The sequence below is a fragment of the Saccostrea echinata genome, unplaced genomic scaffold, assembly GCF_033153115.1.
Source record: "Saccostrea echinata isolate AGI-Se365-2 ecotype Australia unplaced genomic scaffold, CSIRO_AGI_Sech_v1 ptg000002l, whole genome shotgun sequence".
Taxonomy (NCBI): domain Eukaryota; kingdom Metazoa; phylum Mollusca; class Bivalvia; order Ostreida; family Ostreidae; genus Saccostrea; species Saccostrea echinata.
In genome coordinates this window covers 17,743,215-17,815,303 of record NW_026889751.1, presented here as the reverse complement: position 1 = coordinate 17,815,303, position 72,089 = coordinate 17,743,215, and the positions used below count along the sequence as shown (strand labels likewise).

At 33.5% G+C, this 72,089-nt stretch overlaps 1 protein-coding gene across 1 annotated transcript; it reads left to right on the top strand.

Moving 5' to 3' along the window:
* The first annotated feature begins 27,109 nt into the window (after positions 1-27,109).
* Positions 27,110-65,965, top strand: LOC133178082 (NT-3 growth factor receptor-like). Its single transcript, XM_061312844.1, has 13 exons — positions 27,110-27,342; positions 43,489-43,563; positions 43,882-43,953; positions 53,095-53,163; positions 58,291-58,475; positions 58,788-59,060; positions 59,323-59,631; positions 60,402-60,538; positions 61,365-61,638; positions 61,911-62,217; positions 62,685-62,922; positions 64,147-64,305; positions 65,203-65,965. Exons 1-13 carry the CDS (start codon positions 27,110-27,112, stop codon positions 65,392-65,394), a joined length of 2,523 nt encoding a protein of 840 aa, XP_061168828.1. The 3' UTR covers positions 65,395-65,965.
* The last annotated feature ends 6,124 nt before the right edge of the window (positions 65,966-72,089 follow it).

Sequence of the window (72,089 nt, the reverse complement as noted above, 5' to 3'; positions counted from 1 at the left end):
ACACATGAGAAGTATGAAAGCCCTAGCACCAATTGTTCAAAAGTTATGGTCAAGGTTAAAGTTTGGTAAAATTTTGCAAAACTGGGTCAAACTTCAAGGTCAAGAATGGTGGTACTCAAAGAAAGGTCATGTTACAAGGAATACACGTGTGAAATATGAAAGCTCCAACCAATCAAAAGTTATGGGAAAGGTTCAAGTTTTACGGACAAACAGACAGACAGACGGAGGGACAGGGCAAACACTATATACTCCCGAATATTCGATACGGGGGCATAATCAGAGAGCATCAAAATTCCTGATCATTTAATAAAATCACATCACTGAATAATTGAAAAGTTCCAAAGTTACTATATAACATGCTGCGTCGCCCGCGTGGCGCAGTGGTTAGAGCGTTCGCTCTAGAGTCGCGGAGTAAGGAGTTAATCCTTACGTCGCGGGTTCGAATCCCACTGTGGGACGTGGAGACCGGTCCTTCGGATGAGACCGTATAAACCGAGGTCACGTGTCGCAGTAGATGCTGGCACGAAAAAGATCCCTCGCTGCTCAATGGCTATGAGTGCCGAGTGTAGGTCAAAATTTGCAGCTCTCCACGGCAAGTGGTGGCGTCTCCATATGAGTGAAAAATTCTCCAAAGGGACGTTAAACAATAAACAAACAAAAAAAATAACATGCTGCAGATAAGGGTAAACAAGTATTCCTTTAAATGAAGTGATCTGGGAGTGTAATATTCAAATGTCAAAACTTGTGCCCTGCATATCGATACATAATGTACAGAATAGTCAATAATTATCCATGTTCAATCTATCATTAAGTCAAATGCTGACTGACGTTTTTCATACTAAATGTTAGGCAATATTATTTACACACTGACTTTTCTACGGATTTTTTCGTTATTTTCGATCATGACAAGGAACACACTGCGGGTGTGACCGATGACAAGGGATGTTCACTCCTCCATGGCACCTCATCCCACCTCTGATGTTTTAGAGGTCCGTGTTTGCTCTGCTCCTGATTTGTATTGTTTAAATGGACTTTTGAGCTTGAATACTGTTCGTTATCTCCATATATTTCATTAGTAAAAATACATTATGTGTTGTTTTTTTTTTGTCGTCTGTACTCTAAACGTTGTGTATAGCCCCAAAAAGGCTGGTAAATGTCTATCACAATAGCTAAAGTGGGCTATTCTAAAGACCTCCCTACAAAATATACACTCCGTAATTTTACTGATAAATGCCTTGTAAAACCAACAAACTGATTTTGCCATTTTTATAATCATAAAAATTAACAAATAAATGTTTTTAAAACTATAAATGATTAAAGAATATTTTAAATCCAACGAAAGCTCAGTCGTCTGCATTCCATTGCGATCGGTACACGTAAACTACCAAGTGTACCTCTGGTGTTACATAGAACAGCCGTTTCCTTCAAACAGAAGCAGCTTGTGCGACATAATATGACCTAATTGGTTCTCTGTAGAGGAAAAGATCATCCTTATTTTAGAGTTGTTAGAAGAATATAAAAAAAGTAATGATTCTCGTTGTCGTGAATGATGCAGGATAACCTCGGTCTCGAAATGTTGTTTGAAATAATTATAAAAGCCTCCGCGAACGCCTCTGCTTTTATATTTCAAAACAACATTTCTCGACCTCAGAAGTTATCCTGCAACATACACTATAACGCGTACCTTCAATTGTATTTCTTAGATAAACCAATGAACTGTCTAATGAATAAGTTACACTTACTCGAAACATCAATGTACGAATAAACGTTACTCTACAGGGAAAGGATGTACTTCCATTTCGGAAGTGAATAAATTGTTACGCACTTAAAAAAGGTAGGTTAATTCAACATAAAAAAAATACATTTGCTGGATACCTCACATAGAATTAGTCGAAGCCGATCAAAAAAGTCCAAAAATCATGCCTTTAATGTAAAGACACAAGTTCTGTTTTTGATACCTATATCTAGCTACTGTATGTATGTTTGTTTGTTTATTGTTTAACGTCCCTCTGGAGAATTTTTCACTCATATGGAGACGCCACCACTTGCCGGTGGAGAGCTGCAAATTTTGACCTATACTCTGCACTCAGGGGCATTGCGCAGTGAGGGATCTTTTCCGTGCCAGCACCTTCTGCGACACGGGACCTTGGTTTATACGGTCTCATCCGAAGGACCGGTCTCCACGTCCCACAGTGGGATTCGAACCCGCGACGTAAGGATCAACTCCGCGACTCTAGAGCGAATGCTCTAACCACTGTGCCACGCGGGCGACAGCTACTGTATGTAACCAGAGCATAAAAAAGAATGGAGGTGTACAAGGCGAGGACAACACCCAACTCTGTGACAATATATTTCTGAATAAGGTTTTCTGGGTTGAAAGGGTGTCATTTCTTCTTCGCTGACTTCGAGTTATTCGGAAAATCGACTAGTGAGTACATATATTTCCAACTGTCTTCATGCTGTTTTTGTGGGATACTCATGCGCTCTCTTGAAGCGCGCAACGTCTAACATGTATAGGACTTGTTAAGATTACCGTATATACTCGCCTATAAGTCGGGTTTTTGGGAGTTAAACTTTGGTCCAAAACTCTATGTCCGACTTATAGGCGAGTTATAAAAAAACTGGTATTTTAGAAGGTCAATCCCTCTAATATAAGCTTCAAAAATACAACCGACTTATAGGCGAACCGACTTATAGGCGAGTATATACGGTAATCATTACCTTCCATTCATCCCCTACCCACAAAATAATAGTAAAAATGAATTATACACGACCTGTGCACCTGCTTTCTAAATATGAAAAAAAAACATTCATTTGAAATAAAAGTAAGGAAAATATTGATTTGAAAAAGAATCATTACTATAATACAAAGTAAATGTCTCGAAAATATTGAGTATTTTCAAGATACAAACAATCGGGTTTACTGTGGTGCATAATTTCTTTGTGCTTGTACATAAAATATATTTTGAATTCTACCTTGAATTATATCACTGAGCTGGAAAAAAAATATTTTTGAAAATATGATGATGTGAATTTTACACATATCAAATTCAATTTCTTTAAAATTTTAAACTACAAAACAGAAGGTGAAAGAGAAAGAAATGAAAGAAATCGATATAATAATTTCCATAATTATAGCATTACAAAAGTCAGGATATTGAAAAATCAACAAAATTGATTAACGAAATAAAACTATGGGAAGTGATTGGGATGGTCCAACAATCAGCCTTCTTATCATTAACGTAGGTGGATTTTGAACAAAAATATGTCAAAGAAATATTTATAACAAAAATATCTAAGAGAAATATTTGTCATGTTGGAGGTAAATATGATATAACTGTCGGAGTAAGCGCCGTTGGAGTCCCCTAATATCAAACATTTTATTTGGAATTCAATTTTTTTAACCAGGAAGTCGTTCCCTATTAAGCGCATTAACGTGTCAACACTGTAAAATTGCTTTGTTATATAGCAAATAAAACAGGCTTATCATGTGGTTTTGTCAGGTATGAAGACGAGGATGCCTAAAATTGCCATAATTGAAAGATAAATATGGTTACAAAATCATTTCTCATAAATCATGAAAGAGAGGATTACTCTTCAATGTTTTCCAAACTGGATGTACATGTATGTAGTTCATAAATGATATGAACAACAAAAGTCAGCTTTTCCCCTAAGATTAGTACTAATGTTTCCAGACAACTGTGGAAAGGAAATGTATATCGCGCAATATACTGGACACATGCACAGAATAAGCTACATGTAAAACATTTCAATGGGTAGTGAAAAAGAACTTGGACAGATTGTATGTTGTTTTACGTCCCATTCGAGAACTTTTCACTCATATAGAGACGTCACCATATACGGGTGAAGGGCTTCAAATTTTGACTTTTACTCGGCACTCAGGCCCATTGAGCAGTGAGGGATCTTTATCGTGCCAACGCCTGCCGTGACACGGAACCTCGGTGTCTAAGGTCTCATCCGAAGGACCCGCAACTTTCACTTCAAAGTGCCGAGGGCATGGCGAAGGAACAATTGCTACCCATTTTTTATTGACTTAGGTCAGTCGCGGTTGAGATTCGAACTCACGACCTCCCGATCACGGAGGGAGCGCTCTACTGACTGAGCTACCGTGAACGGTCAACTTGGACAGAAACAATTGAGATCGAGTTTGTCTCCTGTGTTCAAATGGTTGTTTTTAGGCTACATAGATGCTTCAGTCCACATTATATGCAGCTCGCTGGGACTGAAAAAAATTGGATTGCATGGACGACCAGAGAGCTACAGATCCACTCATTCAGAAATGTATATTTATTGCGCACAAAAAGTGCGGAAGTTTCTCTAATTATACCTCCCTATATCATGTATATTTAAGATGCTATGTCATGATCAAAATATTACCAACTGTGTGTTACTAACACATTGCTTAACCTTTATTTCTTCCATTGCAAAACATTCAAATACTTCAAAAATCAAGTGTAAAAACATCTGGTACAAAAATCTTAACGTTTTATAAAGTCAGAGGGGAAAAAAGACTCCAGACTTCGACTTGTACAAGTCATGCACGAATTGTCATGCCACTCAAAAATCGTAAAACTTTCGAACGTCTCAATTTCAGGCTAGGAAGGATACACATGCATGAAGGATGTATTCTGCTAATTATGCTGAGTTGTTAGCCATTTTTACCGAACTCCGCTGGTTTTATTCATCAAAATATGCATAAAATATTTTTCACTAACCCCCTTTTATCTATATTAATTTGCATTTTGATTCTCTGTAGTTTTGATAGTCTTCTAAAAACCAGGAAAAGTTTAATTCCAGATCATAACTTTTCAGAGAAAGAAGTTTTTCATTCGTTGCATATGAAAAATCCCAAGACGTTTGGGTTCCTGCTATATTTTTCATGCCTTGTATCTCAAAGTATGCTCACTAATTCACATTTTTCTACTTCGTATTTTGTTTTGAATAATGAATACAACGAAAAAAAGACCCAAAATTTAAAAGTTTAATGCAAGTTATCTCAGCAGAATACATCCTTTAAAACGGTTGTAGGGAATATTTACGGAAAGAATATGACTGTTAAGAACACAGTTATATTTTAGGAAAGCATCTTAAATATAAGGAGATATAGAGTCCTTAAAAAACAATAATTTTGTCATTTAATCAAATGGATTTAAGTAAAATTTAACGTGTTTTGTCACCACGGAACACATTAATAACAATTTAACGTCAAAATATATAGCATCATGACAGAGGACTGTTCAACAGCGCGAACGTTCGCGAGCGCTCACCAACATTTCTGTTCAAAGGATAAGGAATTTAGGCGAGCGCTCGCGGACGTTCGCTCTGTTGAACAGGCCTCCGATTTTTAAAAACACACTCATTCTACAATTAGTGCCTAACCCACTCATTAACAATTTACTATACCACTTAACTCTTACATGTAGTATGCTAATAATGGTTCAGGTAGCATAAATAGTTCATTTTTGTGTTTATTGTTTAACGTCCTTCTCGAGAATTTTTCACTCATATGGAGACGCCACCACTTGCCGGTGGAGAGCTACAAATTTTGACCTATATTCGGCACTCAGGGCCATTGAGCAGTGAGGGATCTTTTTCGTGCCAGCACCTACTGCGACACGTGACCTCGGTTTAAACGGTCTCATCCGAAGGACCGGTCTCCACGAACCCGCGACTTAAGGATCAACTCCTTACTCCGCGACTCTAGAGCGAACGCTCTAACCACTGCGCCACGCGGGCGACTATAAATAGTTCATAAGGTTTGAAATATTTTTATTGTGGAATTCTCCTTTTTAAGTTGCGCAGTTATTAACTAAAGTATCTACCGCTTTCCATGACGTTATTAACTCTTAAACCAGCATTTTTAGGGTTTGGAGTTTTCCGAATGCAACACAAAATTGCTACTCGCTGCTCCGTGATGTATTGCAAAGTCAACAATTTATGTGATCAGCTTCGGGTGATCACAGTTTAGTCCATCTGGGGCATCTGGCAAAAATGCGACGGCTACTTTGTTTACTATGCACTGACAATTATTGAAATTATCAAAGACACATGTTAAGTACTAAGAAACTTTTTAATGGACTTTGTTTGAGATGCAAACATTTATAGTTACATTGTGAATAAAGTTGAACATTTTCTCAATGCGCAAAGGTTTCATTCACTTTCGAAATGGAAGTACATACATGTATATTCGTAGTCTTGTCCCATGTTCCTTTGCACTTGGTTACTCGTGATCGATCTCAAAAATACTATAAACAATACAAATCTGTGAAGAGGACATAAAACACGTACCTCTGGAAATTCCAGAGGTGGGATCAGGAGCCTAGGAGGAGTAAGCATCCCCTGTTGACTGGCCACACCCGCCGTGATCCCATCTTTATTCCATAGTCAGATTTAGTATAAAAATTCCATAGTCAGATTTAGTATATAAACAAAAGGCCTAACGATTGGTGTGAAACAAATCAGCCAATAAACTACCCAATGATAGATTATATTTGCTAACAAGGTCATTATAATGACAATAGAATTTACGAAAAGCTGACTTTAAACGAGATTGTTGAAATCCCTGTAACATCAACTTATATGTCAGTAGCCTACCACAGTTTAAAAATTGATCGTACTCGGAGCATGGTCTTGAGTATCGAAAATCGGTATACCATCGAACAAAGAATTTTTCACGTGTACGTATTGATTTCTCTGATCTCAGATTTTTTTTCTATGTGTATTAGGACGCTGAAAGCCTTGGTTACTTAAGCTATTTAGAAATTAAAATGTAAACAAGTTTTGCTTTGCATTTAGCAACAGCTCCATCAAGTGTTTAAAGGCGTGTCTTAGTTTTCCTTTTACCATGTAAAGTTGTACTTTTGGGTGCTTTCTAAAATACCAGTGCTGGCATTTACATGTTCCATGGATTCTACATGATCCCAAGAACGAAATGCAAGGGCTCATGGACAAAACATGATACTCCTTAATTGGTGTTTCGATTAAGTTTAACTCGTAAGTTTATTCGTTTAATATGCTTTACGGTTTTACTGTTTGTGCGAGCGTACTTTTACCAGTAGAAATCTTTACACAGCTTACACTTGTAAACGAGACACGGTCTAAACTGACGTCACTTGACATCGTCTGTAAAATGCATTTCTGTAAGTCTAAAGACACCTACTGCATTTTTTTAACGAAGCGAGTGGATGCAATTTTTGGGTTTTTTTCTTATTAAGCTTTCTTGAAGAACTAAATCACGATAACTGCGGACCTGTTATATTATCTATTATCGCATGGAATACTAAAAGCGAAGGAATTCTGGGAAGGTTTCACACACACAAAAAAATAGATTCCGAATATCCTCATTTCTTACATGTTAGTTTATTGAGCTTGTTGCGTTCGCTATTAGGTAATTGGCTTTTCTGTGCATTCTGTTCCTTTACACCGGCAACAAATTTGACATCTGAATATTAAACAAGCTATATCAGAGAAATATAATTTCTTCCTCCAAATGTACTTGTGGCCAAACTGAAGACATGTATCTTTTTTTCTCTGCATGCAAGAAATATGAACTTCCAAAAAATGACTTAATAAACACTATTCTTCAACTTAACCAGCAAAATATAATAGACACTCATTTTTTATTGTATACAGATGCAAATTTTCTGTAATGTCCAGGATTCGGTTGTATCAACAGGATTCGGTTGTATCAATATGTAATGAATGATTAAAGCATCATTAAACTTATCATATTTAATGTGTCATTAAATTCCGTTGTATCATTGTTTTAATGAACGAATTGGTGCTTTAAAGCTTCATTAAATTCCTCAACTTTAATGTAGGTAAGGGGGCTTCATTAAGTGGTCATTAAGTATGGCGGCCTACCTTAAGTTTTGCCCGCTTGACAGAGGGAGAAGAAACAGTATGTTTTTCGCGTAATCGTTTTTACTACACATTATGGACGAGGAAATTCGGAAAAGATACCGTTTTCGGAAAGAAAATATTGGACGCTTGTCGAGTTATTTGAACCTTCAATAAGACATTCGGAATCACAAATATATCACCCGTTTCATCAACAAAATTATAGGTATAAAGATGCTTCTATTTACGTAAAAAAGACGACTTTCACATTCCTCAATAATATGTTATAAGCGGCCCGTGTCAAAGGTCAATCAGCATAAGTTTTTAACCTAAGCGGCCATTTTGCTAAAACAATTTAGCGGGAATTACCTGGATATTTTTATTTATCGAATTACTATTTTTTGAATTATTTTCCGTATATACTTTTGATATCAATTCTTACACTATGGATCCTGGAGATTACATTTATACCTTACAAGAATTCCAATCGTGGAAACCTTGAAGGCTTAATGAAGAGGGGTATGTCTAAGGATGTTACTAAAGAACTTGTAGCTCTTTGTTTTTCTGCTTCCAAGTTAAATCTACCTATTATTCCAACGGCTTGTGATGCATCTAGGCTCTCTACAACTTCTTCCTTTTTTTGGGTGGTTCTTGATTTAATTGTCTTCTAGTTGGAGGTAAGCGGGCCTTGGAAACAATGGAAGACATATGCCCTAAATTGATGGTGGGATAAGGATGGAGTAGTGAGGGTGCGCCATCAACAAAATGCTTGGAACAAACACGAGAATTGTCATTTGGTGACCAGATGTTCCTCTCATCAGTTGAGGTCCTGTTTATATTTTTCTCCATACAGACCTTGCATGGGCATCACGAAGTTCAGTAGGAAAAGGAAATAACTGAAAGGGTGGTGAACATATGCACCTTGATGTACCAAAGTTGCATGAGTGTATTTTGCAAAACTGTTCTCTCCATTTTTCAAGTGGTATCGACTGCTGTTGCAGTCTTTGATACAAATTCTCTGGGTCATAATGTTTTAAAGCAAACCAAACTTAATTGGAACTCTTAAACTGAAAATTAGAAACTCAACAAAACTTTGCAACATACACCAAATGCTGAAATTTAAAACAAAATCATGAAGATTTATAAATGAATATTTTAGGACAATGAAAAGGATGAAATCATTTAAAGTCAGAGGAGAACAGTTCCATATTAATTATATTAAAATATCATTTAAAGTCAGGGGAGAACAGTTCCAAGAGCCACTCTACACTGTATATGTGTCTAAACAAGGGTATCTTAAATATGTCATTGAGTGGTTGATTTTTTTCTTAAATTATTCTTTCCTTAGATTAAGTCATTTAGTCATTTTAAGTTTGCTATACAGAGAAAACTTTAGTTGTTATGTTACTTATGTGTTATATCTGTATAATATGCAAGTTTTTTTTCGAATATTTATAAGCAAGTTTCCAGTGTTGCTAACAGTCTGCACATCTTGTGTTTACATATTCTGAACTAAGTGATTTTGTCACAAACACTAAAGAAAACCTTTCAATATAAGAGCTCAATTTAATGAGCATAAACTAATAACATCATTGAGACATCATCATCATCATCCCTCTCTCTCTATACACACGAATGTTAGCTTTGATATACATGCATATTATGAATACTATTAAATGAGGCATCGCAGGCAGTTGCGATTGCTTTCCATACAAGTTTAGATCTAAAATACCACAATTATAATAATGAACCTCCCTTTTAAAAAAGACTGTTAAGAATGAAACATAGTAATATAAATGATTTAGATTATTATTAAAATGTTATCATGTATGAAACGGTATTCATTGATTTTAAAAACTGGTTTATAATGTCTCTTTTCACGGCAGTCTGGTGTACGTGTTCACATCGGGAGAAACGATAGGCGACTATATTGCTGCCCGATTCGCTCGAATTTTGAATGAAAGTAATGACAATTTATCGTTATTTAATAATTTCAATAATAATGGATTTTAATTTTCTTGCGTGTATGGGTCTTTGTTACAGAATAAATACACAAAATGCGACATATTGATTGACCCTCTGACCTATTAGCCATTTTGTTTCTACTGACGCCGTGTTTGTGTACGCCGATTGACCTTTGACCTAAAATGGCGATGGTAATGTGAAAGTCGACTATAGAAATCCCCACTGCTACCAACTGAATCCAAATAGACATTGTTAACTATGTGACGTTATTTCTTTCGTCATTATCTAATGAGGTGGATACATGTAGGCCTACCTTACATATGATATTTTGATAAAAGAGGTAAATAAATACAGATATTTACAGATTCTTAATATTAGATCTAAATGTGTAAAAAAAAAAATCGCAAAAAATGTATCAGATACGTTTTTGATCTAAACACTGTAACAGCACCCCCCCCCTTCGGAAGTGGTAACGCAATGCATAGCGGGATATTCTCCTAACCTTCATTAACTAATGTATCATTAAGAATTTAATGATTCATTAGGCTTAATAATTTATTGAATTTAATAAACTGTTGATACAACCGAATCCTGTTTATTAAATTTAATGAATTATTAAGCCTAATTAAGCTTTTAGGAAAATCTTCTCATCAGTCCTGGCGAGAAGGATGACAGCTTACATGTTTGAACATACTAGCATCATAACACAACCAATCCGTGGAAGCGATAGTCAGCAAGAAAGATCTCACGGTTGTTTGATTAGATTTATCATATACATACGAAACGATCCACCATACGCTCATAGAGGATGCCCTTGATCACTAACATATACCAGAACAGTTTCGGATGATGATCAAAAGTTACTTCAGTGGGATACACCTACGCTTTACAACGGCCAGCTATACAACATCTTGGCAGAAACTGCAGAAGGGAATTGTGACAGGTTGTACTATCTCAGTGATCCTGTCTGTAATGGGTATGAATATGATCATCAAGGACGGAGAGAGAGAAACCAGAGGTCCCAAGACATCAAGCAACATCAGGCAACCACCAAACAGAGGGTTCATGGATGATCTTACAATAACAACTGATACCCATATCCAAGCAAGATGGACACTAAAGGCTCTAGAAGAAACAGCATCATGGGCAAGAAAGACCTTTAAACCTAAGAAGTCAAGATCCTTGATAATAAAGAAAGGGAAAGTTACACAGAAGTGCGAGCTAACGATCCAGGGGTAGAATATTCCATCTATCATCGGAAACCCTATAAAGTGCTTAGGCAAATGGTTTGATGAAACACTTGGAATAAAGACAACATTCAAAAAAAAAAAGAACAACAGGTAAGAGTAGAAGTACGGACGGGGCGGAAATGGTCAGCAACAAAGTCAGTAGAAGAGCCGGAGAGCAGATTGAGACACAAAGACATTGTAGGAATAGTGGCGGTGGGAAGGCAGGGTCTAGGAACATCCAAAAGCAGCTTTTGGAAGAAGGGTGACACAGCGGAGAGACGTAGCATGGCGCAGAAAGAGATCCGAGCCAGAGAGGAAGAAAACCGACAAGCTAAGGCAGTGGAGATGGGAGTACAGGGGGCTTGGACAAGATGGGAAATAGACCAACGGACACTATCCTGGGCAGACATCTGGAAATACACGCAGTTCCAGCTACAATTTCTACGCTCAGTGTACGATCTACTACCAACACCAGCCAATCTCCACAGATGGGATCTCACAGAAACACCAGAGTGCCCCCTTTGCGGAAAAAGTGGGACCCTACAGCACATTCTATCCTCCTTCCAGGTGGCATTATCACAGGGAAGATACACATGGCGTCATAATCAGGGTATAAAAGAGATGGCAGACACTATAGAGATAGAGCGGAAGAATAAAAGCAAACAGACAACAGTGTTACATACTCCGATTTGCTTTGTAAAAGAACTTCAAGGTGAAACAGCGAAGAAGAGAGAAGAGAAGACCTCCGGAATACTTAACCAGGCAGACGATTGGAAGCTGGTTGTAGATCTAGGTCAGAAAGTGACATTCCCAGAGATAATTCCAACTAATCTCAGGCCTGATATGGTACTGTGGTCATCAAGTGCAACGAAGATCATTGTCATAGAGCTGACAGTTCCCTGGGAAGAAAGATGCGATGAAGCCCATGAAAAGAAGGCAAAATATGACCCATTGCTGGCAGAATGTAGGGAGCAAGGATGGCAGACCTGGAACTATCCAGTAGAGGTTAAATGTAGAGGCTTCCCGGCACAGTCAGTTTGGGGGATGTTCTCTGGGTTAGGGGTGACAGGGAAAAGCTGGAGAATAGCAGTCCAAAAGATGGCCCAAGCAGCGGACAGATCATCATGCTGGGTTTGGATACAGAGAGTGATTAGTAGCTGGATACCCACCACCAACGCGCAGTGACTGATCATCACTGTGGACCCCATCCAGAGAGTGTACCGAGCTAGGGGTCGAAACACACAATGAGGGATGGCCTCGGCTGAGGACGTTGATGGTGCAGCAGCAGTATCATCACAGCTGTATGTAAGTAACTAGGAAAGAGCACCGAATCGGTGTTAACATCATTTTCGATGATGAAATGCAAGTGTTTATTGAAAGCTGACATAGACCTTCCGCCGATTCATAGGTGCAAGTGAAAGCACATTTTTATAAAATATAGATTTAAATATTCTAAGATAGAAAATATAGATATAAATATTTCGTGAAGATTTATGACCGCCTATTTTATTTTAAAACGGCAATTTCTTCAATCAATATAACCTACTCTTCATTTAAAACGCTATCGTGAATTCTCAACTGTTAACTACACAAAATTCTACTCATATAATTATGACAGAGGCTTGAAAAAAAAGACAAAATGAACCGGACTTACAGGTTTTAATATCAAATTTAAGATAATGGATATTTCGAGTTTCTGCAGGAACTACTGAATAAATCACGTGGAAGCAATCTCATGAACAAACTGTACACCATTTCTCCAAATGATACAAAGTGTCTTAAGATACAATGGGCGTATTATTTATTGCAAACTGATTAATTCAATACTTTTTTAAATAACAATCCTCTTTTTTCTTTTGAAAACCTATTTTTTATGCGTCGTAGGACCACACCCTGAAAGCATATTAAATCTTTATACATGTAGTTATCTATATTTTAGCCGAAAATTTCAAGTAAGTGCGCTCATTATTTTTTCATTAAAAACACGTCCAAGATTCTACAAGACAACCCTCGAATTATTAAAATTTTCATTTTTTTTCCCCTATTCATCAAGTTACATGTATTTGATATTTTTATTTCAAATTATTCAGATTTATTGTTCATATGTGTAGACCTACTAAATTTGGATATAATAGAGAGGTCTAGCAATCCAACGTGTTCATATGGCAGCTAGGGGAATCTCCTCGGAATATGTACGTTACGTCATCAGTTTTGCTAATGACGAATTTCTACACGTAAATACAAACGTTAGATCGCTGAGAACACGTAGGTACATGTACGAACTTGTAGCTTATAGAGTTCCTTATTCTCTGATTATTTTAATAAAGGTGTTTTTTTTCCTAATACCTTAAGATTTAATGCAAACGCATAAAGAAAACTAAATGTTTATAACTTTAAAGAGCAATTATATAAAATATTGAAATCAATACACAAAATGCTGATCTTAAATCTCAACCTTCTTCCATTTATAAGATATAAGTAATATTTGTTTGATGTAAACCACATGTATTTACAGACTGCTTTTGGGGACATTCTTTGAAAACTTTGTGGAACAGACTTTGATTTATTTCTTTCTAAATCAAAAATTTATAGTAATTATATTGTAATAAATATTCTGACCTTAACGAATTGAAAATGTTTGATTTGTAGGTGTATTAAAAATCAACATAAATCATTTCTAAGTACCCTATTTTCTTGTCATAAGTTGTAATTTTTGAAATGCTTTGAAATCGTCATCTTTTTTGCCCCTTCGTATAAATCGTTTCTCTGGTCGTACACCTTTTAGTACTAAGGCGAGACATAATATACTTTTTTTTTCAAGGAAATGTACTCGACAAATAATTTTTTGCCTAACCTTATATCTAAGCTAATTACTCCTAAACACAGTGATAAAAAGCTATTACACTTACTAAATGCCTAAGACGTTGTTTGAAATGCATTAATTCTGTAGTAATTGCTTCGGGAAGACTTAATTATGAGTTGTAATGGTTACTTGTACGCGTTGACAAGATTTTTTCCCCTTATACATGTACAATGTATTTGACAATCATTGTCTAGCCAACGAATCGACCAAGATTATTATTCTCTCTTTACTATCATTTGTTAGAGAATAAGATCTTATAAAACCTATATGGGAAATTTATAACGGTCCTAAATACACAAAATCAAATAAGTCTGTGTGGTTTACCAACTTTCTAATGTATAGGCATGCTGTCATTTCTTTTGACACTTCTTATACATACATGTATATGTATACTGTTCGTTCTTTGTGTAATAGATAGATTGCTACTTGCAATAATATTTAAATCTGATTAGATATCCAGCTTATATCGAGCTTAAAGTTATCAGATGTTCGTTTAACGTCTCTTCAAGAATTTTTCTCTCATATTGGCGGTGGAGGGCTGCAAATTTAGAACTGTACTCGGGACCGGCCTTTGCGCAGTGAAGGATCTTTTTTCGTGACTGCACCTATTGTGACGGTTTATACGGTCTCATCCGAAGGACCGGTCTCCGCGTTCCGCCGTGGGATTCGAACCCGCGATGTAAGGATCAACTCCTTGCTCCGCGACTCTAGAGGAAACGATTAAACCACTACGCCACGCAGGCGACAAAAATTTGTAAAAATGACTAAGTTCACCAAATAAAGCGTACTTTCTATGTGTGTATTGTTTCGTTGTTGTTGTTGTTGTTGATTTTTTTTTTTTTTTTTTTTTTTTTTTTTTTTGGGTTTTTGTTTTTGTTTTTTGGTTTTTTTTTCTTTTTTGGTCACAGTAGATCAATAAAAAGGAAACATCAGGAAATCTATATTAATACTTTTCCTTAGTAATGTGAACAGCTATATAGCATTTTCTTATTGTATATTAATCAACAAACACGATATCTTACATGACAAAAATATCTCTTATTAATAAGATAATCATGAATTAATGCTGTTGCATGTTTATTTACATGCACATGTTTGAGAGAAAAAATAATTTTTACACTAGTTTGTATAAAATCTTGAAAGGGGCATAAACACGCTTGCATTATCTGTTTGCTTTGTTTGTTTGTTTATTGTTTAACGTCCCTCTCGAGAATTTTTCACTCATATGGAGACAACACCACTTGCCAGTGAAGGGCTGCACATTTTGACCTATACTCGGCACTTAGGGCGATTGAGCAGTCAGGGATCTTTTTTGTGCCAGCACCTACGTATACTGCGACACGGGACCTCGTTTATACGGTCTCATCCGAAGGACCGGTCTCCACGTCCCGCAGTGGATTCGAACCCACGACGTAAGGATCAACTCCTTACGCGACTTTAGAGCAAACGCTCTAACCACTGCGCCTCATTATATGTTTGGTGTACAGTTTTGAATTTTTGTATTTATTTTTTATTTGGAAAATAGCATCAGTTTAATGACTTGAATTAACATGAAAAATTTTTAATACTCAATGACAACGAAATTCTTCGTAACCTTAATATAATGAAAAACCTTGTGTTTGTAAACATTGAAACGAGCGTTTACCGGGCGTGTTCGATTCTGTTGACACTGCTCATGAGCACATCATTGTAAGTAATACAACTTCGATTCCATATTTCATTCAATGTTAATGAAAAATTTTTATCTGTATGTCTGTCTGTCGTCAACTTTAACCTTGCCATAACTTTTGATTGGTTGGAGCTATGACTTTCATATTTCACATGTGTATTCCTTGTGACAAGACCTTTCTTTGAGTACCATCATATTTGACCTTTCGACCTTGACCTTGGAGTTTGACCCACTTTTGCAAAATTTTATGAGATTTAACCTTGGAAATAACTTCTGACCAGTTGGTGCTTGGTTTCAAACTTCACCTGTGTATTCTTTGTTACAAGGCCTTTCTTTGGATACCAACAACTTTGACCTTGACCTTGGAGTTTGACCTACTTTTGAAAAACTGTTAACCTTGGCCATAACTTTTGAACAGTTGGTGCTTAGGGTTTCAAACTTTACATGTGTATTCCTTGTTACAAGACCTTCCTCTGGATATCAACTTCTTTGACCTTGACTTAGGAGTTTGACTTACTTTTGAAAAACTTTAACCTTGGTCATAACTTTTGAATAATTGATGCTAGGGCTTCCATACTTCACATATGTAATCCTTGTGACATCACTTTCCTTTGGATACCAACCACTTTGACCTTGACATAGGAGTTTGACCTACTTTTGAAAAACTTTAACCTTGGCCATAACTTTTGAATGGTTCGTGCTAGGGCTTTCATACTTCACATATGTAACCCTTTTGACAAGACCTTCCTTTGGATACCAACAGCTTTGACCTTGACGTTTTACTTACTTTTAAACAACTTTAACCTTCGCCATAACTTTTGAACAGTTGCAGCTAGGGATTTCAAATTTCACAGGTATATTCCTCGAGACAAGACCTTTCTTTGGGTACGAGCATTTTTTATCATTTGGCCTGGATTTGACTTGCATTTGAGAAACTTTAACCTTCGCCATAAGCTGCCATACGGGGTCATCAGTGTTTCACAAACACATCTTGTAATTCATGAAAGTGCAAGGATGTATGACAATCAACATTGTTTACATAATTTTTAGATAAAAGAAGTTTCTAAATGAGTTTTTATGATATATCGGGTGTACGAGGGTTGTCCATAAAGTTCGTGAGTTTTTGTCAAGCTGAATGACCGTACTTATAGACCCAAATACTTGTTTTTGAAAATCCAAGTCAGAAAAATTTGTTCTGAATGTTTGAACTTAATATTTTTGTAAAAATCGCTCTCTTTAAAAGTTGCGGATAGTGCGCCAGTTTTCGGATTAAAAGGGTTATATTCTTCATAAAATAATATAAAGCTTGATAAAAAGAAAAAAAAATGTGTCGCTAAAAAACCGCTGTCGTCCTTTTCTGATATCTTTAGTATAGATTATTGGACAGATAGTGAAAATATTAAGAATCAACGCTAGAGATGTGTTTATAAAATTGTCAGAATAAGCGACGTCGTCCATCCAAATTAAACAGTGCCCTAAATAAAATTTTATTTCACTGAAACGATATCCGAGACAAAAATGATTATTCAAATAAATGGAAATCATTATTGAAATATACTTAGTGAATTGATTTAAAATTGGTAAATACGAATTTCAACGGTGTGTACAAATTTGGGAGACTCCACAGGGAGAATTTCAACGGTGTGTACAAATTTGGGAGACTCCACAAGAAGTGAAAAATCACTGTTATGAGATGAGAATAAGTATCCTTTATCCCTAGTCATCACCTTGTTATAAATCTGCCGCATCCTCGGACTGGGCTGTGCAGCCTGTGTATTCGAATTCTTAAGGTCAAGATCTAGTAAATGAAAGGAGCCTACAGACTTCTCAAATTTGAACAATAAATTCCTTTAATGATGCTTTGTAACTATAGCTTGGTCAAATAAGGTGTATCGGGGATAATTGGTAGGTAAACAAGATGAAAAGTCGTATTATAAACAGTTATTTTCAATGAAAAATTAAGAAAACCAGTCAAGAATATGGGAGTTTTTTCCATATCAGACAAAGGAAATGTATCCAGATTGCCTACAGTCTCTCAGAAAACAGTAATTTGTATGTTCTTAGCCTCTTCTTTAAAATTATATTAAATTGAATATAGGTATCCGGATTACTTTTCACATGATTTCAAATTGAATTCCATGAAAATACTTTATTTTCTACATAATTGCCTTAGAGCCGTAAAGTACGGGAAAAAGAAAGTTTAAACTGATTATGACGTCATAATGGATCTAGCACCTAGAAGACAGTCTAAAGTCATTCACTAGATCTTGACCTTAAGCTCGTAAATGTTCGTGTATTATTTTGAATTTTAAGCATTTACTCAATTGAGGAATTAATAAATATTATCGCACTTATTTTGCAGTATGACATAATAAAGAAAAAATAGCTGGTGTTCAAGAACATGTGATTAAAAATCAAAATGGGCCGTGCGGCTTGCAAATACATTTAGTATTTACACCGATAACCCTTGTAATATTGTGTGTATTGTTTTAATTTTTATACATTGACTGAATCATGATCTTTATTTAAAAAGTTATTGTATATGTTGGCCGTGTGATCATTATAAAGAAAATTATAGCATTTGTCTACGAACTTTATAGACAACCCTCATAAGTCCTGAAATTTTACCGAAAACTTTGAAGATTACAAATTCTAAATCTGTGTCCATGCCCCTTAAAAGCAATTGATCACACCTCACTGGCAGACAAATGTTATTGTCAATCAAGTCCTTGTTCTTTCTAAAGAGCAAATTAAATGTTGTGTTTTTACCAAATCGAAGCAGATATCTGACAAATATACATGCAACAAATTATATTTTAAAGACATTTTGGACGCTCGGACGAACACTTAATTAAGCTGAAGTCCCGTGCTTTGTGTCCATCTTTGAGGCAATAAACAAGAATTAAAACATCCCCTAACTTTTATTTTTGTTTCATATATCAGCAAAGTTATCTACATTCAACTTTTGTCTTTTTTTTTTCAAAATAAAAAGTTAATTTGTTTTGACATTCCGCAAACTTAAGGAGTTAAATATTATTTATTTGGGGAATGGGTTGTGAAATATGGCTATCTAATATTTTATGAAAGAAATGTTTTGTTCTTTTTGCGTTGAGTAGTGTATCACGTTTTAAATACAGTAATTACCTTCAGTCGGGAGATCGCAGAAGTTTTTAAGGAAGATATCATTCATTGGATGTTGTTCGCTCACATGTTTGCACGGGTAACCTCTAGTTAAATGAAAGTGGTAGGATGTTTTCATAACTTAAATCGAACTTCTTTCAATTTCAGAAGAGATCAATGTTTTGTAGAAAAAAAAATTAACGAAAGAACTAAATCACAACAGCAAATTAATAGATGTAGTTGGGTTTAAATGTCCTGCACTTCCGGTAATGACGTTATTGGGTGAGGAATTGGGGGCGTTTCAATGAATACTTAATGCGATCTCATGGTATACATTTATACTAGAAACGCGTTCGTCAAATGAGAATGTCATTTAAATACTAAAAAATACGTTGACCTGGCGTGTTAACGGTCAATTTTTCTCCACTCACAATTCTGAAATTCTTAATGTAGCTACTGTTAAACAATCAGGCAACAAAATGTATCGTTCATTCCACTCTTCATAACTCGAATTTATGCCATTTTTACACTTTGTGCACTTGTTGCTTGCATAGTCATCGCCTGTCTTCTTTCATCAAAGACAACACTTTTTTGTGTCAATGCGTTCGTCTTTTTTTTTTCAAAAACAAAAAAAAAAGTGGATTCTCACAATTGCGACTTGGTGATTATTTTTTGCGTTCTTGCGAAGTTGACCGTCTTGGTAAAACAGGATTAAGTTTTAGTGTGCTAGAAACAATTTTTTGTTGTGTGTAAAGTTAGGATTTCCATTGTATAATTAAATCTTAATCTAGAATTAGATGTTCTCATTCTGAGTTTGAAACAAGAAGATTCATTCTAATCATAATATGAAAAAATAAATAATCTTAAAATTTAATAAATCAATAATTGAATAAATAATAATTATTATTTAAAAAATCTGATTTTCAGTCTTAATTTAAATGTGTTTAGATCCAGTTCACACATAATTTATTTTCTAAATAACAATATTGATTGTTTGATTTGCTTGTTGTTCTTTCTCTTCATCTCTCCCTCTCTCTTTTTAGACGTAATCTCAAAAAATATTAGAGAACTGATTACATTGTAATTCGAGGTTCTTATTAATACGGGATTACCTTCCTCTGTTGTTTACAGCTTGAGTACACTACATTGTAGTTCCTTGTTTGTGTCGTACTAACCTTCCATTAAATGGTCCTACCAGATCGAAGTGCAATTAATTTGTCTTTTAATGATCGAGTATAGGCATATAGTGCTACGGTTACCGTACCATTTTAGCTTTAAAAATATCCATGGTTATCGGTGTATCAAATTATACTTGACGCACCAAGATAATTCTAAAACCTATATAACACCAAATCTGGCCATTAATCAACCTCTGTATATCACACATCTAGATAAAATAAGCAGAAACAGGTTACATATGTGAAAATTGTATTTTGATAAGAAAACTCAGGCGCGGATCCAGGAATTTTTTCCGGGGGGGGGGGGGGTTCCACCCCAGCAGTCAAAGAAAAAAAACTCCAACCCAAAAATTTCTTGACAAGTAAAAATTCCATTTCCCAAACATGAAGAACACCTATTTCGTGGTGGTGATGGTGGGGTCCACGTTTGCTAGGCGGGGGGGGGGGGGGGGGTCCACAGTCATTTTTTATTTGCTTCAGTCTATACATTTAATAACTGCAAATTCCAGGGGGGGGGGGGGTCCGGACCCCCCCACCCCCCTTTCTAGATCCGCACATGAAACGAATCAAATTGCAATTAAAATTCGTTTTAATCTCTTACTACTTTCTCTTACAAGTTCCAGACACTTCTCAAAAAAATTGAGTAATGAGTCCTACATTTTGAAGTACATGTATTTTTTTGCAAAATTTCAAGTTTCTAGAAATAAAGGCCTACTACAACTTTGTGTGTACGTGACATATAAGTAATATATGGCTTATATTTACAGTAAATTGTCTTGCATTTTGCGAATAGGATTTTTTTTAAAGTTCATATTGTCCTAAAAGAACTAAATATGCACATAACTTCCGCTTGCAAATAACATGTACCGGGATTCAAAAGTTTAACGTAAATCCTTTATCCATTAAGATTAACCAACTTTATAACCATCACATCCTATAAACGTTTTCCTCTATTGTAATTATTAATGTTATTATTATCACACATTGGTATTTGCTGAAAGCAAAATACTGGAAAGGTTTATAACACTTTTTTGTTGTCAGAAAGATGTATTATTGTTTCAAAATCAAGGACAATGGATTTTTGACTTCTAATTTATCAACGTACATATTGTTATTATGAATGAATTGAAAAGGTCCTGATCAATGGCAGATTAAGGGGCACTCACCCCCCCCCCCCTCCTCCTCGATGTCCAGTTGTGTTTATTTGACTCTAAATGTGTGTCATTCATGTATAAAGTATGCATTTTAATGCCTTTTTTCTCACATGTAGCATAACAACGATTTTTCCATTTTTAATTTATTTATTTCTTTTATGGATAAAAAAGTTACAAGCAAATCCTGGAATTTTGTCTTTATGTCTCTGAAATAATATATTAAATACTTTTTTCAAAATATTAAATACCTTTATCAAAATAAGAAGTCTTATTTATTTGTAATGTATCTCAGGGTTTTCTATCCATCTAACTCGAAATTGGTCCTCTTACTTGGGATGGACACAAACAAGTATCATGTTGTGTTACTGTCCCAAAACTGCGTTCCAAACCAAAATACAAGTTCCGGGCTCTATGTATTGATATGACTGTTATAAAATTATCTAATGTTATATATTTCATCTGATCTGTAAGCTTATTATCCTCGATTGGAACGAATTAAAACCATATTACATTATTGTCTGTGTTTTGATATCTGAGTGATTAGAGGACATGTCTTTGCGCAGTCCTTTGCACTGGGATGTTGAAATCACGTGACAGTCTTTGCCTGGGTGATAAATGTAGGCTATCGATCTTGAATTCATCGGTTTGGAGTAAATATCAGTACTTTGAAAGGTGAATTTACATTGTAACATTGTATCTTTAGGCTAATACTCTTGGTTACCTTAATTTTATTCAAGTTACGAATTCTCAGTACTGGCTTACTTTTCAAGGCCTTAGTTGCCATTCTTAATATTTAATAACATTGAAGCTCAGCAGGTTACGTGCTCAGTTAGGCTGTCTGTGACGCCAGATCAGAGCTCAGGCCAGTCCTACTCAGAAAGATTGGTTCGTTTTGATCACACCGGGTGTCCGTTACTTCACATAAAGCGTGTATTATTTAAAACAACCTTTACAGGGGCCTGGAAACAGATTTGAAGTTGATATTTTTTCAAATGTTCTGTATAATATCATGACTTACATGTACATGTATATGTTGCTATAGCATTTCACAAGGGAATATAATAAAACCGCGTTCAGAAACTTCTTTTATCTGGAAATTATTGAAACTACGAATTTAGGGAGGCGTTTGATTGACATATCCTTGCACTTTCACAAAGAAAAGTTTATCCTTAATACTTAAGAAAAGTAGAAATTTTGTTGTGTATTCATGAAAAATATTAAAACTATAATCCAGAAAATTCAGAGTAGAAATGTGAGAAAGCAAAACCAACTCACCAGTATTGTCAGTCCGTGCTCAGTGATGTGTGCAGAGTTTCACAAATTGAACACACCCGGTGAAACGTAAACATTAACAATAACAGCGTTCGTGCCCTGTTTACAAAAACAGACGTTTGACGTGAGGTAAAAAAGAATGTCCTTGGATTTTTTGAATAAGCATCGAAATTTAAAATGTAAACAATGCAATTGTGTCCAGGCCCTTTTAAAGTTAACTTTACATGGTGTTGCATTTAAATTATGAGAAGCTCCAGAGTAAGAGGAGACTAATTCAGTTAAGTTTAATACCCCGGTACTCTGAGCACCTACTACATGTACAATAATTATTGCTGGGTTTTTTGTCTTCTTCGTTTTTCCATTGTTTGTACTTCTACTTTTTTAACTTAGCTGCATAAGATCGCTAAGACTAAATTATACCATTGTAGTAAATGATTAGTCAAATAACTTTACGTACTTCTGATTTATGACATTTTTAAAGGAGATTCACTGTGGATATTATGATTCTGTTCTTATTCGGTCACTATATTGCAATACGGTGAATACCTGAAAATCGCGATTACTTAACGGAATTCTTTCGCGGTGGAGGTAGGAAACGTCATTAACCTGGGGACAACGTGCTGTTAAATACAATTGGAGATCGATCGATGACTGTATATTTTTATAGGACATATAAGTAAGAAGTCCTAGTGAAATATCTTGTTAAATGCTCGGTTCACTATGCTGATAAAATTTAGGAGATGCTAGTTCTCTTATGTTAATACATTTCTGTAGATATTTTCCACTAATCCGACTTTTCTAATAATAAATTCATCCATTTCTTTCTGATAAACGTTAATTTTGGAAGTCTAAACGTTCCAAATAAAACAACTTATTTTTTGAAGTGTAACTATTAACAATACACTGTACTTTCGGCATGCTCATTGCTCAAGTCATTCAATTGTCACTAGCATAAACTTGATAAACAATAAAAGTTTATGTTTAAAATGATAGATGAATTAATCTAGCGCTGTAGCCATCATAAAACACAGAAGTAGATATCTGAACCATTGGTTTAATTGTTACACTGTTGGTTGTGTTAGGGGAGGGGGTGGGTCTCAATTCAGAGTAGGCTTTACATCGGCAAGGGCATAACTCATTAAATGTCCTTTAAATTACTGTAATTTCAATTTTGAGGTGAAAAATAAGAGATCAGTAGAACCAGTGAGCACCTAGTTTAAATATTCCAGAATGGTAATGTTTTGTAGCAATCGTATCTTCTCGGGCCTTTCCGGCAAGCTTGGAAAACATATCCGAGGTTGTGTTTCCGAACTTCTGGAAAGATCCAGGAAGGTAGTTAAGAAATGTTTGAGATTTATCATAATTTTATGAACAACTGATCTCTACAGTCTTTGCATTATAAGACCTAAGTTACTGTTAAATTTTATGCATTTATGTACAGGCTAGACAACAAAACAAGAAACTTCAGATCATGTATGATAGATCGAAAATTTACAGTTTATCTATAGTATAGTACCGTCCGTGAAATCGAGCATGCGTATTCCAGTTAAAAAGACTAAAGCGAGAGCGCTAGTAATCATATCATGCCCTGAGAATGACCTGAAGAGTTGGAGCTTTCTTGACTTCATGAGCGGCAGTAATTTAGACAGAATGACCGCGAGGTAATCGCGATACTAAGTTTTATTTCTGTGTATGTTTCTTCAAAGACAAAATAAAACATACATTGATAGCGACATACTCGTTTCAATACACGTGCATATTTTGAAGCTGCAACGTGTACATGTATAAGTTTGCATTACTTGAAAATGGAGACTTTGGCGCTTTAGTCAGATAAAAAAAGAACTTTAAAGGTCAAATAATGAATTAATCATGGCGCCATTTATGCACTTATAGCTACTTCATTTTTCAAATAAATATTGCACTGAAACCTTCCATGTACCAGAGGCCGACATCTATTAAAGTTCAATTGGTGTCACGGGATGGCTTGAGGAACCTGAAGTCCTTACTTCACATAATAACATTATTTTTATTTCGAAGCATTATAAAGTCCAATACGTTAACGCTGGCTTGAGGCTAATATGCTTATAAATGCAAAAAGGAGCGTTTATATAGGGTCATTTTTTCAGTTCTTACACATCGAAAAACAAGAGTTTGTAGACACTCCGAATCGTAAGAAGGAAAAGGACCGTCGTCAAAATGTCGTTCCTTTTCTATGATTACGTGCATCACTTTAATGATTTAGCTAATTTGCTTTTATGGTTTCCGTAAAAATTTGTGGATATCAGATGTCATTCATAAACAGAAAAGTACAATCTGTACATTATCATTTCCGTGAACATACGATACAACCACACCAAATGAGAAAGGCAGACGACCAACTCTTAATTACGGAATATATGTACGTCATACCAACGGTTTAAAATTTTGGTGATGGGGGAATATTCGGCTGCACAAGTTTCATAGAAGAGCTTTGATGTAGGATGACAGCTGACGCAGTTGTTGGTATTTAAATGTTTGCGTCACAAACGAATTAAATGGTGCATGACCTCTTTCGGGTTTTGAGGTGGAATTGAAATCTACCTATATGTCCTGGGTGAATGTGTGACCTATATTGCATCACAGAAGTATACGCAGCATCTGCTTTCACACACAAGAAGTATTTTCCCTGCATTGAAAATTATTAAGCCTGAGACCATACTATTTTCAGATTCTAAATTTAAGGGATTGGAATATGTACAAAATCTAAAAACGTGACAAGGTTGTCAGCAACTACACATGTAGGCTTGAATTGATTCAAGGGTTCCCGAGTTATTGCTAAGACACCATTTTCAATATGTCATTGACCTGTGACCTTGATATTTTAGGTATGAATCTTGAAACCTAAAGGTCATGAATAATAACAAATATGTACTCAAATTTTAGAGTTATAGACCAATATATATATATACCGGGTATGTAAGACAAAATACAACTATATCTAGCTAGGAAACGAAATAAAACGTACATGTATTAATCCTCTAAGATCATTGATTTCTATTATAGCTACGTATATAATAGTTATCTTGGCACACACTTTAAATTAATTTCCAGAGAAGCGTTGTTTAGTAGGTAGTGTTTTGTGTGGATAACCAATAACTGTTCCGTGACAAAATACTGATTCAGAAGTAAATATGGTTTTAATTATTTTCAATATCATGGTAAACAAGATTAAGGGAACTTGTGATGTATGACTGCTATATGCCTTACTTCTTGAAGCCCATACATACCTTAAAAAGTATAATCTACTTAGCATCTTTCAAGGAAATGCTATTAATAATTTAAACTTGTATGACTGCTATATGTTTTGCTGCTTGAAGCCCATACATACCTTAAAATTATAATCTACTTAACTTCTTTCTAGGAAATGTTTTAACTTGAAAGTACATGTAGTCTGCTATTTTTTTGGTAACATTCATAATAATGTTTATGCGTCCTCTTTCCAGCAAAAATTAAATGAACAGTAAGCTAGAAAACTAAAATTCAACACATGTATGTATTGAAATTGTTGTTTATTAAAGGTTGATAGATTTCAAGCTTGTATATACATGTAATACAAACGCCAAAACTTGACAAGCAAAACACCGGTTGAGACCAAGTAAAAATTATATGCATTAACAAAGTGTACAAGTCTAAACTTACAAACATGTATCTTACAAGTTTGGTAACTATAACCAATTGCAAACACAATAAGTGGTATTATAATACATCAAAATTACAATATTCCAAAATATTTTTGTATGAAAACAGACTTGACTAGAAAAATAACTTTAAGTGGCAAAAGGTGAGGTCCAAAGGCTCCAAGAGTTGAGAAGATTTGCAAAATCTTTGAAACTACCCCACCATTCATCATAATGTATATATGAGGACAAGTCCTGTATTTGTCACTAGTCCCACCCACAGTCCCCTCCTCCTCTCCTCTTACTGAAGCTGTAAAGTTTCCCCAAAAATTAAATAAAATGACCTTGCAGTATTGTAATCCAAAGGCCTGATTCAAAATGTCTATTTCCATATTCTTCCAAGTTGCAGAACAATAAATTAAAAATCCTTTCAAATGCCTTCAGAAACATTGAGATTTATTCGAGCTTTATTAAAAAATATTTTTAATTTATCAATACATATTACATGTTTACATAATATACGATTTCGAATACTACCTGGATTTACTATTATATTTTACTTATTTACGCATTCTCATGACAACTTGAACTTGTGACCTCCACAAAAAAGTGCAAAAAATGGTTCTTGGCAAGTTTATAATTAACTCCTTCAGTGAAAACATTGCAAATATAATTTTTTATATTGACAATAAATAAAACATAACTGCAATCAGCTTCCAATTAATACATTTATCAGGCCATTGGAAATCATCGCACCTGTAGCTGCTAAACATTTAAAGGTACACCGGTATCAGAGCTTATGGATGGTTAACAAAAATCAATATCCCATCCTACACATATGTATAGCAGATATCTTATTGTGGAGTTGAAATGGGTTAAGTCCATTTTCTGATTTTCATTATAACAGCTATGTTGTAAGATTGAGCACCGTCAATGGACTTTATATGTCAGGAATTCTTTGGAAAAATAGTAATCATTATAGAATAGCATCAAAAGGATTTACTTTATCAAAGCTTAGATGGATACAAATCGAGACTGACTGATCAGTCAATTCTACATTTCAACAGGTGTTAACTGAACATCGAGCAGGAATTGATGAATATTAAACATCGAGCAGGAATTGATGAATATTAAAAAAAAATCATGAAGACTTGTGTCCACATGTTTGCTTTTAAACTCACTTTTCTTTTGCTTGACTTCGTCTTGCCACTGATGCTAGCGGCAGCTAAACTTAACAGGAACTGTGCCAGTGATTGCACCTGTGAGAAGATAGATGGTATCGTCAAAAATATCCTAGTTATGGAGTGTAGAAAAAAAGACACGATTTCTGAGATTCCTCGAATAGATCCAGATTTAATGTCCAATATCACGGAGCTGTAAGTAGAAGTTATTCTATATACAGACAGAAGCATATGAACAAATATTAGCGATCCACCACTTGTAAATGATAAAAGGGGTACTTTCTGATCTAGACGATATGTTTACAATCATGAAATGTGTTTCTGCTCTGCGCAAAGCATGATACGTTATATTCAGTCCGTTTTAAACATAGCTGAATCTACATGTGTACGATTTGGCTCGTAAGTGATTAATGGTATTTAAATTTTTTGGTACATTTAAGAATTGTTTAATATGCATTAATTTTTAATAATTAAAGCAAATTTCTAAAGGATTCATAATCAAGTATAGCTGATTTATACAATTATGAAGATAACCTGTCAATCTAAATTTTAAATTTCGTTTAGCTGATAACCAAGAGAATGATCAGCCAAAGAAAAATTACACATCTGTCTACTTCCTTGAAATTATTCAATAATAAACACTTGGTCGTTGCCTGGTCGATACTATGGGTCCTATGGGACGGCTTCTTGCTTTAACTGATAGAACTATGAAAAGACTATAAACGTAGAGGGATAACTAGATTTTTCATCTTTCACAAGATTGTGGCCATTTTATCGACAAATAAGCTTTTGCTTTGATCTCCTCTTTGTGTTAGGTACAAATATTCTAAATTCTTGTAATTCCGATACATAAGCTATGCTTTGCTTTGAATCTTCAACAGTCCTTACAAATGATATAATTTTATATAAATAATAATAATATATGTATGGTAATTCAGCGTGTACTATTACCCCCCCCCCCCCCCCCCCACACACACACACACTCCTGGCTTTGTTACGGATCAACAAAATTCGCTTATTTTCAATACAGGTAAAACAGCCTGATTTACAAATTCTTTTGGATACCAACAATACTCTCGATCGTTTTGAGCTTTAGAACAGTACGTTGAACTGATGATGCTTGAAATTTTCAATCTATACATTAGATTACTTAAGATACCAGACATACAATGTATTAGATGTCTGACGATTCCAAATGTCTCCTTTATTTTTTGGTCTACTTAATTAAGTTTCGCTGATTTCTGACTTCCGAATCTGTTGGCGCAAGTAACGGCCTTCAAAGTCGTACAATACTGAAGTTGAAGAAATCAAGTCTTATTTAAATTCTTTTTGATATTTTATAAGATAATTTAAAAGAAAAACTAGCTATTAAACCTGACGATTGATGAATGGCAGTGACATTAATTAGATAAAAATTTGTGTTCGATCGTTCGTCTCTGTAATATTCTTGCTGCCCTATGCATTGTCTCGAATTATTAAGTCCAGATTTATAGAGATGTCAGTATTTGGCCCATTTTTGATATAAATCACACTTGGAACCAAATGCCTTAGGAACCATTGAATTTTCATTTATCTTTGAAAATGTCAAGTGTCTCGGAATACAGTAAAGCAATTCGGAAGCACCTAAAATTAAAAACAAAACTTATACCGCAGTAATTCTTCTCTTTTTAACACAATTTTATCTGCATATAGGGACTTCTTCCACTAACTTAATATTACACTTGAATTAGTGAGTCGAACAACTTTACTTTATATAATTATGCCAGTGTATAATCTTTTTAAAATTGTAAGAAATCAATAGGGTTGTACTTTACACATTTTTAGTAAATATTTTTTTTTTACTTTGCATGTCCTCGAGTGGATATACAGGTGAATACTAAAATTAGACCATGACAATAGTTGGTCTGTCCTAAAATCGGTATATTCCTCCCCCAATTAACAGAATGAGGCACAACATTTTCATTTCATCTTTCTTTCCGATAAATGATGATTTTCAGTAAATTATCGAGATTATTATGTCTTATACGTAGATATCCTACAGGATTAATGAAAACAAAACAATTGTACAACCAGTAACCCTTAATCAAACACTACTGGCCAGTGGCATTAAGGTGTGAGACACCGTCTGGCATTACAATGAAACAAGATGTGTAAAGTTTGTTTAACATAAAATCCCTCCGAACATATCCAAGTTGTGAAGTAAACAATAGTTTCTGGCGCTACAATTTATGTGATAATATCCCTAACAAAAAATACTGCTATAGATAATTATAGTTTACTATAATAGTTAACTATAGTTTACTATAGTATCAGATTTTTTTTACTTTAGTAAATCAAAGTTTTTATTAAAGTTAATAATGTTTTTACTATAGTAAATCAAAGTTTTTATTAAAGTTAATAATGTTTTTTCTGTAGTAAATCAAAGTATTTTTACTAAGGATTTCAGATTGTTATTATATTTTATCTTCTCCAATTCAAACATGAATAGTTTTATATCAAATGGAACTATTACATCTTGCAAATTCAAATATTATTTTGGAATTTGACATCACTTTTATCGAATTTCAGAGATTTTAAGCTTTGAAATTTCAAAAAAGTTCCAGAGTAAAGTTTCATAGTAAATCAAAGTATCAAAGTTTTTACTATTATAGTTAACTATAGTTTATTTTTGTTAGGGATGAAAGTTTAGTGAACATGCAGAGAGGTTGTTATATACAATGATTAAACATGTGTATCATATCATATCGAAAAACAATCGCATCTTCTTGGGTCTTTCCGATAAGCTCGCAAAACTCCCCACCTCGAATGTATTTACTATAAATAACCAGATTTGAAAAAAAAAAATTATATATATATTTTACGGATGGCAATCAATTACAGAATTGCTAATCGGTTAACCGCAAGACGTTCCGACCGATTAACCGGTTAATCGTACATTATATCAAAATACACATTTTCTTGACCTTTTTTTCAAGTAGCTCTATTCATAGTAAGATGTTAGAAACAATCTGTTTATCTTGATCAGGAAACTACATGTACATGTATTTTATTTCAATTTCAATAGGTAAGAAAAAAAAAAATAAGAAAACCATGAAACATGCCTGAGAAATCAGACGTTGATAGCAGATGTTACACATTCTGCATTGTCGCTATGAACAATACTAAGTCTGAACTTTCACTTAATATACAATGTTTGTCTAATAATATAATTTGATAGATAACTGCAAAAGATAGATAATGATTCACAGTGCTCAACGGCGATTTATTTAACATCAGAATTACAGGACAGTCGGGGTAACCACATGTTGTTTATACAGTAATTAACACTTCACAAACTGACCAATTACCCCGCGATCTCAATCAGGAAAACAATAATTATCTCCAAATCAGCTTAAATACATACATGTATGTAAAAACTCTAAATTATCAAATTAATGTTTATGTAGAAGTTTCATTTTTAAAAATGAATTGTAAGAAAATTTCTTTCAAATTTACATATATTTTATTTTTTCCGACTAACCGATTACAGATTTTCTAACCGATTACCATCGTTCCGACCGAGTAATCGGTTAACCGGTTGCAAATTACCACCCCTAATATATTTTCCTATGTTTATTAAAGTATTGGAAAAACAGAGCTGCTTGCCCCTTCTGTATGATTCGTAGTATATTTAAGGCAGTATCTTTACATTGAATGAGGTTAAGCTCCAGACTCCACAGCTAAGAGGTCTTCCTTCATTTATTTCAGTGTTTAAGAAAAGGGGTTGTCATGTACGCCTACGTAACACGTTACATTCTAGGGAGTTTGTTTTCCCTTTCGTCATTGAGTCAAATGCTGACTGACGTTTTTCATACCAATTGTTAGGCCATTATTTACACACTGAATTGTCGACTGATTTTTCCGTTATTTCCCGATCATGACAAGGAGCACACGGCGGGTGTGACCGGTCGGCAGAAGATGCTCACTCCTCCATGGCACCTGATCCAACCTCTGATGTTTTGGAGGTCCGTGTTTGCTCTGCACCTATTTTGTGTAATGTTTAATGGACTTTTGAGCTTGAATACTGTTCGTTATCTCTATATTTCATCGACGCTTCAAAAATATTGTGCTCAGTAATTACTAGTTTTCACAGAGATTTGGTCTTTGAATGTTTATAAAGACCATGTAGTTCTGGTCTGCACTTTGCATTTCGCTATGTGTAACACTTGATATAGTTAATTCATTTCCCATCGTACGTCAATTTATCTTTCAGATTTCAGTCATCCATATCGGTGAAAACTATGCCGTTGTATTTAAATACATCAAAAGATCATTTATGTGATTTAACACCGACGGAAATGGTTTAACGTTAGGTGGAAGTGTATTTAATTCTTTGAAAATTCCGTCAATGAGATAAAGTGTATTACACCGCATAATTTTTTTCTTTCAATAATGAGACATGTATTTATTCTCGCATGCATTAATGTAATTGAACTGTTGCGATGTGCTTCAAAAGTGCATTCCGTCTTAAAAAGGTTTGTTTTGTGATCAGACGGATATAAATTGACCTATTAATAGTTCGTGCACTTAATTATTTAGCTAGTAAACACGGCGAATATTTTTTTTTCTAGAATGATGCTTTAATAATGAACTTCAATATATATATATGTAGATGTGAAGCTTATCTTGAAACAAGTAAATTCGAATCCTTTTTTTCTTAAACTAGAGAGGTACGAAGAATGAGCTCAAAAATATCCATCTACTGATTTTTTTTTTAAATTGATGTGGTAGATGCAGGATACTTTTTTTAAAATAAAAAGCGGATAGCCATTTTGAGTGGCGCGTTATTTTTCTGTCATTGCCCTCGTCCAAATGACCTTGGGTCAGGATTATGATTCATCCCCCGGTTAGAAGCATAACTTGGAAACGTTTATCACTGCTTATATGTATAATTCCAGGAAGATATCTTTACTCTTCAGGGAATGTAATTCGAAAAACGTTCAATTTCTCAACGCTTTTATATTTAAACCATGCTGTACTTAAGACTTTAATGTATAGTCGCTGCTAAATACAATATTAAACACGTTTAGATGGAAGTCTTAATTTCCTAAACACAGTTTTTTTTTAATTACTACTGAAGGTTAATGTCTTGTGGATTCACTAAATAACGAGTTAAGACCCAAAAAAAAAGTCTTATATGTCTGGCAACTTTTTATAAAAATCTTTTTAGCATAGCTCGTATCTTATTAGTTTGCTATAGAAGCCATTAGATTCCAGTGTACTTACATTGTAATATAACATTGTAATCGTAAAATGTATTTATAAAAAAAAATTGGATTTATCTTTTTTTTTTATTTATACCATTTTGTACATACAATTGTAGACCAAAAAAAAAATACTTAGAAAAATTTGCTGTATAAAATTGTTAATTATACTTAGTGAAGTATTGAAACAAGATTATACACACTTGACTTGAGAAACCCAATTATTAGAAATATTTCGATTTTTGGCAAAGTGTTAAGTACCAATATCGATAGTCTTTCATTATATGTAGACACTATTTGCACAATTTAATTTAAGCCAAATTAACTCTTCTATTGTACCATGGAACCTGTTCAATACAGCCTTCATGTAACATGCGCACTCCGCTGTAACGGGACGCCCAGTCTATTGTTGTAAGGCCCAAAGGCTGTCCGTGATGGTCATTTATAATAAAACAAGGATTTTGTTAAACTAATGACCGCAGGACCGGACATCTGTCTGTTTGATTCTAAACATCCATCTTATAATGCAATACATACTGTAAGCTTATTGGTAATAAATCTGTTTTTTATCCTATTAATTAACAACTGTTATTCTATTGGGATGGTTCCCGACTTAACCGACTTGTCCTCGTACAAAATAGGTCAATAAATTCGTTTAGAAAACATATAACCATTTGCATAAAGAAAACGTCAAACGAAACATTTTTATTTGAGAAAAATGTTAAATTTATGCACGTGTAATACCATCAAACTTTGAATACTAGTACGCTAAAGAGACTTTTTTTTTGTTTCTCATGGCCGTAGGAACCGGGGGGGGGGGGGGGGGCACGGGGGGCCGTGCCCCCCCCAATAATTTTGCCGATATATAAATTACTATAGAAAACATAGTTACTATATCCTTGTGCCCCCTCAAAAAAAAAAAACATCTGATGACCGTTTTTGATAGTGCCGCCCCCCCCCCCCCCAAACTGAAATTGCTTCCTACGGGCCTGTTTCTATTTGAAAGCAAGTACAAAAGACTCTTAATTGATTTCACACCTACGAGAGTATATGTAATACGCGTATGTGCATGAATAATGTTACAAATAAAAAATTCTGGGGAATCTCGGATGGTTTGTAAAATGAGAGTTGTCTAAGTTTAATCTTATCATAATTACTATGATTGGTCACATTTTCTTTTTTATTTTTTACATGAAGTAATCTCATATCGGAAGAAAAGCGATCAATAACTAAACTAGATATACATCCATTCCCTGTCATAAATCCTAAGAAATTTTAAGATAATTAGTTACAACTTTTTCAGAATTAAAAAAGGTAAAAAATAATAGTGAACTGGTACAAGGGTTGTTTCGAGTCTGAAAGCGTAGACGGACTGCTTTATTTTTCTGGAATCACGGCTGGTTAATTTTGTTAAACTGGATTACATTTATTATTGGCAAACACTCACTACCTGTTTATTGATGAACTTTGTGTCTTCTAATTACGAATTGTTTCAAATCCCACACGAAATAATATGACAGATTCTTTAAAAAAAAATGCATAGTATTCGAAAACTAGCAATTGCTTTCAGCGATATATGTTTTTCCTTTTAATGGGTATTTCTCGGACGATCGCTATTTAATTTTAGACGGTAAGTCACCAGATTTCAAAATTCCGGAACAAATTAACCAACATACACGATCTTGTTTGTTAAACTCAAAGTACTATTTTATCTGAGACCACCTTGATTACGTAAAGCCATTTTATGTGTTCCTTTTCCTCACGTTGTTAAAAGTTAATTATTTTGCGCATACAATGTTGTAGTTTTTGCTGATCAATGATTCTGTAGAGTGTAAAAGTTGTTTTCTTTTTTTCAAGAATGAAACGCATAATTTATAATAATCTATATAGTAAGTGTTGGTTTATTGTTTAACGTCCCTCTCGAGAATGTTTCACTCATATGGAGACGCCACCACTTGCCGGTGGAGGGCTGCAAATTCTATATAGTATATATACTATATTCTATTAAAGTGGGTCTTTGCTCCATGTTAACCAAAAGATGTTTATTTTTAACCAAATTTTGAGGATAAACTTTCAAAAAATAAACCGAAGACCCACTCACATCGAAAAATTGTGTTATAGTATGAGAAAATTATTCTTTTTGCCCTCTTCAGTGTGTGAATGCAAATAATTTCAATCTTTGTGAGACTTTTGCACAGTGTGGAGATGTTAGATAAGATATACTTTAATGTTAGATGAAATATCAAAGAAAATTTTGTTATAATTGAGATTTATTTTTTCACCCTCATGTTTATTGCACTGTAGGTATTTCGCTCGCCTTGTTCGCCAATCTTCATTCATTTATAACAAATTAAAATAAACTGTTATGCAGCTTTGATATGCATTAAAAGTTAAAAACACAGATCACTGGAAAAAAAAGAGATAGGATCAGGTGCCTAGGAGGAGTAAACACCCCCTGTCGATCAGTCACACCCACCATGAGCCCTCCGTACTGATCGCGTGCATGGAGTAATCTGTAGATAAAATACCCATTGACTGCAAAAGCGAACTTTTCGGAAATACATGTAGTAATAAAGCTTTTACCAATTAAGGAATTCAATCATAAAGTCCGTAATTATGTTTGATATATACATGTGCACAAAATTGCAAACTAATGTACATATATATACATGACAGGGGAAAACAGAATATAATTTATTTTAATTGAATGTGCAGTTTGACGACGTCGACGTTCATAGAAACAAAGCAAATGAACAGAATGTCGTTTACACGGAAATACATTCAGGTAGCAATAGGAGCAAGGACGCGCAGTGCATACTACTTCAATTGTTCATGTCAACACTAACAAGAATTTTCTTGTATATATATATTTTTTTTATTACCATTCATAATTTGCACTTACACCGTATTGACAAAATATTTAAATTTATGGGTGCATTACTTTCAATAAGCAAATGTATCAATTATTCTCCATTTCAACGTGCATGTAAACATAGTATTATCACTTTTATTCCCAAATGTAAAACGCAACAACAATTGTAATTTAGAACAGTTGTGTAATAAACGTAAATATGGAACATGTAAAGAAAGTGAAAATGTAAATGAAGGGATTTCAATAAGATCATGACGATCCGAATTTGTTTGTTTGTTTGTTTGTTTGTATGTTGTTTAACGTCCCTCTCGAGAATTTTGCACTCATATGGAGACGCCACCACTTGCCAGTGGAGAGCTGCAAATTTTGTCCTATACTCGGCACTTACGGCCACTGAGCAGTGAGGGATCTTTTTCGTGCCAGCAACTACTGCGACACGGGGCCTCGGTTTATACGGTCTGATCCGAAGGACCGGTCTCCACGTCCCACAGTGGGATTCAAACCCGCGACGTAAGGATCAACTCCTTACTTCGCGACTCTAGAGCAGACGCTCTAACCACTGCGCCACGCGGGAGACAAATTTGAGGAAGGATATTGTAGTTTTATAACGTTGGCTTTGATAACTGAGAATTTCAAGCAACACACTACAGTATAAATATTTCAACGTCAACCGTGTGGTTTAACACTGGGATATTGTATTACCAGTCACGACATTTTTTTTTCGTTTTTGCGATTTGATCCGTACACAGTCCGATTTTTATTTCTGTTTTACAATTTGTATATCTGTCCATTTATTACCTGCAAAAATGCATTTAGCTCCCTGCTTGAAAAAAATCGGATAGATTAACCAGTAAGCTAATGATCCAAGCATTCATTTGTAAAAACCTTCGATTTACGGCGCCGCTTTTAATCACTCTTCGGGTATTATTTTTGTTGTTTCTTATGCATTTCCCCGCTTTATGAATTATTTAACCATATATTTGACTCCTATTCCAGAGCGAAAAAAAGCGTCGCCGTAAATGGAAGGGTTTTTTTGTACAATGCTTGAAAGCTCTCTGGTTTATCTGTCCGAATTTTCTCAACCAGAGAGCTACAGTTCTGCAACTATCCATTAGCAGGTATTTCCATATAAATCTTAACTTGCCTTTTCTTACTACATTGTGTAGCATGCACACTTTCTAACAATTTCGAAATACTACGTGTATGTATCTGTACAATCCATTCATAACAGTTATAGTTGAATTCGGAAGCCATGCATGGATATAATTTCGAGCTCCAACTTAGCTCAAAACGAAGATTGATTAAATTAGGTTCCAGAGAAATTGCCTTTTGTGTTTTGTCTGTTATAATAATTCTAATCGTAACTTATTTTCATATCGAGATATCAAAGACAAATGAGAAAAATACATTCAAATAACATCTATCTGAAGAACATTAAGTGCATACCTTTGGCATATTAATCTGATGCATATGCACCCAGAAATATAGGTTTAACGAGTGCAAAACTCAAGTACACACAGGAAAAGGAAACGAAACAGTATTTAGTCACTTGCATTTTCAGATACAAAATCATGACACAATGTTGTATAAAGATTAACTCTATATGCCCGAATTTTTGTTATTCAACCGCAGAATTTTGGATTTTTTGCAGAGAAAAACTCATTAGTAGTTTAGATTTTTGAATTTGTACAAATGTATAAAATGTATAAGGTAAACTGGAGATTTAAATAAACGCGTGCGTATAAAAGCTATTTAAAGGATAAAATTTCATCACATGGTCTACATTTATAGAAAATAAAATTTATGAAATTATTCTAAAACAGTAATACTATATCAATTGTTTCATCAAATAAGCCACCTGCATGTACATGCTATCGTTAAAAATATTTGTGCAAAACTAAAAATGCCTTACACTGTTTTGAGATCAAAGTAAAATAAAAATAAGCTTCTTATCAAAGAGGACAGAAAAGACTATTATGTATTAAAAAAAAATAAACAAAACCCGGAATTCTTGAGAAAAATTGTTAGAGTTTATATAGTCAAATGCTGACTGACTTTATTCATACTAGTTGTTACATGTAGGCCATTATTTAAACACTGAATAGTCGACGGATTTTTCCATTATTTCCCGATCATGACAAGGAGCACACGGCGGGTGTGACCCGTCGGCAGGGGATGCTCATTCCTACATGGCACCTGATCCCACCTCTGATGTCTTAGAGGTCCGTGTTTGCTCTGCTCCTATTTTGTAATGTTTAATGGACTTTTGAGCTCGAATACTGTTCGTTATCTCCACATATTTCATTGCTCATCGGGATTTAATCGTTCTTTTCTCGGCCACCACTGACACCAGAGTTGGATGAAAAAAAAAGAATTAGAAACTTGACAGAAACGATTTAAAAACCTATCAAAAGTCTCCTCAAACACTTTATATGCTATATACACGTAAAACATTAAGACGGTCATATTCAGAATCTCTATACCTACTACGCTTATATTTCAGATTGTTTCACATCAACCAATTGAACAGTACTGACACCATGCAACGACTCTGACTGTGATTAAATTTGCATCTTTCTCCTTGAAAATCGTAATTTTTTAAACTATACAACAAAAGAAAAAAAATCAAAATATCGATACGTTTCTAAAATGAAAATTCTTTCAGTAAAATGCCATTATAACTCGTTTTTAGAAGTGACTTGATCTTGAGATAATTATAGCTGTTCATGTGGGAAGCTAATTAATAAACATTTTCATTTAGATTGCAATTTATTTTTTATTAAGGTATCACTCATTATAGAAGCTTGACAAGATAGTCAGGGTATGTTTATTATAATGTAGACGGCTGCTTGTCTCTTCTTTTTTATACTACCAATTTCACCATAGACATGGGGAAATACGTAGTCTATTTAAAAAGGTTTATTGAAAAATTAATAGGGAATGTATTCGCCCTTGACGCACTGAACTTCGTATTCCTAAAAATTCTAGGTGGATTTGAAGGGGCACAAATTATCTTTCCTTGTAAATTGCAAATGACTGTCGTTAGGTCCCCCCCCCCCCCCTCTACAATTATTTGGATTCGCTGATTTAAACATATTTTATTAAAACATAATTAATAAGGATTAGACACAAGTTTTACCAACTTAGATAGTATAACAATTCAGAAGTTAAATGAACTGATAGATGAAGTTTTGTTGCCCTAAAGCAAGAGAAATAGGAAGATCAGGATCAACAAAAGAATTAGTCTAGTATTCAGTATCAACTCTTATATTAAGTTCTAATCTGTCCCCCACTTATCACTATCACCACGCAGACTAATACCAAACTAGTAGTACTTCTGTACTATTTTTAAACCCATATTAAGACCTCTTACATTGACCTCTCGTGTTCTTTGAAGAACATTTAATAATTTAAGTTATTTTTGTCTCATTTTTATTTATCTATAATTACTTACAGGTCTACCTGATTATTAAAACTAAGAAAGTACTTTTTGAATTATACAATAAAATTTCTTGCATAATTATCTTATTCTATGAACCTTTCAAATACATAATTTTTTGTGATTAATTATCAAAGGTGAATGGAAAAGGGGAATAACTTCTCTCAGTAAAATACAAATTAAAATAGAGCCCTGCCCAGGACCAGAATGCTTAACTAAATGGTCCAGATGTTCAAAAATCTGGTAAAAATACCCTTACTTATATTATTAAAACTTTTACTCAGTTTGCCTCCAATATGCCCAGAAGCAGAGAAGAATTTCACAGGTACAATGCCCTCATCATTTGAAAGCTAACCCTTAAATAAATCTAGCTTAAGGAGACTTGCATCTTGTCTGATTGTAGTTAAAACTGAGTGAACTCGTTTTCTTGTCACAACAAGAAAAAAAATTGGAGAGATTCCCCTATAAGGGGTCTTTTTTTTTTAAGCATTTATGGTGTCAAGGTTTCTTATCTCAGTAGGCAAAGCATTGCATAATGATATTGTTGATGGAAAAAATGAGTATTTTAGTAAGATTATTCTACACTGGGGTATGACAATATTATTACAATTACGTAAATCGTAATGGGTAGTTTGCGAAACTTCAGGAAGTGCTCTGGCGCGAGACTATGTATTATTTTAAACATTAAACTTCCTCTTTTCTGCTACAGAAATGGACGTACCATATCTCTTTTTTTTTTCTTTTATTTACAATGACAGAACTAGCACAATTTTTTTTATTTTTTATGCATATTCTATCCAATGATTTCACATTGGAAGTTTCCTCATTACTGCAAAGTACTTTTAGAGCGATCAAACTAAGTAAACGTTCTTTTTCCAGACTCTTTGTGTTTTCCCTTTACAATATATGGTTCTCTGCATAAAATAAGAAAAAGTAATTACCTTAGGAAAATATTGATCTTGTCGCATAAAAATTTATCAACATATTCATAAATAAAAATATTTATGTGTATGTTTTGTAATGCTGATTTTTGATGTCACACATTCTCTTGTTACTCTATATTTAGTTACAAGATTCTGTCCTTCAAAAAGGACTGCAATAAGTGGACCATATTCGTGTGTTTCTTACAGAAATAAAAAAAAAATTAAAAAAAATCTCTGTTGTAAGTGCTAATGCATTAAAATACCTGTGCCACTAATTCAAAATTTCTGCACCAGAGTTACTGAATAAAAGGTCATTAATAATCGTAACTAATAAAATTATTGGTCGAGCCAGCTACTGATACTTTTGGCACACTCTTTCAAATCTAACCCATCGACTGATGACATCTTGCACATTTGATGAAAGGTAGAGAGCAAATTTCACAGGATGAATGATTAATAACTATTCCATTTAAATAGGTGTGAAATGTAAGTTTAATCGAAACCTTTTCCGGGAAAAACAATACTGTGGATTGAAATTCATGACTCTTTCGTTGCACAGGCAATGCACAAACATTAATTTAACATCCGTTTCGTTTATTTGTACAAAAATTTTTTTTTGTGATATATTATTTTCTGATATATTATAATTATTCTCTAAAAATTGTTTTTCCCTGTTTGGAAATAGAAGGTGTAAAAACCAGAAATTGTTTCAGTCTATCTGGAAAATTACTTCATTTCATTGTTTAATTTGCAAACACTGATAGTAATTTGAGAAACAAGGACCGAAGTTGTGATTGTGCTAATTTTTTTTATTAAATAGATTTAAATACTCATTTTAACGATTCTTTTTCTTAAAATGTAAACTCGTCAAAGTAGTTTTTGCACTTATTGTAGTAGTTTTAGTGAAAATGTTGAATTTTAAATAATATTTTTGGGACAGATTATTCAATTTTCATGCTTTTTGTTTAAAAAATAAAGCATGTCAGTCAAGTTCAAGTGCACAATAAAAAATGTTCTTTTTTAGTAATATTTGTACATAGGATGGCACTAATCCTGATCCCAATCTCTACACGATTCCGCCATTGTATTATGTTACGTTTGACCTTACTTGACACTAAAGTTTGATTGCTTTGATACGTTTATTTTATTCTTGCTTTTAACGTTAACATGCAGGATTAATGTGCAAAATCATTAAAATTATTACTGCTTCGTTAAATTATCCAATTTATTCCGGCTTTCTCTAGACGCAGTGGTGAAATTCTGACCTGACGATTTCCGTGATTTCTCAGGACATAAACCTTTGATCAATGACAAAGTCAGTCCAAGAATGTGTACAGTCATGTTATTTTATCAAACCCTTTGCAATATTATAAGCTACATGTACATGTGTATACCATTCGATAATGGTTTTATTTATACATTCCCATTAAATTAAAATTTGAAATTGAAATTTCAGCCTCTTAGACTTGATAAAATATTAATACCCCGGTATTACTCAGTATTGGTAGAACTGTATTGGTTTTTTTTTTTCAAACATTTTTAATTTACATGCTACTTGCATGCTCATAATTCATGCGCTGATCTTACCACTTATAAAGATTTGGCAGCATTGCATTCAGTATAATATATTTATCAGGTCTGGGGGACCTGGAGACAACTGTTTCCCGTAAGTATATATAGTTACCTGCCAAAATAGCACTAACTGAATTTCACACATTAATAATATCCAACCATCGACAGAGCGGCTGAATATTGACTAACAACTGAAAACGGCAAGTACATCCAAAGAAATACAAGCGAAATCTTACATTCTGAACATCATTCATAAAGACACACTCGGCATTTAAAAACTTTCACACTGATCACTATGTTGGATAAAGTAGACTACTGAATTGTCTAAGTTCTGATTTTACTTTGAGCAGCATGCATTCATTTTATGATACATGTATCCACTTTTCTTAGAAACAAAGCAGTCTAATGCAGGTGACAAAGGACATGGCAAAACTTAACTTGTTTTAAATTTTTTGGACAATATTTTATGTAAATTCGACCAAAACTAAATTGTCAACATGTTCGAAATCATGATACGCTTTCTACTACTTGATATTGTGTTCATCTACAAGGAATTCCGATCGAGTTGCAACGGACGAGCTAAAGATAATGCTGAGCGTGGTTCTAATTTAAGAGAAGTCTTGAAAATCCAACTCTTAACATTCGAATACCCTTTTTCCGTGCAAATATAAAACGAAATAAAAAATTAACCAAAAACATTTGCTTTCATGTACTCGTGAATATATTTTAAAATATGAAACGATTATCCATCGATTGAGATATTCATGAGATTACAGTTTGAGTTAAGCAATGGGTTTGAAAAAGAATGATAACCTATTTCTTCGTGCGATTCTGATGATTATCTCCTTCATTTCATCAGCACTAAATATAAAATATAATATCCGATAGGACATTCTTGTGAATTTAAGAGAGCACCACATAATTCCGGAAAAATAAATTGCATGTCAAAATACAAGGTGATAAACCTTATTCTCAATAACTGTATTCATCTTAGTTTAAGAGATAAATCGGATTAACCGACTTCTCAAAAATCAAACATTTTTTTAACACAATTAATTTTAAGGTATGTCACTCGTCAGCTTTTGAGAAAATTTTGATCAGAACCTTTAACTTCAAAATTATTTAGTATACTTCAATTTTTATGCCATATTTGAATTAAACAATGCAAATTATACTATATTCAAATTAAAAACTGCTCAAAAAATTGTGAAGAAACAATATTTAATGGGGGCTATTTCTTGTGGTGGAAGGATATTTAGAAGTAATTTTTTCAAATCTTCACATTTCGTTGATTTAATATCTTGGAATTTTAGCACTACATATTTTTACTCGTACACAAGTACACTTTCACAAGTACATTACCTGTGAGAAGACATTTCCAAATACAGTATACTACAGTTTTTGACCCCGTGACCTTGAAGTTTGACTTATTTTTCAAAAATTCTAACATTAATTTAAATTGTTCATAACTTTTGAAAGCGAAAAGATAGGGCTTTCATATTACACATGTATATTATATGTGACAAGACCTTTCTGAATATACCATAATTTTTTGACACCTTGACCTTAAAGTTTGACCTACTTTCCAAAAATGTTATCTTTCCTTATAACTTTAATTGAGAAGAGATAGGATTTTGATATTTAACCTGTGCATTACCTGTGACAAGATGATTTTTGACTCCTTGACCTCGACCTTCATGTTTGACCTAATTTTCAAAAAAAATTATCTTTCGTGATTACTTTTAAATGACATATGATGGGGCGTTCATATTTGACACAGTATGCCATAAATAATGGCATCCCATCCACTAAGACACCGGAAACGGGGGACCAGAATTCTTTGAATTTGCTTGTTGGAATTTTTATTTGTCATTCACTATTTCAACTTGAATGCTGTGAATGCATTCACTATTTATTTGTTCACTTCAATATTGTATATTTTTATACTTCTTCAGCTTTGATATTGTATTAATTTTTGCAATGAAATTGTGTGTCTGTGAAAGACGATCATTATAATTGATATTTATTTAATAGTTTTTTTCACATCGTTAATTAATATACAATGTATTATACATTGACGTGAAATGACAATTCTGTTTGTGCCAACCTACACATGTAAAGTGCTTCCTACTGGAGATTCATATTTTAAACCAGAAAAAATATAATTATGCATTTTTATTACAGAAAACAAGAATACTACCTTAAACAGGAAGTAGACCATGCTTCCTTCGTCTTTAATTATTTGTGTAATTATGGAAAACAGATTTTACTATCTTTTAATTTCTTTTTCAGATTAATTGAGAAACAATCAAATTTTACACATCTGGACAATTCAACTCTCCAGTACTACTCTAGTCTAGAACGATTGTAAGTAAATTTTTTGTCCTTTTTTTAAAATGTTACACTTAATTGGAAAGAATTAATGCAAAAATAGGGTTAATCGATATTCAGTCATTACTGAAATGTTACATATACTCAAACATACACGTTTGAAAAATTTAACGAGACGAGTTTAACACCGAGTTTAAATTTTTATACTTCTTTATAGATTGAAACTTTGTCAAGTAGTATACATGTACATGTATATATATATATATATATATATATATATATATATATATATATATATATATATATATATATACAGTGTATAGAATACTTTCATTTTATTTATTTAATCAATAGACTGATTGAAGATACTGGACTGAAGTGGATAGACTCCAATGCTCTCAAACCAAACAAACAGCTGAAAACTCTGTACGTAAATATTTACATAGATAAAAATTAATCATGGACAAAGCTCAATGTTGTATCTAAACAGAGCTAAACTTTTCATCCTACTGTGACAATTCCTTGCCTATTTGGAAACTAAAGGCTTAATTCAACAATACACGATAATTCTCAAATACTTATACATTCTATAATTTAGGCATTTTGTAAAATCACTACATTTACATGAGCATCCAAACCTTGGATAAAACTATCCATTAATAATGTATTGTCATGTTCTAAATTTCGAATTTACCTATGAGAGTAAATACAAAGTTGTCATGTTCTAAATTTTGTATTTAACTCCCACCCGGTAAATTTAAAATTTAGAACATGACAGTATTTTTAACTAAAATACCTATTTTGCTTGATTTAACAGCATGCTGAGCATTCGACATTAAATCCAAATCAAATTCATGTAAAACATTCTAAAATTTCATGAGCCATTTTGAATGGAACATATAAAAAAATTAATCTGGTACAAAACTGAGTACAATGTGCGGAGAATTTTCTCTTTTGGAAAAAACAATATTCTTTTCAGAATCTAGCCGTTCTGGATTTCTAGTAGAGAAATGGTATTCAACCCAAATTTCCAAAAAAGTTTTTACTTTCAAAATTCCATATGAGGATAGAAAATCTTTTAAAATGTTGCAATTTTCAAAACCCCATACTTCTACACCATAAGAAAAATAACCCCCTTTGTTTTTTTTATTTTAATATGAATTATTTCCCCTTTGAAGGAGAAGGAGGATTATTTGTATAAAATGTACATATTGCCATTGACTTTAGCGCGGTTTCAATGGGCAAATTAGTTACAGGGAAATCAATCCAAAATGCCATAAAAAAAATACGTTCCCCTTTGTGACCAGAATAACTCACTTGAGCATCAGATGTAAACTATGTAGATCATATTAAATAATTATTGGCCATGACAGATCAATACAAGAACTTCATATTTACAGTTACGTTGCTGATAAAAAAGGTCTGGATTTATCTATGAATACCTTAAATGAAGATGAAACACAGAAGCAAACCTATTTTATTTTGACCAGTCTCAAGGTCATACAGAATGTCTTGTCAAAACGCATTTTATAAAAGAAAAACATGTTTACAATTGGTAAACTAAAGCACACACCTTCTTAGATCCAATATCCGTTTATTTATATCACACGGACGTATAATAACAATGCGGAAAGCCACCCAGAGCGTTAGACTAAAAGAAACTTAAATACGAGAGCCATAAAAACGTCGCTGTAATAATTCTTTAATTTTTGTCAACATCGAAGCAATTTTTTTTTTATTATTTTTTCTTCCTTTATCTTTTGCTAGCTCACCTGAGCAAAAAGGCTTTTGTGAACACTTCTGATTGAAATTCTTTCACCAACAACTCCTACCCCCCCCCCCCCCATCTTAGACGCACGATATCGTATTGATATACATGTTATTCTATGGATATGCATTTTGATTTCTTCTTTAAAAATCTATTAATTTAAAAAAAAAGTTTTTTTCTATTCTAATACAGATTTTTTTCGAATGAATCCAGTCACGTGATGACTTCTAAAGTAGTGAATATTCAACTAAAGCTACTTTCTATTTGTTCTTAATTGTTCAATTAATTATAAATAACTCAGAGATTTTCTCACAACTTTAAAGAAATTGTTGTAATGTTTTAGTTGATCCTAATTCCTAGACTTTCTATTGAGTTGCCAATGAGCCGAGTAAGTCGATATTGTAACGGCTTCCTTATTTACGTCAAAATTAAAGATGCGGTCACCTGCGTTCAAGAGTTTTTCGTAGACCTTGCGTCGAGAGTTCTGCAGGACACGATAATCAGTCATTCGGATGAAACCGAGGTCCCGTGTTGCAGTAGTTACTTGCTCGAAAAAGATCGTTACTGCTCGAAGCCGATCTTAATTTGCAGTCTTCCCTGCGATAGGTGGCGTCCCTCAAAGAGTGAAGAATTCTCAAAGGGACTCAAAGCTAGGGAAGCAAAAGAAACAAACACAAGACGCATGAAGTGTGTTTTATTGTACCCGTCATGTTCTAAACTCTACATTTTCAGCCACAGAATGCCCCTGGTTAATGTTTTATGAGTAGGTTTAAATTTTTGGAGCAGGATCAAGTTTTTTGAAGCAGGTCTCATTTCCAAGTAATAATAACTCTATGGTGACCAAACTTGCAACATCTAATATACACACTACCAGACTTGTTTCAGATGCTGGAACTGTCCTACATTACGCCGGATGAGTGACCAAGTTGAAGGTTTTGGAGCAGGTCAATTCTCAAGTAACTGTAAGCGCTTTGGTGACCAAACTTGCATAAAAACTTGCATAAATGATACACCTATGATCCATACTTCCAAACTTGCTTCAGATGCTGGATCTAACCTACATTTTCCGGATGAGTGACAAGTTTGAAGTTCTTGGAGCAGGTCAAAAACCAAGTAACTTTAAGCTGTTTGATAACTATAGCATCTAGGTACATGTATGTGCACTATCAGACTTGCTTTGTATGCTGCATTTGACCTGTGTTTTCCGGATCAGTGTTCAGGTTAAAGTTTTTGGCGGAGGTTCATTCCCTAGTAACTTTAAATCCTACTTAGTCCAAACTTATCTGGTTAATATATACATCTTCGGACGCTGGGTCTGACCTATATTTTCTAGACAAGAGATCAGATTAATGTTTTGGAGCAACGGGTCCATTCAAAAGTAACTATAGGCGCCATGGTAGCCACACGTGCATGCATGATGCATGTAGGTATCCACACTACCAGACTTGATTAAGATATGTTTAACCTGACTAAATTTCCGGATGATGGATGATGCATCTGGGTATGCACACTACCAGACTTGGTTCGGGTGCTGTTCGTACTAGACTTACATTTTATGGGTGATTGAACAGAAAAAAGGTTTTGAATCAAGTCCATTCCCAAGTAACTAAAAATCCTAGCCCAGAAATGTTGCATCAAGGCTGCATACTATCAGAATATTTGATTTGGTGTAAGACTTTGCCTTACTCTAAGATAACATTCGTCGAGATGAGCTAGGTAATCTATTTAAGTACCTTGTATGTTTATCCTTGTGATTCAAACATATATTTCAATTTTGCGTACACGCTTTCCTTTTCATACCCCCGCAACTTCTTAACTTCTTTTTTATTCATACTCAAGCCTATTCAGAAAGCTATTTTGTGGTGGAATTCTGAGATGTGTTGGTACTTATAATGGTTGTTCATAATTTTATAGGTGGCCATTACGATTTTTTGTCAGAAACCGCTTGAGCGCATTTGCTTATTAGTGCCTCCTTCACACCTCACTGGATAACGCTAACGGACGTCAAACACATGAAAAAAAGGCTACAAAACTCAGTCTGCTGGTATTCAGTCCTCTCTGAGTGTACAAAACGGCTATCAACCGTATGATCACCGGACATGTAACAGTCAAATAATGGACTTTTTCTTTGAGTAACGAAGGAGCACCTTAAAATATGATGCGCAACGCTAAAGAAACTTTAGAAAACAGGTCTCGAACTGTAGACTAACGCACGCGGACGGTGTTTAAAGAATGTCCGGTTTATCTGTTGCACGGCCGGCAGTTGCCCAGCTGTGATTCGAGTCTAATGGACATCAACAACTGTCAAGTTCAGAAAAAGAAACTTATGAGTTTCGTAAAAAAATCTTGCTACCAGACAGAACCAACTTCACCAGACCTTGCATTTGTCGGACATAAAAATAAATGAAATGTGAAGATAACGGTGGATCCATTTAACCAATTTGTAAGCAAGCCAAAACGGACCTCTGAAAAGAAAAGTGGGATCAGGTGCAATTGAGGAGTAATCATCCCCTGTCAATTATTCCTTGTCATGTAGAGTAATCGGGAAAATCTGTTACAGAAGTTATTCAAAAATAACTAACGTAGAGAAACACAATTAAACGGAGACAAACGGATCGGAAATATTGTTATCCTTTTGACGTCCTGAAGCGTTTCCTGTTTAATTAAATTGAACTGATTTCTTATTGCTCGGCTGAGCACCATACACTAGTTTATTAACAATGATCTGTCATATTAGCCATAGACACCTAGCTAAGCTTTACAAATGACTGTACAATGATCGAGTTGGATATTAGCCATTGACACCTAGCTAAGCTTTACAAATGACTGTACAATGATCGAGTTGGATATTAGCCATAGACACCTAGCTAAGCTTTACAAATGACTGTACAATGATCGAGTTGGATGTAGGAGACATTTTTGCCAGACTGTAGGTGTATATTATGAAAGTTCTATTAATAAATTTAACCTAACACGCCATTTTAATGACAAAATCCGCTTTGAGTCATATTTCTTTTCTTTATTCTGTACATTCCACAGTCTGGAGTTTTAAGATTACCCATTATCTTTCTTTGAAATACTGTAATATACAACTAAAAGACTGTAATTCTCTGAAGAATCGGTTGTTTAATAGTTCAATTTCATGAAGATTAATTCTACGCTGTCCATAGCTGTCTATGGCTTTCTCTAAAGAAAGGTATTTCTGTGTTAAATAAAATGTAAAGATTCTTCTTTGATCAAAGTAAGATTGGTTAATATCCTTAATACTAGTACTATACACGACATGTCAGATAGCAGTTTTTCTTTAAAACCTTTATCGCCAAGGAACAGAAAAAAATACGAATGGACAATACCTTGAAGCTTAAAAATTAGTTTAAATAAATATATATTTTATTTAATTTACTGTTTCAAGCTGCATGATCAGCAATTATTTTTTATCTATCTTATACAGTACTAACCTGCATGATCATAATTATAGCATTTAAACACTACAGTTCTCCTGTACGTGTCCAATCAGTATAACATTAAAGGCAGAGATGACCAAAAGGTCTATGTAGTCTAGGGTTAAAGAGAAGGGGAATCAATTTCAACTTCGAATCAAGCGTGGAAATATACAAAGTCGAGGCGTTTATCAATCAAGAAAACAAAATTCCAAAAACCCAACAAGGAGGAAATGTATATTTACGTGGTTGATTTTGGTCTCACAAACTGGTATCTATTTGTCCGTTACAAAAATCGGGTTCGGGATACACATCTGAAACAAACTGAATTTATGTTGTTGCACATGACCTTCAACTTTGTGAAGGTCACATCTCATAAGTCTAGATCAATAGCCAATCAGATCAATTGAACCTTTGATTGAATGATTTTAGATTGAAACAAAGACAAAATTAATCTTAAAGGTACTGTCATTGGAAAACGAAGCCTTAAGATGATTCTTTTCAATGACCTACATGTATGTACCCAACAAGATTCGTATCTCCAACATCAAGGTCACCAAGCCATAAATAGTCCAAGTCATTAAAATGATTTGAAACCAGTGTTTTTATCGGCTTAATAAGTTTAGATATGTTTTGATCACGTCTGTCTATTTATTGTAACCATGATTATATCTAATTCCTTGAAAGTCGTTAACTATTGTATTACATATATTTGTACTCGTATATTGATTCTAAAGACTCTGCTTCTTGTCACAGTATCTAATAATTACAGCAAAGTTTATAATTGGTTATAATATGGCTAGGATTTCATTGATATTTAGGTTCATTTTTGCTGTAAAACTGCGTAAAAGTACAAATGTTATTCATTTTTCATTTTTGGATTATTGGAATATTAATACTTCATGATCATTGTTAAAATGTTGAACATTTTTAGCTTGAATTATTTAAAGGTTTAAGCGATTAGTCATAAAATAACAGTATCCCTTAGGGTGAGATTCGTCTCAATTTTATTTAAGTCCATATTATTACTTTTTTTTACTTCTAAAGCAGAGATTAAAAGCTTGCATAAGATCAGAACAAAAAAGCAAATAATAATGAAAAGAACATCCTTCGTCTTATTAGGAATGGGTCCTATATTTCTCCCGTAGTTCATGTTTTTTCCAGCAATTTCATCAAAATGTCAAATTCTTTGCCTTAAAGAAACTTGGACCCATCATTGGATTATGTGTTCAGGCTGTAAATTAAATTAATATATATGAAATATATATATATATGAGTTTCGATGACAAAGCAAAACTTGTTCATTTATGAATGGAAATCAATTACATTTCACAGCGACAAATGTTGTGATCCAGACAATCTTAACAAGTCGATAATACATGTAAATTCCGAGATACGTTGAATTACATTTTCATGTTCAACCGTGAACCTACATGTACACTTTATCTGACAACTTAATTTTAGAAGAAACATGAAGAAAAACACAACTTAAGCCTAATATAAAAATCATAATGTAAAAATGCGATTTTTAGGTCACCTGGGTCACTCAGGTGACCTATTGCTATCCGTTTTTGTCCGTCGTCGTGCGTCGTCCGTCGTGCGTTAACTTTTGAACATTTTCAACTTCTTCTCTAGAACCGCTCAACCAATTTCAACCAATTTTGGCATATAGCTTCTTTGGGTGAAGGGGAACACAAATTGTGAATTTCATGTTCCCTGCCCCCCTGGGGCCCCAGGGGTGGGGCTAAAACCACCAAAATTGATGCAATCTTTAAAAATCTTCTTCTTTACTCCTGGACATCAAGCAGTCAAACTGTTGGCATGATTGTAATAAGCATTGGGCCCTCTACCTAAATTGTGAAATTCATGGCCCCAGGGTCAGGGGTTCTGGTGCTAGGGCGGGGCTCTATTGATTATATAGTGAAAATGCATTAATTGTTTGAAAATATTCTTCTCTGCTCCTGGGTATTATTTAAACAAACTAAAAGCATGGTTATGACAAGCATTGAAGCCTTTTCCAAAATTGTGAAATTCTTGGCCCCTGGGTCAGGGGTTCTGGTGTTAGAGGGGGGGGCTCTATTGATTATATAGTGAAAATGCATTAATTCTTTGAAAATCTTCTCTGCTCCTGGGTATTATTTAAACAAACTAAAAGCATGGTTATGACAAGCATTGGTGCCTTTCCCAAATTGTGAAATTCATGGCCCCTGGGTCAGGGGTACTGGTGTTGGGGGGGGGGGGGGGTCTATCGATTATATAGTGAAAATGCATTAATTCTTTGAAAATCTTCTTCTCTGCTCCTGGATATTATATAAACAAACTAAGTGCATGGTTATGAGAAGCAATGATGCCTTTTCCAAAATTTTGAAATTCATAGCCCCTGGGTCAGAGGTTCTGGTGTAGGGGGGGGGGGCTCTATTGATTACATAGTGAAAATGCATTAATTCTCTGAAAATCTTCTTCTCCGATCCTGGGTATTATTTAAACAAACTAAGTACATGGTAATGGTGCACAAGGATGCTTTTTCCGAAATTGTGAAATTCTTGGCCCCTGGGTCAGGGGTTCTGGTGTTGGGGGGGGGGGGGGGGCTCTATTGATTATATAGTGAGATGCATTAATTCTTTGAAAATATTCTTCTCTGCTCCTGGATATTATTTAACATACTAAGTGCATGGTTATGATGCACAAGGATTCCTTTTTCAAAATTGTGAAATTTATGGCCCCAGGGTTTGGGAGGGGGGATCTATTGATTATATAATGAAAAAGCATTAATTCTTTGAAAATCTTCTTTTCTGCTCCTGGTTATAAAGTAAACTAAGATGTTCTGGTGTAAGGATGGGACTCTATTGATAATGTAGTGAAAATGCATTAATTCTGTTAAATAATCCTCTCTGCTCCTTAGTGTTGAGCAGATAAATAAAGTGCATTAGTTATGATGAACAATTGTGCTTCTTACAAAATTTTAAAACTTGTGGTCTTCAGGTTTTGGTGTTTCTCAGTTGGGGGGGGGGGGGTATATTTATTAATAAAATGAAAATCTGTTAATTCTTTGAAAATCTTCAACTAAGTGCATAGTTATGATGATGAGGGTACCTCTACCAAATTTATGAATTTCATGACCCTGTGACATGGGTTTTAGTGTTAGGGTAGGGGTGTGTTGAATCTGTAATGAAAATGCATTACTATTTTGAAAATCTTCTCTGCTCCTTGGCATATTACGGAAGCCGGTAGGTGCCAGGTAGAAAAATATTTTATCTGGCGGCCGCCAGATAACTTTCTGGCGGCCGCCAGATAATTTATCTGGCGGCCGCCAGATCTTTTTATCTGGCGGCCGCCAGAAAATTATTTGGCGGCCGCCAGATAAAATATTTTTTCTACCTGGCACCAACCGGCTTCCGTAGCATATCGAAGGCAAATAGAATTAAAGTTTTAATAAGCAAGGATATTTTTACCAGATTTTTGAACATCAGGACCATTTGGTCAAGTTTTCTGGTCCTAATCAGGGCTCTATTAATTTGTGTTCAACTGAGAGAAGTTATTCCCTTGGCCATTTACTTTTGATAATTAATCACTGTAAATAATGTATTTGAAAGTTAATAGAATGAGAGAATTATGCAAAAAAAAATTATTGAATAATACAAAAAGTACTTTCATAGTTTTAATGATCAGATAGACTTGTAAATAATAAATAGATAAAAATGAGACAAAAATAACTTATTAAAATGTTCTTCAAAGACCAAGAGAGGCCAATGTGAGAGGTCACAATGTGAGGTTAAAAGTAGTACAGAGGAACTATTAGTTTGTTAATAGTCCGCATGGTGATAGTGCTAAATGGCGGATAAATTAGAATTTAATGTATGAGTTGTTACTGAATACTAGACTAATTATTTCATTGATTCTGATCATCCTATTTCTCTTGCTTTTGGGCAACAAAGCTTCATCTGTCAGTTTATTTTATACTCTATGGATCTTCTAAATTGTTGTATTATATATACTCAGGTGACCGTTAAGGCCCTTGGGCCTCTTGTTAAAAACCTTTTTTGTCGAATCTGCTAGATTATCTTATGTACTATATAATATATCATGTGAGAAAACTATTCTCTGTCTCTCTCTCTCTCTCTCTTGCAATTGTGTTTATTACATTATTAATCGACTTTGTGACTTCATAATAAACTACATGATGTTAAATACGGAGCTACAATAATTAAACACAATGAAATCCAATCAGTCTCAAAAAAGACAATAGATCTTAAAAATTGAACTACAGTTAGCTATTTTTTAAGCTTCAGCATAGTAATCAGACTCTGAACTGCGATTTTATTGACCTTGTTTTTGATGTATTTCTTCCTTTAATTAAAGGTTTTTGAGACGTAACAAGCTGACATACCTTTCTTGGGAAGTAATTGAGGATATGCCAATACTTAAACTGTGAGTGTTGTTTTGTGCAATGTGTAAAGCACTCTTATTTAGAAAATGTCATTAAATTGTCTGTTCTTGAGGAGTTGTTCATTATATAAACGGTCACATTTTACCACCAGAAAGTATTGAACACAATTCCACCCCTCCCCCCCAATTTATTGTCAGTTTTCTTCAGATGCAGTACACTAGTGTGTCCAGTGTTATTCTCTGTTGAATAATAAAATCACTATAACATAAATTTATACAACATACTTAAATATAAGATTGTACTTAAATTTAATACAAGTTTTACACTAGAAATGAAGTACGAAAGCCGGATAGGCTCATTTTTGACAAGACAAAAAAAAATATTTAACTCGTTATAACGAGTTAGTATCTCGTTATAACGAGTTAGTTAACTCGTTATAACGAGTTATTTATCTCGTTATAATGAGTTAGGTATCTCGTTATAACGAGTTAGTTATCTCGTTATAACGAGTTAGTTATCTCGTTATAACGAGTTAGCTATCTCGTTATAACGAGTTAGTATCTCGTTATAACGAGTTAGTTATCTCGTTATAACGAGTTAGTTATCTCGTTATAACGAGTTAGTTATCTCGTTATAACGGGATAATTATCTCGTTATAACGAGATAAAAATTGACCTAAAGGGTTGATATATCTAAGTAATAAAAGTAAAGAATAGACCATTATTTATAGGAAATATACAGAAGCGAGTCGATCAGATTTGTTTGAAGTGTGCCTGATAAAGATTTTATGGAACAACAGCATACTATATTTTTGTGTTATGCCTTTGATTAGTATTGTTTATTGGAAAGGAAACTTGTGACCGCCTCATGTTGTTGTGTTATACCTTAAAATTGCAAAAATAGAATTAGTGACATCTTCAAATGGAATGTATATAAAGTCAAAATTTTGTCAACTTGTACAAGGAGATCAGAACAAAATGATATACTCTGGCTGATTTAACTGCCCCGTTCAAGCTGTCTTGACTTTGTAAATTCATGATAATTTTTGCGTAATATTTGTCGCAATAAAAAATGCATAGGAATAATCCCATTATTTTATATATTCCGAATAAATCATGTGGATATGAAACCATTTGTTAGGCTTTAACGATCATATTTTGATAATTCCTTGCCTGTTAACAAGGAATACCAGTTCAATTTTATCGTCTTAAAGGGGCAAGATCAAAATTCAATGTCTGACAAAAAACTAAATTCACGTTGTTTTTATCATCAATCCCTCCTTCTCCTCCAAAATAAATATGATGAATATCAAGAACTAATAATGTACTTATCACTTAATAATTTATACATGTATATTTCTTTTGTGTATTGAAAGAAAGAAACATTTTAATTTACCAATTTGGCATGAAATCTCATGTACATTGTGTACAATATGTATTTTTTGCGTTATTATCAATGTTGTAGAATAAAAAAAAACTTTTGGAGCTCTTTATTCTACGGAAGCCACAATAAAAGGTGAAGGTCAACATTAGTAAAAATAGTTGACATGTGATCCTTTTTGGGTATAGAATGAAAGTTTAATATCTAAAGTTTACAATATGACACGCATTAATTAAGGTGTATTTCAAGCATAAATTATGCCTAGAAATGTGTATTGTATCGTGAGACAGGATTTTTGATATTTGATATTTTCACTCGTGCTTTGCACTCATGAAAATATAAAAAAAAAATCCTGTCCCACTCGTGAAATAAATTCCATATCAACTACAAAACATTGAATATCCTCTATTTATTACCACTCCCCCCCCCCCCGCCCCTCAAAAAAAAAAAATCATCAATCTCTTTTTGAAATAAAAATTATATGCTTGCAAAGTATACATAATAAATATTGTGATGAGGAAAAAAAATTAACGACATTGCTTCAATGTTGTATTAATAATATACATGAACATATGTAGTATTAGGCCTATTCGTTGATCAATTCTAAGTAAAAAGATTAAAAAAGTGAACTGGCTTTGTAAACTCTGTAAACTTTTTTTTTTGCTTTTGTAAACTCTGGTTTGATGTTTTGTCACTATGTGGTAACACAGGATCCGCCAAATAGACGTGAATCTCAAATAGGTCTCCAAAGAATCTCCACAGCTTGGACCCCCCCCCCCCCAAAAAAAAAATATAAACAGTGAATCATGACAGAATATTAGATAAAATGTCAATATCAGCAGATCAGATCTAACGTCTTATTACTTAGTAGGATGTAATATCATTTTTGCTTCATCATTCCTCATCATCGTGGACAATCTGCATAAGCGTAGTCCCAAAGTTCAAGGGGGTGGGGGGGGGGGGGGGTAAACCAAGTAAAATATTTGACAAGCAAAAAGAAAAAAAAAGATCTGATATTCCAACTACGAGTATTCACCATTATTTTCGGGAGATATTTACTCAGGTAAAGAAAATATGGAGGAAAGGGCACAAAGATACTCTTGACCGCCCCCTTTTCAAAAGTGGTATTACTACGCCTATGATCTAACTGCTGATGTCTCACCATCCCCCTTCTTCAAAACATTTCTGAATCTCAAAAGTAACATATGTATCACACAGTAATCGTATATATTATATGTTGCATAAACGATATGTTGCACTGTTTCTCTGATATTTAATTTTAGCGGTATAGAAATTGATATATGAAAGTGTAAAAGTCGTCCAAAACATGTCGAAATAGTGTCATTCATTAGAAATAGTTGTAATAAATAAATTGCCAAATATGAAGCAAGTATGTTTGGCAGTATCATTTTAAGAAAAATATCGCGTCCTAATGCATCAATTTGAGGAGGCGTTCACGAATTAATGTGTAAATATGTTCTCCTTTGAGTTGCTATACTTATCAATATATGATTATTGACAGCGAGATAGTTCAAGATTTAATCATAAGTAAACCCCAGAGCAAATATTAAATTTTCAACCATTTATCAATTACTCAAGCTGAATTTGAATGATAATTACTAGCTAAAAATTCAATGGCATTAAAAACTACAGCCATTTTTATTCCTATATTGCTATTAAATCTCGAAATGACGAGAAAACTATCTCGTTATAACGAGATAACTAACTCGTTATAACGAGATAATTTTCTCGTAATAACGAGATAACTAACTCATTATAACGAGATAACTAACTCGTTATAACGAGATACTAACTCGTTATAATGAGATAACTAACTCTTTATAATGAGATAATTATCTCGTTATAACGAGATACTAACTCGTTATAACGAGATAGCTAACTCGTTATAACGAGATACTAACTCGTTATAACGAGATAATTAATTCGTTATAACGAGATAACTAACTCGTTATAACGAGATAACTACATGTAACTCGTCATAACGAAATACTAACTCGTTATAACGAGATAACAAACTCGTTATAACGAGATAACAAACTCGTTATGACGAGATACTAACTCGTTATAGCGAGATAGCTAACTCGTTATAACGAGATACTAACTCGTTATAACGAGATAACTATCTCGTTATAACGAGTTATTATTTTTTTAATCTTGTCAAAAATGAGCCTATCCGGCTTTCGTAATGAAGGAACTGCTATAATAAAATTATTTTTTATGCCCCCGTAATCGAAGATTTCGGGGGCAAATAGTTTTTGCCCCGTTTGATTGCCCACAAAAACTTTAACCTGTTCCATAACTTCTGATTGGTTGGAGCTATAATGCTTTCATATTTCACATGTGTATACTTTGTGACAAGACTTTTCTTTGCGAACCAACATATTTTACCTCTTGACCTAGACCTTGGAGTTTGACCTACTTTTGCAAAATTTTCCCAAACATTAACCTTGGGCATAGCTTTTGAACGATTCGTGCTAAGGCTTTCATACTTCACATGTACATTCCTTGTGATGAGACCTTTCCACAACAATTTTTGACCTACTTTTGAAAAACTATAACCTTGACCATAACTTTTGAACAGTTTGTGCTAGGGTTTTCATATTTCACAGGTGTATTCCTTGTAACAAGACCTTCTCTTGAGTACCAACAATTTTGACTCTGACCTTGACCTTGGAGTTTGACCTACTTTGGAAAACTTTAACCTTGACCATAAGTTTTGAACGGTTGGTGCTAGGGCATTTATAGGGATTTCACATGTGTATTTCTTGTGAGAAGGCCTTTCCTCGGGCACCAATAATTTTGACCATTTGACCTTGATGTTTGACTTACTTTTGAAAAACTTTAACCTTTCCCATATCTTTTCAATGGTTGTTGCTAGGGCTTTCATATTTCACAGGTATATTCCTCGAGGCAAGACCTTACTTAGGATACAAACATATTTTATTTGCATTTGAGAAAGTTTAATCTTCGCTATAAGTTGCCATACGGGGGCACCAGTGTTTCAAAAACACATCTTGTTTTACTTTTAGATTCACAATTCGAATTCACACATTGTCAAATGTAACCTGAGCGTAAGATTACTCATACGAGTCATTTGCAGCTTCTTAAACCGTACAATTTTACAACTTAAACATAGCAAATCTTTATCATTTTCTAAACATGAAGATGGATAGTTTTAAAAAGACAGCCATTTGTATCCATGTTTTCGCCTCTTGAGGGGTCAGAGTTAAAATTCCAAACTTTTACTTCACGTTTACATTAAATGAACATTGATATTGCCAAAAATAAAAAATAATTACTAATTAGAGAAAAATTAATGATAAGATAAATGACGAACGGATTCAGGTAAAAACAAATAACAACTAAAACAGGTAAAAACAAATAAGCCCAAATTTTCGAGAGAAATTTAAAACATAAGGACAACCCGGTCTTTTTAGGTCATTATTAAGGTTTCTGGGAGCCATACAATATGCGGGTTTTTTGTTTTGTTTTTGTATGGTGTGCACATTTTATTTTTATACAATCCACAAGAAAGAAATCAAGCCTGTATTGTATATTATACCGCACAAAGCTCAATGTTTATAAGTATACAATCACCTATTTAAAGATTAACAAATAAACTTAGTCTGAAATACGGTTTGTCCAATTCAACAAGCGAACATCATAATAGTACATTTATTTTTAGGCATTTGGTATGTAAAATTCATAGCTCAAGAAAACAGGGAGATTTTCAGTGTTAATCTAAAACTTTTTCTTTTTGGTCATAGGTACTTAAACGATAATCCCTTGCCGTGCAATTGTTCCTCCAAATGGATTCAAGAATTTCAGAAAAAGAAGAATCACATGTTAGGTTCACTTACTGCTGAAGACTTAAGGTGCATTACCCCCGATACCAATGAATCATCAGGTCCGATAATGCAGAAGCTGAGAAATGTTAGGCTCCAGGGCTGTGGTGAGTTTTTTCTCTAAATAAGACTTAAAATTCAGTACTCTTAGACAAATAAACAGCCAAACCACAGGAGTACATCTGTAAGAACATTAACTATTGAAGAATAATATTTTATCACTTTGGGTGATTTTTTAACCGCAACGATCTTTTATTTTCAACTTATAAACCCCAAAACACATCCCTTTAAATACATCACTATTTTTTGTGTTTTCTTAACCGACATTTTATCCTAAAGTGTACGTTCATATGTATTTCTATTTAAAATTATTTAGATAATTTAATATAAATATTTGAAAATGTAAAACAAAATTTCAGTATTGCCCTCGGTGGATATCAAACCAAAAACACCAATCATTAACGAGAGCAGCCAAATAGTGCTCACATGTAAGGGTACAGGCGAACCCAAACCATCAGTGGCATGGAAGACACAGTACCTAAATTCGTCGCATTATATCAAATACAGTGATGGAGGTAGTACTGTCGACCTTGTTATTACAAGTGCCAATGCCAGTGACTCGGGCTGGTTGACATGCAGTGCTCGAAATGTGGCGGGGAAAACAACAGACACAATGCTGTTAAGAGTCAATTGTAAGAATAAATTCAAAATTTTATTTGACTATGTTTTAATTTTCATAAGCGATAAAATCATGGGGTTTTGTCTTTCACGAAATAAATAATTGTAAAGTATTCAAGTATAGTAAACCCCGTTCTTATTGACTGAAAACCTCACACTATATGTACATTTGAAGCTATGTACATGTATATCGTATCACAGCTAAAGCAGTATCCCTCTGGAATGGAAAGACGTGGGCATATTATTTTCAAACATTACTTTTTTTTGCCGTTTCAGCTGCTCCTCAAATTCTTGTTTTGAAACCTCCCGTTCAGAGATTCCATTACTGTATTCAATTCGAGGTGTCCGGATATCCTATTCCAGAGATATCATGGTTGCATAATGGCCAAAAGCTGGTAAAAAAATCTACAGTGTACACCTATTATTCCGAACAACCAGAAGGGATATTTAAAACAACTGGATGTTTAACTTTTGAGATGAAAAATGCAAAATACAACGGGATCTACACTTTAATAGCCAGAAATGAATTCGGTACTGCTGAGAAATCAGTGAAGGCTGATTTCATGGTCGGATCGGCCGTAAGCGGTAAGAAAAAAGTTATAATTATTTCAAAATAAAGTAATCTATGCATGTAACTCTTTTGGTTGAGATTTTACGTCATTTTCTACAGACAAAAACGAGCAATAGTACAAAAATAACGTGAAGGACAAATTTAAATGAGATAAAGATTTAGGTGCATGGCTTAGGGGCAATATGATTCCTTCATTTTAAATGTTTTTTATTTAATTCAAATTCACAATTTCAAGCAATTTTGATTTGTTCGCTTGACACTAAGTACTCAAAGTCTTTCAAAATAATTGTTTTTTCTTTAGGAAACTGGTATAAAAATTACATGTGTATGATTTCCCAGAGGTATCTTGTGTTATGAAATTTCATTTAGTTTGAACGCTTACAATGTTTAAGAACATTTCGAGTTTATGCACTGCACGTATACGTATATTAATTTACAGGACATGAACATCTGGATTTATTTTGAATGACCAGGTTATAGGAGTTTTTACTCCCCTTAATCCAAATTAGAAATGCTAAGCTTGTTCCCAAAAATATTTTGGAGAATACTGCATTTGATAGAGATACAGAGGGGAAGAGTCTCATTCGACAACAGTAATATAAGTTTACCTGTGAATCAAGTCATAAAAATATTTTTTAATGTGTCTGTTACATGTACATACATGTAAATTATAGTCCGTGAACAACTCAATATTTTCCTTTCTCCTAAATTTAATTTCTACGATCTTTTGAGTACTATTTTTTTAATTTATTAACATGTCATTGTGGTTTCATTTAACATGCAGGTCCAGCTTTTGGGTCGTTTCTCAAGCCCAGACTTCCAGGGAGGAGGAACGTCAACCCAATTTTGCCTTTTCAAAGAAACTCTAAAGAAAAAGATACTCCAACGACAACATCTGTAAAGAAAGGGGAATCCCCTGCTGTATGTGTTACATGTAGTCTTCATTCATATACAGTAAAACTTGTCTGATCCTGACAACTCTGATTTTATTTAAATTTGCCGGATTTATATAAAGTAAATCTTATACGGTACCAATTTTGATGCACCAAATGCGCATTTCGACAAATTATGTCTCTTCAGTGATGCTCATGGCGAAACGTTGGAAATCTGAAATCAGAGGTGTCCGGATAAGATGAGTTTTATTGTATATGAATGTAGCCAATTAACTGATCGATGACACATTTTAAAAAATTGAATTTTCTGAAAACGATATGTACGCCAAATAATACCATTTTAAAAATACAATTTATAAAATTCGATGAGTTGATGAAATGAATCGTTATTTTTTTTTTTACTTTGTAATTATATTACTTTCAAGATATTCTATCTGATCTTCTCAACACAGAATATGTTTCTTCAATTTTACAACTCTTTGTAATTTTAAGATCCTTTTTTGTATTTGAACAAAGAATCTTGAATTTTACAACTTACACCTTACATCTTTAAGGTGATACTTCAAAATCAAGTTACATTCGGGCGCAGTATAATTATGCGAGTGCCCACGATCGAGAACGAATGCTTTTAAATTTGACTTGAAGTAATAAATTTCTAAGCCATAGAGCATAAAGTGTTTAAACTGCCCTAGTTTTATAATATCAGTTTTCAATCAAAATCAATCTTGAATTAACCAACACGACTTTCGTTGACTTTATTTTTATTTTTATGCATGTATAGCATTATGTTTTATTTCCTTACAAATTCAACATCGACTTAATTCAATTTTGCAGACAGTTTATTCTTATTTCAGGTATATATCGCCATCGGAATATCTGTTTTTGTTTTCCTCGCCGTTGTGCTGGCGACCATTTTCTTTGTTGTTCGTCATTATCGCCAAAAAACTACACGTCACACACATCACGTGACTTTCTCATCCAATAGCTCACAGCGACCACTGCTGAATTCTGACAGTCATGTGACATCTAAGACCCAACCACATCAAATGACAGTTATGCCTCTGGCCTCCATGAAAATAGTAGAAAACCCAGCCTATCAAATAAAGAATGTAAATTGTAAAAACTCTTGTAAGTACAATGTGCACCTGTAGATGTAATCAATTAAAGTTCTGTATCGCGTTTCTGTATTCAACAGATTTGAATTAAATCAATTTCGAATTCGCACCCTTCTGAAACGCTCTTGCTGGATTTACATGTATCTTTGCGACTTTTGTCTTTCACAGAATTAACCCCATGCTCAAAGTCATATATGATCGACAGTTTTGCTTACTCTTAAAGATGTGAAATAAGACATAAACAAGATAAAAATCTTATAATTTCATGTTTTTAAAATTTTTCAGCCATATTTTACATTAAAAGAGAAGCTATCGAATTTCTGCGAGAATTAGGAGAAGGGGCCTTTGGGCGAGTTTTCTTGGGGACCTGTAAGGACCTTACGTCACCTGGTGAGGTAACAATGGTTGCCATTAAGACACTGAAAGATGCAGCCATGGATGACGCGAAGGTGAACTTTGATCGAGAGGCGGAGTTATTAGCTACACTACTGCATGACAACATAGTCACGTTTTACGGAGTGTGTGTCGATACAGATACCTCTATGATGGTATTTGAGTATATGGAAAATGGAGACCTGAATAACTTTTTAAGGTATTAATTTGAACATAGGGTATAATATCTACAAATTACATAAACACACCTCGTTGTTCTCACCTAACAGGGATGTTCATCAATAGAAAATCACATGATATACTAGTAATCAAATGATTTCTCTAGGAATCATTCAAGGATAATTATATAGGATTAAAGTACATGTACAAACTTGCTCAATAACATGTTAACTTTACAACCCCCTATTTAATTAAATTTTGCGTAAAGTACAAACGTAACAGTTATACTACAGACCTGTAAATATTTTCTTAGTGCTTTAAGGATTACATAGTTGCGTCAGGATTTGATAAAAGTTCATGCAATGGAACACATATACAAAAAAAAAGTGGACCCCCTGCGTTCTACGGGCCTGCAAGATGTACAATTTTTGACTTATATCCTTTACATGAACATAAACATCATTCCTGCCAGATTATTCGTTTAGTACATTTCAAACTGTCTTTCAGATGCAATGGTCCCGATGCCAAATTTCTCAATAAGAGTACATCATTTGTAAAACCCTTATCGAAAATCGAACTACTTCACATTTCAAATCAAATTGCCAACGGGATGGAGTACCTTGCATCCCAGCATTTCGTCCATAGAGACTTGGCAACAAGAAACTGTTTGGTTGGAGACAAAATGATCGTCAAAATTGGAGATTTTGGAATGTCACGTGATGTCTACAGCACAGACTATTACAGGGTAGGCTGAACTTTCTCCAAATTTTTTTCGCAATGAAATCCAGTAATATTTAAGAAAATTGTGGATATTTGAAATGAAATACTTTAATAAAATTGTTTATAGAGAAATTTCATTCAATGAAATCGACATTTTTTTTTAGATACTTTGGACTTGAAATGAAGTGTAATAAGATCAAAACAGATAATTATCATTTTTGCCATTCTTTATAAAATGTGCTGTACTTAAAGAAGCGAACAGCTCGGAAAAAAAGATATTAACAATAATCCAAAAAGACAATAAGATGAAATGACGTAATATTTTAGATTAAAGTATGAAAGTTTAATTGTTTTCTGTTTGTAAAATTAATGTGTAATTGGTACAATAATCTTGGCTTGTCATTTCTTCCGGCTTCAAGCTCTGCTAAATAATTGACAGATTCGTAGAATGCAAAGGATGAAAATTTAAATTAACGCGTGGGCGCTGAAAGAATTTCTCCTAGGGTAAATTTTCCCTTTGTTAATACATTAAAAGCAATAAGGCACCATCTACAGTCAATATATTAGAAGTAATATGTCGGTATTTCCTACAAAAACACGGTGTATTCCGAAAACAGCGTTAAATTTTCTTCTACCTAGTATATAGACCTCTCACACTATTGCACTCCAAATAACTTAAGACGGCATTATCATTTTAAAAAAGTGTTCAAATAAATTTAAAATTGGAAGGTCATAATGAAATACACGGCAAAGGAACTACATACTGTATGTACATGAAACAAACATCTATCCAACATTAGAATAATAATGAAATAAATTATTGTAAATTAATCATATGGACATTTAAATACTGAAATTGCATACAAAATGCAAAATATTTAAAAACAGCTTTCGTTAATTGCTATAGAAAGTCATCCTATTATTTGTTTGGTTCAAAGACAGTCTGACAGTTAATAATAAAAGGAGACCCAGATCTTGATTTTTTTTTTTCAGAGTGACCTTGACTGACAACTAACGATTTATATATACTTAACTATTATTTATTGCCTGAATTTGAAGTACTTTGTTGTTATCATAATGATTATCTTATGTTGCTACAGAAAGATCTCTAGCCAAAAATAATTATGAATTCCACAGAAAATTCACCTGCTTGACATGCATGAAATCATCAACATTCTTAAATATGAAAAAAATGAGATGTAATACCTTCCTGCGAAAGAAAATCTTCATCATATTATTTTGTCTTCAGGTAGGTGGATCTACTATGCTTCCTGTGAGGTGGATGCCTCCTGAATCCTTGCTGTATAGAACATTCACTGTTGAATCGGATGTTTGGAGTTTTGGTGTGGTATTATGGGAAATCTTTACATACGGGAGACAACCGTGGTATGAATTGTCAAATCACGAGGTAGGTATATTGTTTTTAATATAAATGATCATGACTGTACAGTTTCAAACCAAATATTATTTTAATATTGAAGTCTTTACACCAGACTAAAGTTAGAAAATGTGGAAATGCATCTTTGAAAGAGGTTGCGTACTTGAATAAAAATCGGTATTTGCTCCGTATCTTTCAAAATTCCCACTCGGCGAGAAAATATATATTTTTAGCTCACCTGAACCAAAGGCTTAAGTGAATGTTTTCTGATTCGAAATTTGTCTTTTCTCTTTAGACCTTGCCGCTGTCGTAAACTTTTAACATTTTCTTCTTCTCCATGGCCCAGTTTTACAAAATAACTTACGACTAATTAAGACCAAAATATAATTGTGCGAAAAACTTTCTTGTTTATATTTATTTGAAAGTAAAGTTCATATCTTTAAAAAGAATTTAAAACGATATGTTATACAAACAAATTAAAACAGATTCATTAATTTTGCAAGATTTACGATCAACTAAAGTTTTCAGATTGGTATCAGTCGTAAGTTCTTTTGTAAAACTGTCAAAGTTCCTCTTCAGAGTACGGAACTGGTCAATTTCAACCAAACTTACTATAAAGCATCCTTGGCCGGTGGGAATTCAAGTTTTTTTTCAAATGAAGGGATAATTAAGAATTTTAATTGGGGTCATCTGAAAATCTTCTCAAGAACCGATTGTAGGATGGGGCCACAACAAAAGATCATAGTTTTACTTGCGAATATATGGAAAACATTTTTAAAATCTTCTCAAGAAGAGGAAGGCCATGATGATTAGACATTGTATAATTCACGATGAGCGTCTTACTTTAAATATCCTATCAAATAATTGGTCTATTGCACCTACTGCTTTGCGGGGGTTTTATTCTTAATAAATTACTTTATTTTGCAGGTCATTCATTACGTAACAAACGGAAGTACCTTACAGCCACCCGGAACTGACATATGCCCCGAGGACGTGGCAAAATTGATGGCGTCATGTTGGAAACGGCAACCCCATGATCGCCTATCAATAAAAGAAATTCATTACAAACTTGATAGAATATGTATGTCACAACCAACCTATCTCGACTTAATAGCCTGAAATCTAGCGTCATGAGCGCTGATTTGGAATAATGTCATGTCCTCAAGGCTGCTTTCCAGACGTGGCTCTTCAAGACTTCCGGGATTTTTTCATCATTTGTTGAGAATGACAAGAGCAGAACCTCTGATGTGTATATAAGTATCCTCTTAATTATCGCAGTTTTCAAGGGATAATCAATATAATTTGTTCTGAGTTACCTTTTTATAGGAATTTACAAAAAATGTCTCGACGATGAAACGTTCGTTATCGACTAGGATGAAGAGGCTTTTGTGTGCCCACGTGTGATAGCAGACATATCTTTTAAGAACATAAAAGGGACAATTCTGGTAGAGAATATCATTCTTGGTTTCTTTTTCCTGAAACATGGTATTGAATTAACCTGTGGATATAGAGTTTCCATGTTTCACAAACTATCCTTTTACTGGTAATACAACACTTGATTTATGCTGCTGATTGAATGGTGTCGACCGGTGTCACAATGTATTTCCGTGTACGTGCAGAGGAAATGAAATACAATGTATCTGAAATAGCTCGTTCTCAGTTTGCAATAGAAATTTCTACAATTTCTGTATTGGCCATTTCATTGTAAAATATAATATGTTACATAAGATGTAGAAACAATAGTCTCTTTTGAAAAAAAGGTTCTAAGATTGAATAAATTGATATTAAGAATAGGGAATTTTAAGAAAGAAACAAATCAAAATTGCCCTTAAAAAGTATCATGAACGTTTAATTTTGAATATTAATTTTTTTTTTTTTTTTGTCTATGAAGTAAAAAGAGGCCTTATAAAGTCACGGTGTTGCCCTGTATGTATGCTGTACAGAGATTCAGATACATATGAGAGAAAACAAGTTTTTCTTTAAATTTGATCAATACGAAAACACAGTTAAATGCGCTAAAATTCCTCGGCAAATAGTTTTGCAAATGTAATATTTTTGTGACAGTAGCTAAACACAAATTTGCCGTTTATGTTGAAAAGACTGGTTGGATTTTTTTAAACATTAAGGAGTCATTCGATAAAGACTGCTGTCCGGACGTAATGGAATTTGCCACTCAAAGTATATTAACTAATCGATCGATCCGGACAAAGAGGCCTCACATGGGGAAAAGGACTCGGATAAGCGACAAGCTGACCCAAATAATTCCTTGAACAAGATCAGTTCTGACACAACTGCTTCTACGATGTCATTTGTTTTAGCTGTTAGCAGGAAACACAAATATTATATTATAGGACAGAGAATCAAAGATATTTAGAGCTCGTAATGACTTTCATACTATTTGATTAAAATTCCATGCATGTGTTTTTTTTTAAGGCAAACAATACACAATGAGACAGTCAAATTTGTATTTTATTTATCCAACAATAATACAATTTACTTGGCTTTGTATGAAAAGTTCTTATCCATTTCTATTTTTTAAAAATCTGTATGTACCCTTCACATATAAGACTTTTGTATATAGATGAATTAAATGAATCTTGGTACACTTGTACTTACAGTATTTGGGAATTTCGTATAAAGTACATGTGTACTTGTTCCCTGTGATGGTGACACTTGGAACATTTATAAATATGGAAGATTGTTTTATATACGGCTGGAACCGATTTTGTCCTATTTTCAGATATTTATAAAATAATGTATTTATAAAATCCAAAATGTTTACATGTGTATTACTTTACTGTATGAATGCAAACCCTTACATGTCTGTTACAAATAAAAATATTTCCAAATCTTCAGACTATACATGTACATGTGTTCTATTATTATAGAAATTTGTATAATGTGCACAATTGTACCTATTTAATAATTTCGTTTATTGTTATTTGAAAATTGTCCTGAGATCTAGAGGATTTTTTCATAAAAGTACACTCCAATCTTTTAACTTTAACCTCCTTTTATATATAAAAAAAAAACTTCCAGCTTTTACATTAATCTGATTCTTAAACACAATGGATGAACAATGATTCGGTGACTTGCATGTAAAAACATCAAATTTATTTGATTTGCACCGAAAAAATATTGAAATCAATTCAAAAAGGGGAAAAAGTGCTATTTCATCAAATATTGCCACGATTTTAATTTGACTATGATTTGATAAACAATCCTACTTTAGTCTACTGTAATTGCAATATACTGTATTATAGTACACAGTGTCCTTAATTTGCGGTATAATTCATTTCTGTTTCGGTTTGACAATAAAATTGTTAAAAAAGCAATAAATTTCTACTGAAAGAGAAAGAAACACCCACTTAAACTCATACTAGAACGATATATTAACGATATATTGATAAACCATAAGTCTGTGAGGAGACTTTTGCACTACTGACTTAAAATCATTTGACCTTTTCTCACTACAACTTTACGTCGACTAACAAATTCATATACCTAAGTTTCTTACAACTTCTAAACTTGTACCAAGATTACCTGAAATCAGACCAATGTACATGTAGCACGAGTGGCACGTAATTTTGAAAACATTTTATATATTATGATTCTTTTTTTTTATCACCACAGGAAAAAATCAACTCTCAAGAAATCGATTTTGGGTTGAAACTTTTTTATAATCTGTTAGTGATATCTACAGTTGTCGACAATCTGTCTTGTTAGGTATATACTTAAAATTTACTTACTTTTTGCTGACGAATTTATTAATCTGTGAGAGAAAAAATAGAATTAAGAAATCAAATCCGTTGAATTATCTCATTTTTATTACGATAAAGTTTAGGCATTTTGTGAATAGACTTGAATGATGTTATGATAGGTCGACGCTAAACAAAGAAAAGTCTTGAAATGGCCCGGACAGACGGGGGGATGGGCGATAAGACAGACATCATATCAATGCATATTAAGCTGTTCTGTTGTGTACTACTTGTAAATCTAAAACAATGATCGCTTCCTGCTAAACGCATGATGCTTTCAGTTTCTTTTCATTGACATTGACATTCAAAGACATTGAATAAGTTTATATAATTTAATTTAATTCTGGTTGTAACACTTCATTTGATTGGATTAAAAAAATTACTTTCTATCGTATAAATAATGTTCGCTTCAATTGTCGACACGGCCAGGTGCTGTTATACGACGTCCAAATATAAGAATTCAATGCTTATATATATATATATCCTAGGTGAAATCCCGCTCAAGCGGGGGGGGGGGGGGGGATTGAGTTTATACCACTACCGACAGAAAAATTCCAATAAAATATGTCGTAGTTTCTACTGACAGCCTACAGGCTTATAGCAGGAAGAAAGACTTTGTTCGAAATCCCGCATTTAGCTTTGGAGCAGAAGTAGATGTACGTCCCCCCTTTTGTAGCTTGAAAAATAACACAATTTCATTAATTGACATTTATTGTGAAACCTGTTAAACTATGATATGGATATGGTACTCCATCTGCTCTTATTTCATTTCCGTCAATTCCGAGTATTTGATACAAAAGACTGTATTCAGAAAAAACAAACAAACAAACAAACAAAACTGAAATATATTGATTAAAGCACAAAATTTTAACAGCTTTAATTGTATTTGAACAATACCTTATTCATTAATTTTCTCTTTTCAAGCAAGCAAATTTATTACGAAGTACAAATTGTACTTCGGGTTCGTTCCCACTATGCTCTCAGTGAAGAATATGATACATATTTTACCGATATATTTATTAGGAAAACCTACTAATATACATTTGTATATATATATATATATATATATATATATATATATATATATATATATATATATATATATATATATCTATATCTATATATATATATATAATTGTTGATTTCAACTCGTATTACCTCCATAAAAACATGTACACGTTGTCAGTGGACATTGATAATTACCTACTGATCTGGCTGTCCTTCTTTTTAAAAACAATTATTTTCGTCTATGGTTCATGCTGAATTCATCGCTTCGTTTTCAATGTTATGTGATCCCATGCTTATTTTATAAAGCGTTTTAGAAAATCAAAACATTATTAGAGCGAATTTGTACAATTCGTCCCCACAAGAAAATGGAACAATGGAGGTTTATTTTGTGTGTGTGTGTAAATTATGTAATGCGCTATACCTTAATATAGTATTTTATTTTTTACGCATGCGTTGAATAACAAAGTAAGTTAGAAACCTCTTGTCCTAGCTGACTCTCATTGTGTACATTTTGATAACATGATATCGGTTTCATGTATCTACTTTAAAACTATACAAAGTTTAAGAGGTTCGTTCCCGAGCTTTTGAGCAGATTTTTGTCTTGACTTCTATTAAAAAAGTACTGCATAATGTTTAAGTTCTTACAATAAATTTGGATTCTACAGTGCCAATTTAACTATATTCAATTAAAACCCCATGATTAAATTCCATACCGAAAGCATTAAGTGAGGAACTATATTTTGTGGCGGAAAGTTTTTTTTTAGAAGAAAATTATCAATTTTTCTCTTTCGAAGTATTTACAGTATTGTTAAGTTTGGATTCCTACTTTTACATGCAGTCTGTACAAAGAGTTATTTTGTGCAGTGAACTGTTTTATGCTGGTCCTAGATTAAAAAACAAATCAACTATCATGAATTCTATCATCATATTTGGAAAAATATAACAAATATATTGTGAAAGTTCTGGGGAAAAAATAGCTCAAGTTAAGATTACAATTAACATTATTTAAGTAATATCTAAAAATTAACATCACTGACCCCAACTTTTAATTTTCTTCTCTGAATATATAAGATAATTTTAACAATTCTGTTTTAATTCGGAAAAATGTCATTACTTTCAAATGATTTTATTGCTTGTTAAATTTTTAATGCCAGAAAAATGGACATTTTCTGAGTGCAGAAAGGTCAAATAATTGACAATGTGAATTAATTTGAAACTTTTTTTGTTGTCACCAATTTTAACGTGACTATTCAAGTGAAAAAAGACTGTGTTTGTTCCCATAGTTTAATGGATAAAAATATTAGACTAAAAATTTATTTATGTGTTATCGTAATTACAGTGCAAAAAGGTCTTAAATGCTCCGTAACGCCTAAAGAAGTCCATTGACCCCCATTTTTTGTTTTGATTTTTAATTAAGCATTGTTTGTAGATTCTAAAAATATACTTGATTAAAATTTCTCAATACTTTTGATAACAGGATCCCTCCTCAAGCACTTTAAGTTCAGAGTTAGAAATGACGACTCGAATATTCTTTGTCATCACATTGACAATCATAACTGTTTACTAAGACAATAAATAGAACGAAGGCCAGTTTAGGAACTAAATTTTAGGGAATGACTCGGTAATTTGTTTATCCCTAACTTTATGAAATACTTCAGCTTCTATCTATAATGCGTCGGGTCCCAGCTGAAAAATGTCTGGAATATCCATGATTCCACAGCGTTCTAAGAAAGATAACTCAAAACCATGAATGTACGATACACATGTACCATATAAGTTCTTTCTTAAATTTTGAAATTATACCATATAAGCTCAGCTTCATGTCACAAAAAGTATATTTGTATACACCGGCCATACAAGTCCTACCATACAATATGATTTTATTAGTTCTTCAGCAAGAACTGAAGTTAAATTAAACATGACAAGTAATAAAAAGTCGGAATAAATATTTGTACTAATTTTAGTAATAGATCTAAATGATTCACAATGCGAGACAGTCTAGTTATTAACTTCCCTGAATAGAATTGACTAGCATTGCGTTATACGATTTTATACTGACCTTATGATATGAGGTATAACTCTCATGGGATAAATGACTATTATTACTTTATAACGTAGTCAAATTATAAGACCATTTCTCTCAAATTTCCCGCATGGTATGTTGAAATTGTGTACATTTTAATTATAAATTGTTATAGTTTTTTTTAGAAAGGCATTGCTGTTGAAGCAAAATTTTATTTGAGTAAACAAAGGGACCATGGTCCTTACTTGAATATTAGACTGAAGACAATCGTCTACTTGCTTGTACATGTGTATATTTGTTTAATATATATTATATAATAATAATAATATCTGTCTGTGTGTGCGTTTCTTTATGTTTATGAGGGAATATTTGCAATACTTTGTAGCATGTTGTAAAAAAAAAAAAAAAAAAAAAAAAAAAAAAACAACAACAACAACAATTTGCAATACTTTGTAGCATGTTGTAAAAAAAAAAAAACAACAACAACATAAATAAAATAAAAAAGAGCAGGGCCATTCTTAAATTTTCATAATAAAGTGTAAATTAAGTACATTTAATTAAATGCACATGTAAGTGACTCGATTTGAACCATATCCACTTTATAGAAAATTTGCGATTTCTTAAATTTTGAAATTTATTTCAGTTAAACACTATCTAGTGTCTGACCACACTGTCTTTGTATCAGCTTGTATTTTCCTTATTGACATGCGAAGGGCTTGGGCATCAGTAAATATAAATATTTGAAATTAATAGTGTTAATCGTCGAAAGATGAGAGTATCGGTTAGTAAAACTGCTACTCGGTTACTCGGATATATTGAATTTTATAAACTAAATCAGTAGGAATAATGTATTTTTGTTTATAATTCCCCATTTTATTTACCGTTAGTCTAGTCTAGTAAGACCTAGCGTTTTACAAATGCGATGGATTTTTTTTTTATCAGTATTTCACAGTTTATCTAATTGACGGCTTTGATTGTCAAGGAGTATACAAGTTTTGAAGGCTTGATTTAATTATAATTACCTA

Coding starts and splice junctions, on each gene's coding strand:
- LOC133178082 (XM_061312844.1), top strand. CDS start 27,110: ATGAAGACTTGTGTCCACATGTTTGCTTTTAAACTCACTTTTCTTTTG. Junction 43,564..43,881: donor TACTCTAGTCTAGAACGATT/GTAAGTAAATTT, acceptor TTTAATCAATAG/ACTGATTGAAGATACTGGAC. Junction 59,061..59,322: donor AATGCTGTTAAGAGTCAATT/GTAAGAATAAAT, acceptor TTGCCGTTTCAG/CTGCTCCTCAAATTCTTGTT.